This window comes from Diceros bicornis, chromosome 2, assembly GCF_020826845.1.
Source record: "Diceros bicornis minor isolate mBicDic1 chromosome 2, mDicBic1.mat.cur, whole genome shotgun sequence".
Taxonomy (NCBI): domain Eukaryota; kingdom Metazoa; phylum Chordata; class Mammalia; order Perissodactyla; family Rhinocerotidae; genus Diceros; species Diceros bicornis.
The window spans coordinates 47,894,728-47,954,334 of NC_080741.1; the positions used below are offsets into that span (position 1 = coordinate 47,894,728).

General features: G+C 46.2%; 2 protein-coding genes across 3 annotated transcripts in view; one reads left to right on the forward strand and one right to left on the reverse strand.

Moving 5' to 3' along the window:
- Window positions 1-1,306, forward strand: part of CCRL2 (C-C motif chemokine receptor like 2) — a 2,042-nt gene extending 736 nt beyond the window's left edge. For both annotated transcript variants that reach the window (XM_058556772.1, XM_058556763.1), the window contains exon 2: window positions 201-1,306. In XM_058556772.1, the coding sequence (XP_058412755.1) occupies window positions 213-1,256 (1,044 nt within the window). In that variant the 5' untranslated portion in view covers window positions 201-212 and the 3' untranslated portion in view covers window positions 1,257-1,306. The remainder of the gene's footprint in view (window positions 1-200) is intronic.
- A 22,101-nt stretch (window positions 1,307-23,407) lies between these two features.
- LTF (lactotransferrin) lies at window positions 23,408-52,141 on the reverse strand. Its single transcript, XM_058556748.1, has 17 exons — window positions 52,065-52,141; window positions 48,177-48,340; window positions 45,880-45,988; window positions 45,366-45,548; window positions 44,858-45,005; window positions 43,831-43,886; window positions 39,723-39,901; window positions 39,084-39,258; window positions 37,994-38,148; window positions 36,770-36,860; window positions 35,891-35,938; window positions 34,757-34,912; window positions 32,881-33,022; window positions 28,392-28,459; window positions 26,390-26,574; window positions 25,014-25,203; window positions 23,408-23,601 (listed from the first exon to the last, which is right to left on the reverse strand). The coding sequence occupies exons 1-17, from the start codon at window positions 52,105-52,107 to the stop codon at window positions 23,567-23,569; spliced, it is 2,127 nt and encodes a 708-aa protein (XP_058412731.1). The 5' UTR covers window positions 52,108-52,141; the 3' UTR covers window positions 23,408-23,566.
- Between the last annotated feature and the right edge of the window lie 7,466 nt (window positions 52,142-59,607).

The following is a 59,607-nucleotide window of genomic DNA, read 5'->3' on the forward strand; positions in this document are numbered from 1 at the left end:
ACCAATTCTAGTAGCTGCTCTGGGGAGGTGGGGCGGTGTTAAAGAAATGTTTATGTTCTGTCTTCTGTGATGTAGACCTACTCTGGCTGAAATTAAGCACCAGAAGAGGAATGTATGGCTTCATGGGCACTAGTCTGTGTGTGTTTCCTCCAGGACCCTACAGCTGTATGAAAGGGTAATAATCTTTCATTTATCCACAGGGCAGCCTGAAGATGGCTAATCACACGTCCACAGAGGATGACTATGATGTCCTCATAGAGGACGATCTGAAGAACAACGAGATAGAACAATGCGACCAATATGACAACAAGATTCTCTCAACCCAGCTGGTGCCACCCCTCTACACGATGGTGTTCATACTTGGTCTCCTGGACAATCTCTTGGCTGTGCTTATCCTGGTAAAACATAAAGGACTCAAAAAAGTGGGAAATATCTATTTCCTAAACTTGGCACTTTCTAATTTGTGTTTCTTGGTCACCCTGCTGTTCTGGGCTCACTCTGCTGCCCGTGGGGGGATTCTCGGCGATCCCATGTGTCAAATTCTTGTTGCGCTCTCCTCTGTAGGCCTATACAGTGAGGCGTTTTTCAATGTCCTTCTGACTGTGCAAAGGTACCTGGTGTTTTTTGATGTGGAGACCCTTTCCTTGGTGCCCTGTGGCATCATCACAAGTATCCTGGCATGGATAACAGCCGTTCTGGTCTCTTTGCCAGAATTCATGTTTTACAAACCTCAGATGGAAAGCCAGAAATACAAGTGTTTCTTTAGCAAACCTCATTTCCTGCCAGCTGATGAGACCTTCTGGAATCAGTTTCTGACCTTGAAGATGAACATTTTGGGACTTCTTTTCCCACTGTTTGTTTTTATATTTTGCTACGTGCGAATGAGAAAGACACTAAGGTTTGGGGTGAGCAACTATGACATTTACAAGCTTGTTTTTGCCGTAATGGTTGTTTTCCTTCTGATGTGGGGACCCTACAATGTTGCGCTTTTCCTGTCTGCTTTCAAAGAATACTTCTCCCTGCAAGGCTGCAGGAGCAGCTACAACCTGGACAGAAGTGTTCAGATCGTGAAAATCATCGCCACCACCCACTGCTGTGTCAACCCGCTCCTCTACGTGTTTCTTGACAAGGAATTTAGGAGACATCTCTGCCACCTTTGCTATTGGTGTAATAACACTCCACTGCAACCCACTAAGAGACCCACACAACATACACAACAGCACAGGGAAGAAGAGGACCCATCTACTGAAGTGTAAACTAGCCTCCATCAGAGGAAGGATAAATGAACATCGATTTTTGTCTCGTTGCCTTGTTTTGTGTAACTTTTTTTACACATTTGTGTATAAAATAGCATACAGGAAGAAAAGGGGAGGTGAGCAAACATTCGCCAAGCGTCGACTTTGTCCCCAGCGCCGTGCTACGCTCTTTACAAATGGTAGCCCCTTCGCTCCACACTGCCCGTCCATGGTGTGGGTGGGACTGGTCTCATTTCTCTGAGGAGGAAACTGAGGCTCAGAAATTTGTCTGAGATGACACAGCTAGAAAGTGGCAGGGCTGAGACACAAACCCGGGTGCCATTCGCTCCAGAGTCCAGGCTTAGTCTCACTTCCAAAAATTGGGAAAGAAAACACATAAAATAAATGTGTACTTGAACATAGAATAAAATAAATATGTGCTTTTAAACCAGTTGGACCACATTCCAAATTAGAAGCAACCCATTCACACAGAAGTAATTTTTCAGGCACATTTTATTGCATGTAATTGAGAGAACTGGCTAGCTGGAGGCTGTAGATGAAAAAAGGTACAGTGGTTTGCTCTGTGAAGGTCTCCAGGTTTTCCTGGCTACTCGCCGTACCCCCGAGGCCCCCAGATACCCCCAACCTGTGAGCCTCCCAAGGTATCCAGTACTTCCTCCTATTATATAACAATAGTAAATGGAAGATTTTGTTTAGAAATGTTTAACACAATGCATGCTGTGTCTTTTTCAGTGTAACATATACTTCAGGCCTCACCGGCCTGTGACTACAAAACCATGACCCCCCTCCTTTCTATAGCTGAATTCATAGTGCACAGGCTCCCACCTGCCACATCAGCAGGAGACCAACTCTTCAGCAGGGTTACCTCCCTGGACCCCCAGATCTGTAAGAGTGGCTCAGCCTTGATCCTAAAACAGCCCTCCTGACTCCGTTGTTTGGAGCTGGACCCCACACTCACTGGTCTCTTGTTACTCTCACTCCTGGTCTCTGAGGCCTTGAGGAAACCACTGCCTTGCTGCCACAGGACACTGCACTGTTCATGGCTGAGTCCTGCAGACATGGGGCCCGGGCCAGCTGCCTCCTCCTGCTGGCCCAGCAGCTTTGCACTGAAGAGAACTGGCGGCCTGGCATCAATGCCTGCTGAAGACCTAACCAAGTCACCCACTCCTGCTGCACCCAAGGGCACCAGCCCACATGGCTCCCCTCCTTGCATCAGACACATGTTCATGCCATTGAAACTTAGAGGAAAGCAGTGGGCCTCTATCCCTCCCTCACAGGAGGCTCCTTCCTTCCTGTCTAAAATTGATGAGTGCAAATAGATACACAGGGACATCTAATCCATCGAAAGCCTAGCTTTTGACAAACCAAAAAGTGTCCTTTATTTCTTCCTCAAGAACAGTAGATGGAAATTTGCCTTAGTTATTTTTCTTTTTTTAATTAAACTTTTTTTTGATAAATTTGAGGTGTTAAATTTTGTAAATTTAAGATGTACACCATGTTACATTGATACACTTGTATACTGTAATATGATTGCCAATGTAACAGTATTTATCACGTTACATAATTATAGTACAGTATTATTATCTATATTCATTATACTGTGCATTACAGCTGTATGGTTTATTTACCACTTGTTATAAGTTTGTACTGTTAAACACCATCAGTCTGATCCCTCCACACCCTATCCCCTGGTAACCACTGTTTTACTCTGTTTTTTTAACAGGTTTGACTTGTGTGCGTGTGTGTGTGTGTGTGTGTGTGTGTGTGTGTGTGAGGAAGATCAGCCCTGAGCTAACATCCATGCCAATCCTCCTCTTTTTGCTGAGGAAGACTGGCCCTGGGCTAACATCCGTGCCCATCTTCCTCTCCTTTTTTTTTTTTTTTTATATGGGACGCTGCCACAGCATGGCCTGACAAGTGGTGCATCGGTGCACACCCGGGATCCAAACCTAGGCCACCAGCAGCAGAGCCCCTCCAGGTTTGACTTTTTTAGATTCCACATATGAGTGATATTATATAGTACTTATATTTCTCTGTCTGACTTATCTCACTTAGCATAATGTGTTTAAGGTCCATCCATGTTATTGCAAATCCCAAGATATCTTCATTTTTCGTGGCTGCATAATATTCTATTCTGTATACGTACCAAATCTTTTTTATCCATTCAACTGTTGATTGGCATTTGGGTTGTTTCCGTATCTTGGCTATTGTGAATAATGCTGCGATAAACGTGGGTGTGCATATATCTCATCGAAATCCTGTTTTCATTTCCTTCGGGTATTTAGTTCGAAGTGGAATTGCTAGATCGTATGGTATTTTTAATTTTTTGAGGACTCTCCATATTGTTTTCCAGGTGATTGGACTAATTTACATTCCGCCAACAGTGTACGAGGGTTCCCTTTTCACCACATCCTCCCCAGCACTTGTCTCTTGTCTTCTTGATGATGGCCATTCTGACAGGTGCGAGGTGATATCTTGTGGTTTTTATTTGCATGTCCCTGATGATTAGTGATGTTGAGCATCTTTTCATGTGCCTGTTGGCCATTTTGATGTCCTCTTTGAATAAACGTCCATTTAGTTCTTCTGCCCGTTGTTTAATCCAGTTATTTGGTTTTTTGATCATTGTTGTTATTAAGTTGTGTTAGTTCTTTATATATTTTGGATATTAACCCCTCATCCAATACATGCTTTGCAAACATTTTCTCCCATTCTGTAGACTGCCGTTTCATTTTGTTAATTGTTTCTTTTGCTGTGCAAAAGCTTTTGAGTGTGATGTAGTCCCATTAGTTGATTTTTTTTTTTTTTTTTTGCTTGAGGAAGATTAGCCCAGAGCTTACATCTGTGCCAGTCTTCCTCTACTTTATATGTGGGTCGCCACCACAGTGTGGCTGATGAGTGGAATAGGTCCACGCCTGGGATCCAAATCCACAAACCCAGGCTGCTGAAGTGGAACTTGCCAAACCCAACCACTACGCCACAGGGCCGGCCCCAGTGCCGCCCACCCCCATTTGTTGATTTTTACTTTTGTTGTTTGTGCTTTTGGTGTCATGTCCAAAAAATCATTGCCAAGGCCAATATCAATAAGCTTCTTCCTTATGTTTTCTTCTAGGAGTTTTATGGTATCATTTCCTGTGTTTAAGTCTTTGGTCCATTTCAAGTTAATTTTTGTAAGTCATGTGAGATGGAGTCCAATTTCATTGTTCTGTGTGTATTTTTCCAGTTTTCCCACTATTACTTGTTGAAGAGACTGTCCTCCCACTGGGTGTTCTTGGCTCCCTTGTTGAATATTAGTTGACTGTATTTGTCAGGATTTAATTCTAGGCTCTCTATTCTGTTCCATTGGTCAATGTGTCTATTGTTGGTGCCAGTACCTTACTGTTTTTATTACTATGGCTTTGTAGTATAGTTTGTAATCAGGAAGTGTGATATCTTCAGCTTTGTTCTTTATTCTCAAAATTGCTTTGGCTATTCGAGGTCTTTTGTGATTCCACACAAATTTCAGGAGTGTTTCTTCTATTTCTGTGAAGAATCCCCACCATTTTGATGGGGATTGCATTGAATCTGTAAATGGCTTTGGGTAGTATGGCCATTTTAACAGTATTTATTCTTCCAATCCATGAGCATGTGCTGTCTTTCCATTTGTTTGTGTCTTCTGTGATTTCTTTCAGCAGTCTTGTAGTTTTGATTGCACAGATATTTCACTTCCTTGGTTAAATTTATTCCTAAGTATTTTACTGTTTTTGATGCTACTGTGATTGGGATAGTTTTCTTTATTTCTTTTTCCAATGCTTCATCATTAGTGTAAAGGAATGTCACTGATTTCTGTAAGTTGATTTTGTAACCTGCCACCTTACTGAAATCATTGATTCATTCCAACAGTTTTTTGATTGACTCTTTGGGATTTTCTATATATACGATCATATTGTCAGCAAATAGAGACAATTTTACTTCTTCCTTCCCTATTTGGATGACTTCTATTTCTTTGGCTTGCCTAATTGCTCTGGGTAGGACTTCCAGTACTATCTTGAATAGGAGTAGTGAGAGTGAGCAGTCCTGTCTTGTTCCTGATCTCAGAGGAAGCTCTTTCAATTTTTCTCCATTGAGTATAATGTTAGCTCTGGGTTTGTCATATGTGGCCTTTATTATGTTGAGGTATGTTTCTTCTATACCCAATCTATTAAAGGTTTTTATCATGAAGGGATGCTATATTTTGTCAAATGCTTTTTCTGCATCTATTGAGATGATCATGTGATTTTTATCTTTCATTATATTGATGTGATGAATTACAATTATTGATTTACATCTGATGAAACATCTTTGTATCCCAGGGATAAATCCTACTTGGTCATGGTGTACAATCCTTTTAATGTGATCTTGAATTTGGTTTGCTAATATTTTGCTGAGAATATTTGCATTTATATTCATCAGGGGTATTGGTCTATGATTTTCTTTACTTGTGATATCCTTATGTGGTTTTGATATCAAGGTAATGCTGGATTTGTAGAATGAGTTTGGAAGTGTTCCTTCTTCCTCAATATTTTGGAAGAGTTTGAGGAGGATTGGTGTTAATTCTTCTTCAAATGTTTGATAGAATTCACCAGTGAAGCTGTCTGGCCCTAGAGTTTTCTGTATTGGGGGTTTTTTGATGACTGACTCAATCTTTTGATTCATTATTGGCCTGTTTAGATTTTTTATTTCTTCTTGATTCAGTCTTGGTAAGCTACGTGTTTCTAGAAATGTACCCATTTCTTCTAGGTTATGTAATTTGTTGGCATATCATTGTTCACAGTAGTCTCTTATAATTGTCTATATTTCTCTAGTATCAGTTGTGACATTTCCTCTTTCGTTTCTAATTTTATTTAAGTCTTCTCTTTTTTTCTTAGTCTAGCTAAAGGTTTGTCAATTTTGTTTATCTTTTCAAAGAATCAGCTTTTAGTTTTATTGATCCTTTCTATTTTTTCTGGTCTCTATTTCATTTATTTCCACTCTGATTTTTATTATTTCTGTCCTTCTGCTAAAGTTGGGCTTAAATTTTTCCTCTTTTTCTAATTCCTTGAGGGTAAAGTTAGGTTGTTTTTTTTGAGATCTTTCTGATTTCTTAATATATATGTTTATTGCTACAAACTTTCTTTCAGAACTGTTTTTGCTGCATCCCACAAAATTTGATATGTTGTAATTTCATTTTCATTTGTTTTGAGATAATTTTTTATTTCCCTTGAGATTTCTTCTTTGACCCATTGGTTGTTTAGAAGTGTGTTGTTTAGTTTCCGTACATTTGAATATCTACTCACTTCCTCTTATTGTTGATTTCTAACTTCATGCCATTGTGGTCAGAGAAGACAGTTGGTATGATTTCAGTCTCCTTAAATTTGCTAAGATTAGTTTTGTGGCCTATCATATGATCTATCCTAGAGAATGTTCCATTTGCATTTGAGAAGAATGTTTATTCTGCTGCTGTCAAATGGAATATTCTATGTATATCTATTAAGTCCATTTGTTCTAAAGCACGGTTCAATTTCAATGTTTCCTTGTTGATTTCCTGTCTGGATGACCTATCCATTGCTGATAGTGGGGTATTGAAGTCCTCTACTATTGTTGTATTTTTGTCTATTTCTCCCTTTAAATCTATTAGTATTTGCTTAGTATATTTTGGTGCTCAGATGTTGGAGCATATATATTTATGATTGTTATATCTTCTTCATGTGTTGACCCCTGTATTCATTATATAATGACCTTTTTTTGTCTCTTGTTACTTTTTTGTGTGTGTGTGTGTGAGGAAGATCAGCCCTGAGCGAACATCCACGCTAATCCTCCTCTTTTTGCTGAGGAAGACCGGCTCTGAGCTAACATCTATTGCCAATCCTCCTCCTTTTTTTTTTTCCCCCACAAAGCCCCAGTAGATAGTTGTATGTCATAGTTGGACACCCTTCTAGTTGCTGTATGTGGGACGCAGCCTCAGCATGGCTGGAGAAGCGGTGCGTTGGTGCACGCCCAGGATCCGAACCCAGGCTGCCAGTAGCGGAGCGCCCGCACTTAACCGCTAAGCCACGGGGCCGGCCCCTCTTGTTACTTTTGTTTACCATATACTTGGAGTATCATCTTCCACCCCTTCACTTTGAGTCTATGTTTGCTTTGGAGCTGAGATGAGTCTCCTGAAGGCAGCATATAGTTGGGTCTTGTTCTTTAATCTACCCAGCAACTCTGTGCCTTTTGATTGGTGAGTTTAATCTATTTACATTTATGATAATTATTGATATATGAGGACTTACTACTGCCATTTTATCTTTGGTTTTCTGGTTGTTTTGTATCTCCATTGTTTCTTTTTCTTTGTGTTTCTGTTGCCTTTTTAGTTTGGTGGTTTTCTATGATGATTTGCTCAGTTTCCCCTTTTTCTAATGTTTCATGTGTAACTCTAGATTTTTTGTGATTACCATGAGGATTGTATAAAATGTCTCATAGATAAAATAATCCTTTTTCTGCTGATAGCAATTTATCTTCATTTGCCTAAAAGTTTCCATCATTTTTCTCTCCTTTTATATTTTTATCATCACAAATTATCCCTTGATGTGCTGTGAGTTAGTTACCAAACTGTAGTAGCTATAGTTATTCTTGATGCTTTTTTTCCTTTAACCTTTATGCTATTATTAAATGTTTAACACTCTATTATAAAACAGAGTTATAATTTGCTGATTCTGTCTGTCCATTTATCACCTTACTCAAAGTTTTGTGTACTTTTATCTTTTTGTTTCAGGTAGAAGAGTTCCTTTCAACATTTCTTGTAAGTCAGGTCTATTGGTGGTGAACTCCCTCAGCTTTTTTTTGTCTGGAAAGCCTTTATTTCTCCTTTGTATCTGAAGGATAACTTTGCTGGATAGAGTATTCTTGGCTGGCAATTTTTATTTTTCAATACTTTGAATACATTATTCCACTCTCTCCTGGCCTGTAGAGTTTCTGCTGAGAAATCTGCTTATAGTCTAATGAAGGTTCCCTTGTAGGTTACTCTCTCTTTTTCCCTGGATGCTTTAAGATTCTTTCTTTATCATTGACTTTTGACAGTATCATTATAATGTGTCTTGGAGAGGGTTTTTGCATTGAGACAGTCAGTTGATCTATTAGCTTTGTGGACTTCTATGTCTAGTTCTTTCTCTAGGTTTGGAAAGTTCTCAGCTATTATTTCTTAAATAACTTCTCTGTTCCCTTCTCCTTCTCTTCACCTTCTCGCATACCCATTATTCTCATGTTGGCTTTCCTAAAGAAGTCTGGTAACTCTTGTAGGGTTTCTTTGTTTTTAAAAAATCTTAGTTCTCTCTCCTCTTCCACCTGCATCATTTCTAGATGTCTATCTTCCAGATCAGTTATTCTCTCTTCCATCTGATCTTCTCTATTTCCAATACTTTCTAATCTATTCTTCAGCTCATTTATTGAGTTCTTCAGCTCCAGAATTTCTGTTTGGTTCTTTTTTAGAATTTCAACCTCTTTGGGAAAGTACTTCTTATGTTCATTAATTTTATTCCTGAGTTCATCAAATCACCTTTCTGAGTCTTGTTATAGTTTGTTGAATTTCTTCCTAACAGTTATTTTGGATATTCTATCTGTTAGATCCCAATCTTCTGTGACTTTGAATTTGGTTGCTGGAGAATTCTCATTTTCTTTTTGATACCATATTACCATGATTTCTCCTGGTGTTTGATGAAATGTCCCTCTACCAGTGCATTTGAAGTAACAAACACCTTTCTTGTTCAAGCTTTACTTATTTTAACAGTTCCGTAGGCTGGGAATTAGAAGCCTTTCTTTTGTTTTCCAGCAGGTGGCACTATAGAACAAATTTTTGGCTTCTCTTACCTGCACTGCCTTGTGGCTATACTTGGGAGTGCACGCTTTCCGCCCTCCAACCCCTCTGTCAGAGGGGATGCTGGTGCCATCATCATTGTCTGTGACATTGGAGTCACCAGTGCTGTTGTCACTGCCGGGGGGGAGGGGTGCAGAGTCTTGGGCACTGCCGCAGCTCCTGGAACCACTGGAGTCACAACCACTGCTACTCCCCAGTTCCACCACTGCTCTCCTAGTTCCGCTGCCTCCATGAGATCCAATCCACCCACCTTCAGACGTATAGATGTATGGATCTCTCCAGTGTCTTGTGTGCTGTGCAGAGAAAACCGTGCTGGGTTATGGATGTCCTACTGGTTTTAAATTGAAGGGGAGAGACAAATGGAATGACTCAAGTCACCATGATGCTGACGTCACTTGAAATTTGCTTTATATTGATGAAATGAGAAGGAAAAAATCTTATTTTCTGAACATCAGAAATCTCCATATGCCACCCCGTAACTGAAGATCCCCATTTATGTTAGATAAATTATTTGAAAAGCCTGAGTGGTAGATGACATCTTAAGTGACATACTTGAGTAACAATATATGGCTCTGAACTACATTCTATGATAGTGGATCTCAAATGTTAGCACACATCACAACCTCCATGTTGAAATACAGATTGCTGAGCCCCAACCCAGAGTGTCTGATTCATAGGTCTGGGGTGAAATGTGAGAGTTTGCATTTCTAACAGATTCCCAGGGGATGCTAATACTGCTGGCCCGGGGACCACACTCAGAACCACTGTTCTAGGGAGAAGGAATTCAGCTAACTAAGGGGTTTTGTTTTGTGCTGAATATAGCATGCAAGTTAGAACCAGGGAGGAATTGTTCAGGAAGTAGAGGGGTTTGGGGAGATGGGAAATGAAAGGCTGCAGTGGAGGGAGGGAGAAAGGATATAGGAGGCAGCTGTTAGTTTTGGGGAGAGGAACAAAAGGACTTACACTAATGATTTTAGTTTTGCTGAGCCCGTGATGTAACTTCTTCTCTGACATCCTGAGGCACTCGCTGGGGCCTTGTGGCTGGCTCTGCTCTTTTAGGGGTGTGACAGAGCTTCAAGTCTGACCTCAAGGTGAGCTGGAGTGAGTACAGAGGTGACAGCTATGACCAAAAGAAGCCACTCAGGGTTTTTTCCTAGAACAAAGGATTCCACTATTCCAAAGGTGAATGCTCATCACCATCATAAAAGAAATAAAGAAACTGATGGTGACATTTTAAATGGCAGTTCTTCTAGTTTCAAAAACAATGTAGAACAACTGAAACTCTAGTGCACTGCTAGTGGGAATGTAAATTGGCACAACCACAACCACTGTGGAAAAATCTGGCAGTTTCTTAAAAAGTTAAGCATATATCTATCAGCCATTCTGCTCCTAAGTATTTACCCAAGAGAAATGAAAACGTATATCCGTATGAACACTTGTACACGGGTGTTCATAGCAGCTTTATTTGTTTATAACAGCACCAAACTGGAAACAACTCAGATGTCCATCAACAGATGAATAGATAAACAAATAGTGGCATATCTCTGTAATGAAATGCTACTCATCAATTTAAAAAAACAGACTATTGATATACACAACAGCATGCATAAATCTCAAAGTGCTACGTTAAGAAAGACAGAATTTTTTAAAAAAAAGTATTCACTCTACCATTCTATTTATATAAAATTCTAGAAAATGCAAACTAATCCATAGTAACAGAAAACAAATCAGTGGTTACTGAGGATGTTGTGGGTGGGAGAGGAGGAGGATGGATTACAAAGAAGCACAAGGAAACTTTTGGGGATGTGGATATATTTGTTATCTTGATTGTGGTGATGGTTTCACTAGCATATATGTATGTCAAAACTTATCAAATTGTATACCTTAAATATGTGGTTTATTGTGTCTACTATGCCTCAATAAGGCTATAAATAAAACCTCTAATATCTGCCAGGCACTCCATTATATTAGTATGACTTGTCTTGGAAATGCACAATAAGCATTTGCCTGGGAAGATCCAGTGCCCGTGTTTCTGTTACATATCCCAAGTAGAAGTGACAGATAAAATGCAGGATGCCCATGGACCACAACCTGTCATCTCCACCACTGAGGAGGGAGGAGAAGGAAGTGGCACCTGGGAGAGACCCCATAGAAAGCAGAGTCTATAGCAAGCACTGGCCCTTCCATGTCCTCAGTGGGCTTGCTATGGATGAATTATGTCCCCCAAAATTCATATGTTGAAGAACTAACTCCCAATATGATGGTATTTGGAGATAGGGCCTTTTGGAGGGAATTCGGTCTAGATGAGAACATGAGGATGTAGCCCTCATCACGCGATTAGAGCCCTTATGAGAAGAGACACCACGGAGCTTGCAGTTTCTCTCTCCACCATGTGAGCACGCAGAGAGAAGACAGCCTGCACAAAAAACTCAACCATACTGGCACCTTGATCTTGAACTTCCAGCCTCCAGAACTGGGAGAAGTAAACTTCTGTTGTTTAAGCCACTCATCTATGGTATTTTGTTATGGCAGCCTGAGCTAACTAAGACAGAGCTCATCCAGAGTGCCTAAATAGCAAATAAAAACATTATGACAAGGCAAGAGCGAGACCTTGGAAGAAAGTACCCCGGCAGATCTGAAAAGAGAGTCAAGAAGTTCAAGAAGAGGAAAAAGAGAAGGGATAGAGAAATTCTCTTCACACATTTATACAAGTGGGTCTGGTCTGCCCATCCACTTCTCCTACCACACGTGGGACAGAAATCTCAGAGAAAACGACTTCATTTTTGGATGTTTACAGACAGGGATGAACTCAAAGAACAATCCTGTCAGAATTTCCAGAATGAAAACATGAAGTGTGTAGAGAATAAAGATCTACAAACTTACAGTGACTGAGAGTGAAATGGTTGTTGCAAATCAAAAGTTTGTGACGGATGATCCAGCTCCGAGAGCCCACACACGTAAAGCAGTATATTTAGAACATTAAGATTCCAATAAGGTCTTCCTCCCATGTCAGAACAAGAATATAGCTATCCTAAAGATAAAAATAACACATCCTTTTCCACAAACTATTGCATTAGAAAACTAACAACCAATGAAAAGCAAAAGAGAAAGTGCTCGTGCATTCAAGAAAAACTGAGAGTGCTTCTTTCCGTTTTGCCTGTAAATTATTTTCTAATGCAAAAAAACTTCCTATCAGGTCAAGGTAATTCTGATTTGGGACATTTTAGAGAAAGATTGAAATCTCATGAGCAATATCTGATTCATTTCAATTCTATGTATCTGTGGGTACAAACGGAACAAATTTGAAAACAGGAAACACGGTTGATATAGTAAATAGAAAAACAATAAAATTTGAAATTGAAAAAAAATACAGGATGCCCAGTTAAATTTGAATTTCAGTTAAGCAACAAATAATTTTGTCCTTTCATTTTTTCAAATGTGCTTTCACAGACATCTTATCTGTACTGCATAACAGTTCTTCAAAGAAAGCTGAGTATCATCAGCCTCATTTTATCAGTGAAAGCTGAGCCTTAAATCACAGCTCTCAAGCGTCAGAACCTGGGCTTGTCCTTTTCCACCTGGTACTTCCTCGCTTGTCCATAGGGCTTCATCTATAGAGTGAATTCCCTACATTACTGTACTGGATTTTTCACAACAATCCAAAGGATTGAGGGAAGACAGGTCCTATGATCGCTGGTCCCCTCAGCCACCCATTTATAGACACTGAGAGGCGAAATTCTTCCACAAAGAACCATCTCTGGCACATCTAACAGAAGAAAATCTTTGATCCAAATTTCAGACTCTAAATCTCTTGATTTTCCCCTGTGATGTGGCCTTTAGCTACAAGCAGAGGGGTGAGTCACTTCTCTGGAGGCCCCGCCATGCTGATCTGGGAGATGGTGGGAGGGAGTGTCTGTCTCTTCCTGTGGGACCTGACATGAGCCGTCTGGCCTCCTTGAGCCTCAGACAACGGGGGATGAGGCGCCTCCCCTCGCAGGGCTACTAGCCGTGAAGAGGTCTGGGTGAGCTGCACGGCGACTGGCCCGCGGAGCGCTGTCCACACAGCCCTATCCCTTGCTCCCTCCACAGATTCCGCCTGCACCTTGGTGGTGCTTGAATTGCAGTTCTCACAGCCCCCTCCTCCCCACGTCTGCCTCCTGCGTCTGCTCCAGGTAAATGACAAGTATGTTTAACAACAGGAACTGAGGAGAGACTAGTGGCTCAGGCCCTGCTTCCTCATTGGAGGGGGTAGTGGGGAGGATTAGATCACCACCAAAGACAAAACTCGCTCTCCTCTGCCCTCAACCGTGTGGTCAGCTCAGCAGCTTTGCTCTGTGAACCTGTGGATAGCCGTCCCCATCGGACCCCCTGCCCACATGCCCTTTCAGGCAGCAGTCTTTGCAGTGCACCCACCGCACACTTCCTGGGCTGCACACAGTGCTCACCAGGGCTCAGGACCTTCCCCAGCTACCCCGTGCAAACAGGACCTCTGTCCTCTGCAAAGCACAACACCTATGTCCCCAAGCTTGTGTCAATTCTATCTGATGGCAATTCATCCATATACTCATTGTGTCTCTACCCTCATCTCTGAAGGACTCCAGGGCAGAGTCTGTCTAGTTCATCCTGAATGAACTAGAGCCGATGGGGTGTGGTGATGGATGAGGAGGTGGCCTGGAGACAGATTGCAGCCAACGCAGGGGCTGGTACTCCCCAGAGAGGGATGACGCTCATGCCTGTGAGGGAAGTCAGGAGAGTGGGGCTGACAACCAGTGGGTAATACGAGCACTTCCTCAAAAAGGCTTACAGACATTCTAGGGACTGTTGGGAAAACATGAATATGAACACGGTGTTCGATGATATAGAATTATCATTATCAAGTGTGATAATGAAATTATGATTATGTAGGAGAATGTCCTTATTCTTACAGACCCATGCCAAAGAATTTAGGAGTGAAATGTCATAGTGGCTGCAACTTACATTCAAATAGTTTAATCTCTCTCTCTCACTCACACACACACACACACACACACACATTCACTCACACAACATCTACATGTAAAGGAAGCGAGGAGGAAAATATGTCAAATGTTAACAAATGTCAGATCTAGATGGATGGCATGTGAACGTTCACTGAGCCCTCTTTGACCCATACTGCATAAACGGAAATGTTCAAACAAAGTCGAAGGGGAGAACTGACTTTGATGTTGTCTGGATAAAAACAAGGAAAAAAGATCAACCACAAGTACAAATTTTAAGAGTCTCTTCCTCTCCGGTCCCTCAAGATTGGAGTCAGACTCAATCTGTAGGAAAGTCGTGGAGAGAACAAGCCCAGGCCCCTCATTTTACCCACATATAAAGCCAAGCCCAGAGAAGGTAAGGGGCTTACTCATAGTCACACAGCCTTGTAGCAGCAGAGCCGGGACTGGGCTCTAGATGTCCCGCCACACAGGCCACTTCCTTCTCCCACTCAGGCCTAGCCTGTAATTATTTCTGAAAACAATGTCCCCCTAAATGAGTCTGAATATCCTTTATGGGTAAAAGCTGACTCCCTGAGAAAAAAGTGTGCAGACTGTCAGTCAATTTCCCAGTGACCTAAGAGCACATGACATTCCTCCTGATGTGATGTGACAGGAAACTTGAGCACCACAGAGCAGTGGCTTTTCCCTCGAAAGTAACCCCACACTGCTGGGGAGGAGGCCTGCAGGTGTGCCTTCTGGTCCTTCCGCACTGGAGCGGACACAGGCAGCAGCTCAGAGTCCACGCTGCACCGATGCTCCCCAGCACCCAGGCCCTGGCACCGAGGCCCCCGCAGCAGAGATGTCCCTGCAGCAGAGCAGCTCCAGGCCCTCACCTGGTGCAGTGGTGCGATGGTCATCAACGTTGTGCTCCTAGAGCATCTCCGGGAACTGGTCCTGCACGTCAGGCAAAGGCAGAGCCCACCCTCAAAGAGTGGATGGAAGGAGACACAAGTTTTCTGACCAGAGGACAGATACATATGGACTAGAAGAGAGTCATCAAACTACAGCCCTTGGGCCAAATCCAGCCTACCACATATTTTCGTATGGCCCCTGAGCAAAGAATGACTTTTACATTTTTAAATAGTTGGGAAAAAATCAAAAGAAGAACCATATTTCATGACACATGAAAATTATGTGAAATTCAAATTTCAGTGTCCATAAATAAAGTTTTATTGGAACACAGCCACATTCATTTATATATATATTGCCTGTGGTTGCTTTTGCACTGCAATGGCTGAGTCGAGTAGTTGTGACAGAGACGGTATGTGGTCTCTCATCTCACCACTTCCCACCAGTGCTTGGTACTTACAAGTCCCAATGAGGCGGTTACAGTTCAATAGCATTTCAAGAACCACACTGTGATGTTGTGATATGATAAGAAGCTTATATATATGGTCTTCCTCCCTGAATGATAGGAATGATAGGAATGTCTTTTGGTATGCATAATAAGCCTCTTCAACTATACCTGAGTTTATGGTAATGAGGGGACTTGGTGGTTCTCTAGATAGCTTCACAATGAGAGATGGTTGCCAGGGGAACCAACCAGGTGATTAGAAGGTTGGAACTCTCAGCCCTACTTCCTGACCTCCAGGGATTTAATCCATTGTGCCTATATAATGGAACTTCCATAAAACCTTAAACTACAGGATTCGCAGAGCTTCTTGGTTAGTGAATGCATCCACGTGCTTGGAGAGTGGCCCTCCCTAACTCCATGGAGATAGAAGCTCCTGCTCTCAGAACCCTTCCAGACCTCACCCCGTGTAACTCTTCATCTGGCTGTTCATTTGTATCCTTTATAATAAATCAGTAGTTGTAAGTAGAGTGTTTCCCTGGTTCTGTGAGCCATTATAGCAAATTACCAAACTTGAGGAGGGGGTCATGAGAATCCCCAATTTGTAGCCAAGTTAGAAAGAAGTGAGGGTAACCTGGGAACCTGCTACTTGCAATTGGCATCTGAAGGAGGAGGGCAGTCTTGTGGGACTGAGCCCTTAGCCCATGGGGTCTGTGTTAACTCCAGGTGGTTAGTGTCGAATTGAATTGACTTATAGGACACTCAGTTGGTCCCCACAGAGAATTAGAGAATTGCTTGATGTAGAAAACCCACATATTTGGTGTCATAAGTATTGTGAGTAGAGAAGGAGTTTCCCTTTACACATGTAGAGCCATAGCACAACCTTTTATTTTATTTTTATTACTCGTACGTATCCATCAGGTCAAAACAAGAAAAGAATAGAACATTGAACTTTGAATGTCACACTGTTAAGACACTATGGAGTATGGATTATTTTGTTATCAAGTTGGATGGCAAAGCATTGTATTTATTATGCAATGAAACGATCGTTGTGCTAAAAGAATACAATATGGGTTGACATTTCCAGATTAAGCATTCATCGCAGTATTTCCAACTCACAGCCAAAAAACGGTCAGGAAAATTAGAAGTTTTAAAGTGAACTATCTCATCACGACAGAATTTCTTCAAAACAAAAATTGAAAATAAGGCTGCAAGCAAAATAAGTTTCTGAATGGCTCATTTGTTAGCCAAGCAAGGACAGCCACTTAACTATGTTGAGTACATTAAATCATGTTTGATTGCAGCAATAAAAAAATATCTGGAGAAAATAAACTCATTTAAGCCTGTTAGCGTTCTACTGACAACAGTTGCTCAAAGACTTGAGGACATTGGGAAAAACATCAATAGTCAATTAAAAACAAGATAAATGATTTTGAATGGTTTTCCTTGGATTTTGATGAGTCAACAGATGTTACAGTTGCTGTCAATTGTTTATTTGAAGAGTAGGGTGAGTTTGAAGTGAGTGAAGAATTAGCCTCCGTGAGTAGTCTGGGTGGAATAATACAGGCTTCTTTATTTATGGAATAATAAAGAAATTGAGAAAACAATAATAACGTGCAATCTGAAGTGGAACCTGCTATAATGTATTACAACTGATTGTGGTCAAAATATGTGTTGAGCAGAAACAGGCTTAGTTAGGCAAATTTACAAAATTTGTAAAAATGGGAGGTGTTTCAAGTCTGTGACTATTCATTAAAAATACCTAGTACTTTGTGGAAAATATTTGAATGTATGATGTGGATCAAACCGTAGTGTCAACAATGAACTTGATTTGCTTTCATGGACTTAACCATCATCAGTTCTGTGAATCTGTTTCAGAAACAGAAATTCAATACCCTGATTTACCCTACCACACAGCAGTTTGATGGCTTAGCAGTGGTAAAGTTTTACGGTGATATTTTGAGGTCAGGGCCGAGATTGAAATTTTTCTGAACAAGAAGGACTGTCCTTGTCTACTTTATAGAACACTGAATGGCTTTGAAAATTAGATTTTTCTGCAAAATTGATTATGTTTCTTAATAAACTCAACCTAGAAGCACAAGGCAAAATAGCACTTACATATGAAACATATACTGCAGTGAAGTCACTTGACAACTAATGTTTGAATCACAAGAAATATCAAGGCACTTTATTTATTTATTTATTTTTTGCTGAGGAAGATTGGCCCTGGGCTAACACCTGTGCCCATCCTCCCCTACTTTTACATGTGGGACGCCTGCCACAGCATGACTTAATAAGGAGTGCATAGGTCTGCACCTGGGATCTGAACCTGTGAACCCTGGGCTGCCTAAGTGGAGCACACGAACTTAACCACTACGCCTCCGGGCCGGCCCCATCAAGCCACTTTATACACTTCCCATGCTATCAAAGTTAAGATAAAACACGAGGTCTCCATTCTCATACAAATTTGTATCAGATATATTTTCTGAGCTCAAACTACAGCTCCAGTGGTGTTTTTCAGAACTTAGTGCAGGACTAAAGAGATGTCCATATTTCAAAATCAATTTAACTGTACAATTGAAGAGCTTCCGTCTAATCTTCAGTTGGAAGTGGTCTGCAATCTAATGACATGCCATGCTAGAAGAACATCAGGAGAAGAATCTAATAGAATTCTATAAATGTTTCCAAGTGATAAATATGCACAATTAAAATTATATGCTTGCAGATTAATATCAGTATTTGGCAGTACCTATGTAAAAATGTAAAAGGACATTTTCAAACATGAAATATGTAAAATTTCACTTACAGATCAGCATTAAAAGATGAACATTTGCAATCAATTTTAATAATAGGGAATACTAACCTTGACCCCCAATTAAGCAAAATGTTATCCCTCCCAAAAGAATTCCATTCTTCTCATTAGTAGACCCGTATTACCAAAAAAATTGCACTCCAGTTATGAGTCGGTACGGATACCTCCCACTCCACTCCAACCCACTGGCTCTGCCTTGCCTGCCCCATTCCATATTTCTATCTTCCTTCCTTCTTTCACAGTAACTCTAGGTCCCCAACACATTTACTCATTTCCTCACTTCCTCAATCCTACACACACATAAAAAGGTTTCAGAATTACTACACCCATAACACTTAGAGTCCCCAGTAGACAGAGATAAAAATGATCAGGAGAGGTGCCCAAACCAGGCCTAAAGATGTGGCCTGGAGTAGGGGAGATGAAGTTGTTACTGAGCCAGGGAGAGTGACTGATGTTACAACAAGATGGGGCAGTGGCCTGACTGGAGGGTAAATGAGATCAAATGTGAATGATTCGCCCACAGGGAGCCCAATCTCTGAAGCTATTTTGTGGTTCTCTGTATGAGGAAGTATCAGCAATGCAAGATAAATTGTGAAATACCACAGAAGGCACTGGAGGAGGGGCGGGGGTGACAGGGGTGATGCTGTACCTGGTCAGTCTTCTGTTTCTGTGGTGGCCTGTGCAGCTGCGCGGGTAGAGCCCTGCCTGAGGCACCCCAACGAGGGAGCACACGGGGGCTGAGATCCAGCCTATGCTGCTCGCCAGGCCATGCCCCTCGGAAGGGGACTGTACCTACCCTGGGAAAGTGGCACCTCCCTCAGACTTTGCATGGAAGCTGGCAGGGCCGCCCTCTGACTCTCTCTGACCAGGCACCGTGAAATGCTGTGCAGCAGCTCCTTCTAATGTGGTATGCTTCCTGCGCCATCCCGCTGCCCCCATGTCCTGTGTGTGGGCACATGTGCACGGGTGTCTTCCTGTGAAGCTGTCCTTGGGATTCCCAGTGATTCGGTTTGTTTGAGGACTCTGCACATATGTAGAAGGTTAATTCCACTTCAGGGGAGATGCGGAAGGCGTGACCTCCTCTCACAAGTTCAGGCTCAGAACAGAGGAGATGCCTGCTATGCCATTTTTGGCTTTCTTCTCACGGTTCTATAAAGCAGTGCTAAACCACCCTTCCTGGAGGCCAAAGGTGGGCAGAAGGGCAGGGTCGGAAAGGCTCAGCCTGCCCTGTGTCTCTCTGGCACTGGTCTGGGGAGTGTGTTTGCTTCTTCTTGTTCACGTCCCTTGGAGCAAGGTCTGGGACAAGAGTGTTCTCACGGCCACAGGTTGTATTCTCTTTGCCTTGTCTTCCTTTGCCCCCTTTCCCTGATGGCAGAGAGTGGAGGAGCAAATATATCCTAAGTTTAATAATTTGAAATAGTGGGGTATGACCCTCAGGCTGTCTCCCAACTCAACGAGGAGAAAACAGAAATTCAAGGGTTTTTTTTTCTATTTTTGTTTTTGTACTCTGCAGTTAAAATAGCACAACCGAACTCTAGAAAATTCAACATTTTAGACAAGGGGCCTAGAGCAGAACCATAGGCCGGGAAAGCAGTGTTTCATTTTGGGTTTCTGAGGGCAAAGGTTTGATACCAAGAAAGTCATGTTCACTTCTCGAATCTGTTGGAGGTCATTCTCCCACCAGGACCAGCGGGACAAGGGAGAATCTTCCCCAGGGACCATGATCCGGGGCAGAAGAAACTTCAGGCAGGAAGGCAGAGACCACTGCAACTTAATGCAGGACTAGAAAGGCCCTCAGGGCCCGCCACAGGATAGAGAAGTAGAGAAAAAGACACAGGATGGGAACTGAGCAGACCGCAAGGCCATGAGCTTCCCTTGAAAACTGTAAGGAACTTGGGGCTCGAGGAAGTGAAAGCAGGGAGACCAAACGGAGCCCACATTCAATTCAGTGTGAGGGCGAAAGAATCCAGGGACCAAAGGTCGTGTGGCAGTTCAGAGGATTGAACTCCAGGGCGTGGACATTGAGTGGGAGGAGAAAGAAGCATCTGGGTAGTTATGGGACTCTGTGTGCACATTTCTAACTTTTGTAAGAATTCATCAATATGACTCTCTGAGATAGTTTACTGTCAATAGCTTTTGGGTTTGTTTTTCCCCCAAGGATACGAGACACAGAATCTCAGCAGCCCTTTCAGAAGGATGTTTCTCTTGGCTAAGACAAAGTCCACATGCCGGCTCCTTCTGATGACTGCAAAGCTCTGACTGTTGTGCTGGCAAAGCTGAAGCCAAGGAAACATTGTGCTTCTTCTTTTCCTCCATCTGTCCCTGCCTCACCCAAGGGTCTCCACGTCCTCTAACTTTCTGGGGTGAAACTCTCCTTTAACATTCAAATAATACACCCCCACCGCCTATCTCCTGCACTGCAGAAAGCTCAGGATCTTCCTCAGAATTCCCATGGATTCCCGGGGCCTTGCTTCCTTCTGGACGCCTCTCGCCACCGCATCCCAGCTGCTCCCTCAGCCACTGAGCTCTCCCACCCTTTCCCTTCTGGGAGCGGCTGTGCTCTCTGCATAGGCTTTCCCCTCGTGCAAACACTGTCCTGGGTATTTATGCCCCAAAGAAAGTGGCATGAGAGCCAACATACGTCAGTCATCAATAAATTTTAGGCATCGGTGATAAATCTCCCCGGCCATCAGGGGCAGGAGTTGTCTCCATGACTACATTCTTCTCTAGAACTGAGTTGCTGCGTTTCTGGGGCTCATCCATCCTCTCCAAGCAGGTTTTTCTCCCCACCTGCAGTCAACTATAAGTTTCCCCTACTCATTTAGTAGAGCAGGTCAGCTCTACTTATTTAGCTCCATCTTCTGACCTTTAGGGTAGAGGGCTCACGTTTTTAATCCAAGTGGCCTCACAAGACGCCTTCCTAACAGACTTCTACTCTAAGATGATCTGTCCAGCTCTACCCTAAAATTCAGACATAGCTTCAGCCATTTTTTTCATTCTTGCTCAAATGCTAGTAACGACCTGCTTTGGGCCGTGGTGCTCACAGCCTAGCAGGATTGTCACTTTGGTTGAAAAGAACAGCCTGGTGCTCATACCCACAGCCGCCACAGTGGCTGAAGATTGGCTGACATTCTCTACATTTCACAAGTGTGGGCCTGATGTACAGATATGTCTATGAATTCTGTTGACAACACTAAATTTTAGAAAAGAGAGATATACAAGAGACTTAGGGTTGAAATTAATGAGGGTACTGCCTCAGATCCAGAAGGGAAAGAGAAATAGAGTGTCCTATTGCCAAAATAGTCACTGCCTCTTCCTATTGGGCCTCTCCCTGTGGGGCATCATATGCCTACCTCATTGAGTTCACGGCCACCTGACTTTCCTTGGGCATTGAAATGATGGAAACAATATGGCCTCTCCGAAGCAGAAGCTTTAAGAGTTATTTTGTGGTGCTTCCATCTCTCTTTTATTTCTCCCTCTGTCTTAAGGCTGACATGCCCCGGATGGGGCTGCTGGTTCAGCCTGGGTCTTAGAATGAAGAGATGAGCAGCAGAGATGACCCACAACAGACATGGATACGAGACAAACAAATCTTTGTTGTGTAAGCCACTAAGATTTTGATATAACTTAACATGAGCTGATGGACACAATGATGTTATATTTTGAAATTTAATTTCAGCCAGAAAAGGAGACTTCATTGGTGGGCCTTTAATTTCATCTGGGTGTCTTATTTACACAAAAAGACAAATCTTGTGTTTTATGGTACTAGTATAACTAATATGGCTACACCATTAATTGTTGCTCACTAAATAACCTTCTCAAGCTAGTGAGGATGGACTACATATCTGGGCCATAATTCAAAACAGCAAAAAAGAGAGTTTTCATCCTAGGATTAGGGGACTCTAATTAATGCCCTTTCCTGACAGATTTCAGAGGCTTCTGCGGGCAGCAGCAGAACTGCCTATCTCATTGACAGTGGTCAATGCTGGCCACCCTTGTCTCATCTCTGCCTTTGAAGGGGCAGTCTCGCCTGGTTGACACAAGTTTACCTGTTGGGTCTAGGGAGACAATGGAAAAAACTAAAAGCAGGAAAATGATCTCTTCAGGGAAGGGTTACTAATCTGAGGGACCAGGCACCTGGACACCATTGGGCCCTATTTCCTGGTGAAGGAAGGCTGTGCATTATAGCTAAAACCCAATCATTTGGTTCTCTCTTAATTCCTTTCTCTTGCATTGAGACAGTGGGTCAGAAACAAAACTCTTGAGAAGGAAACCATGAGAGACACACTTAAAGGACAAAGCATGGACCCTCAAAAAGGCAGAGAAAGGAAGGCTGGAAAGGAGGCGGAGTGGCACGGAAGCTGAGGGAAGAGAGTTTCAAGAAGGAGTGCACGATCCCCAGGATCAGAAATAGCAAGGGCTCAGGCGGAAGATATCTAAAAACCCTACTAAGCTTGGCAACTTGGGAGGGCATGTCCTTTTCCAGAACCTTTTCCAGAACTCAGGAGAGTGAGTAAGTTAGAATCAAATTACAGTGGGGTGGAGAGAGAATGAAACAGTGACCCAACCACTCCGCCTCACTTGCTGAAGAAAGTGAAGGCAGCCCACTTAGACCATGCTTGGAAGAGACTGGCTGAGAAAAATGGGAAAAACACTAGTGACTAGAGGTTAACTCGAGGATGAGGACCAATAAGGCCAAGGGATAGAAGTATTTCACATTTTCCTGTGACGCCTATATTTGTACGTTTACTATACCTGATGCTGTTTACTTAAAACACCAAATATTCATAAACCTTCTTGATAATCCAGTTCCTTTCACTCATCCCTTGATTCCTACTCTCTATTCCTTGCCCTAGAAACACACACACACACTCACATACATGCACACTCACACACGCACTGACGCACACACACACGTACAGTCACACCTGCGTGCACGCGCACACACGTGCACGCACACTGAGACAACTGTGTGCATGACCAACCAGCTGCCCTTAGGGAGAACGGTTGCTTGGCCTATCCTTAGATTCCAGGCCATCAGGATCATACCCAAAGCTGCAGGAAAGAGGAGGAGTTGGACCTGGAAAACTTGGAAAGAAAAGTCCAACTGTGCAGGTATTTGGTCAGGCACGTGATTTCAGTGTAAAATTCTAGAAAAGATGAATGGCACTTTACAAGGAATGGAAATCAATGGCACTTCTCAGTTTATTTCTTGCTACGATGACAGCTGGAACTGCGAAAACAGAGGAGACTGGCAAACTTCACTCTCAGGAAGGGGTGAGGGGTAGGAGCAGGGAGGGGCTGAGGCTCCCCGGGGGCACTGGGCCATCTTCTCGGGTTTTACCCCCTCAGGAAGGCGCAGGCTTCCAGAAGTGCTGTGGGACACAACCAAGCAGGAGATTCAGAAACTGATTTCCTTTTTCTTGAGTCAATAAATCAAGGAGGATACTAAAACAAAGACTTTCTGCTTGCCCTACTCACACTTCCCCACTGCCCCTCCTCCCAGCAGCTGCAGGGTCCCAGGAGGCACAGCAGCTCTGGCCTCACCACCCAGGGTGTTTCTCTGCTCTGGCAGGAGTGACACACCCTCCACCCCACTTGTCTCTAACTGAGTCAACCAGCCCCACTCTCAAGTTCACAAGACATTGATGGCCCTCTAACTTCTGCAATGTGAGCAATTAACCACATAGTCTTCATGCAAATCTGTTTGCAACAGTGTTCACCTTCTCATTCATTCATTCATTCACAAATACTTGCTGAGCCCCTGCTTTGTGTGAGTCACTGTGCTAAGTGCTGGGGATTCAGCCCAGACAGACAGGCCCTGCTGTCAAGGGGCACACAGTCTATGCAGCCGCGAGCTGGCTGCTTACGGGCTAGCTCCATAGCGGCACTTCTCCAAGGACAGTCCTGGAGCCACCGGCCTCACGTTGCCCTGAGGTGTCGGTGATATAGAGCAGGGCTTCTCAACCATGGCACTATTGACATTTGGGGTTGGGGAATACTATGTTGTCAGGGCTGTTCTGTGCTTTCGGAGCACCCCTGGCTTCTACCCACAGATACCAGCAGCGCCGCCTAAGTTGTGAGAATCAAAAATATCGCCAGGCTTTGCCAAACACCCCCTGGGGCGGCAAAATCAGTTGAGAACCACTGATACAGAGATTCTCGCCCCGACCCCCATCCCTGGACCACCAGCCCCTCAATGCCTCCGACTCCCTGGGTGAGGGGCCAGGAAGAGGAATCTGGATGAAGCCGGTGCATGCTGAAGTCTGAGAACCATCACCTGGAGCCTTACAACAATTTGCGATGTCTTGTAAATGTTTTAAAGGGTTAAATTATTGTCGTTACCTTTTCCCGGCTAAAATGTTTTTGAGAATTTGCATTCTCAATAGTTGGTATTTATGGTAACTGTCTAGAAACCAGAATTTGTCATTTCTCAATACATATGTATATATACTTATGTACATGCATGTATATGTACACATACACACTTGATTTTACTGAATAAAATGAATAAATAAAATAAAATGAATGAAATGAATGATCAGTTTCTAAAACATCCATGACAGTCACTATCAGCATTATAAAAATTTAGCATATTATCTACTACTTTATTTTATTCTCTAATTCTTTCACCTCATCAATGAGATTTTAATTTCCTGAGGCACAGAGATATTATATTGCCTTAACATCTTTATACTCATCTTTATTCCTAGAATGCTGTCTGGCCCTCCAACCTTGACCTTCACCCATGGTGGTTTCTCAGCAACACTATCTATGGTCCACTTACAGGAGGTTGAGCATTGTCTCAGGTTAGTGACGGCCGTGACATAGTTTGATCCCAAATATTGTTCATACGTTGTTTTGCCTTGGAGCTCAGCCAGACATTCAGTGTTGTCATTGAACAGAAGGTTTTTGGTTTCAGACTGGAACAAGCAAAACTTGCCTGGGCAATCATGTCCATTTCTTCCAAACAGTTTCTGTGTCAAAGGGGCAGACAGTAAGTGAGTAGCCAAAGAAAAGAGGAGAGTTTACGGATTAGGGGAGGCCAAGGACATTTCTTCCATCCAGAATCAGCCCTGGGAAAACTGTGGGCAAAAGGAGCTGAGTCCTCGAGTTGTTCAGCCGCCTCGGCTGGGTGTTCCCCTGCCCCCTGTCCTCCTGCTGCCCAGGCCCCAGGTGGCAGACCTACCCAGTGCAGCACCCAGGCCCCTCACCACTTCTGATCTCACCTCCTGCCATCTTTCCTTTCTTCTTAGTTTGTGGCCTCTTCCCTTAGAACTTCTTATGAGTGACTAAGTGACAGCTGAGGATTTTTGAGATCTGCCCCAAAAGTTGATCACCTATAGCATTCTAACAGGCCAGCTCTCCCAAAGAGGCAGTCTGCATTGAAAATCATGTCTGCCACTGACCACGTCATTGCCTTGGGCAGGTCACTTAGCCTCCTTGGCCACAGTTCCTCCTCCCTGCTCAGGGCTCCCGCAGGGGTGAGCTGTAAGAACCAGGCACCTCAACGACGGGAGCCCCAGTGAGCGTGTCACACTGAGGGCTCATAAATGCCAGTTTGGGGCCTATTATTACCATTCCAGGGCCACCATCTTTAAAGCACACCTAGAGAAATGATGTTTTAATAGAAAACTAGAAGCTCTAATAGAGAATCACAGACTTTAAGGAAATTGTAGGATTTCCTTCAAACCACTTCACATAGAGAGCCTTAAATCTATAAAAGTTCTGGGTTTGCTGCTTTTAGAGATTACAAATGCAGGGCTTTGTCTAGAACATTGCTCAGTTGGCCCAAGCTCGGGAAACACCATCAGAGTAACCACTCCCTGTGCAGGCGCTGTGGGAGGAAGGCTCAGTAGCCTCTCTCATTTGCTTGAAGAACAGAGGGAGAGACGTGGAGAGGAAGCGTCTCCGAGCCAAGCAGTGGGCACAAGTCCAGGGGCATGAGACTCCGGGCAGAAGTTAGGTCAGTCCCAGAAAGCCCAGCATCAGAAGCCTCTGTTGTCCTCATTGAGGCTCTGGGCAGCCCCCTGGCACGAAGCAAATACTGTCACCAGCAGCTTCAAGCATAAGGACTAGAAAGAATCACCTCGCTCTGTGATTATCCCAGGTAACGGGAGCCCATGCAGTTAAGAAAGGGCAGGAGGCCCTGGTGGTCCACACCTGTTGGCGGAGCAGCACCTCTTCCACGTGTTTTGCCTTATCATTCCGAGATACCACAGCATGATTTGGGGCCCTGGCCAGGTGGCAGTCCTCAGCCTGAGTCACAGCCTTCCGGGTGCCATCAAGGCACAGCAGCTCAAAGTCCTCCAACTTCAAATCCCTAGCCCACGGTTCAGGGCTGTTTCCTGGGGAGAGAAAGAAGGTGGCATCAGCCACGGCTGCTCAGCTTAGTCCAAAGGTCTTTTCTGGTTGGGTGTGACGATCCAATGGCCTCTTGAGACGCACACACTGGGGTTGCATGTAAAGGATGGGATGTAAAGTGATATAAAGGAGAGAGACGGAAGCTTTGCACAAGCTATCCAAACTGCAAATACAGCCAACGTCAGTGCTGTATTCACACAATGGAATAGAATTCAGCCATAAAAACGAGTGAAGTACTGAATCATACTACAACCTAGATGAATCTTGAAAACATGATGCTAAGTGAAAGAAGCCAGTCACAAAAGGCCAGATATTGTAGGATTCCATTTACGTGAAATGTCTAGAATAGGCAAATCTACAGAGACAGAAAGTGGATTGATGGTTGCAGCTCTTGGGGGAGTGGGGAAGTGACTGCTAATAGGTGCAGGGTTTCTTTATGAGGTTATGTGAGTGTTCTAGAATGGGATTTTGCTGGTGGTTGCACAACTCTGTGAATGTGTTGGAGACCACTGAATTGTATACTCTGAGTGGGTAAATTTTATAGTATGTGAATTGTATCTCAATAAAGCTGTTAAATTTTCTTTTAAGTTTTAAAAAGGAATCCCTCTACCTGTGCCATATTTTCCAGTGGGTTCCAGAAAAAGAATAGCTGGTTTATGTTTAAGAAGAAATTGTTTTCTCCTTCCTTTCATATTCAAATACTCTTAGTATAACTAGAGAAAGGCTAGGAACTTCTATGGGTTTATCAAACGTGTTTAGTCAATTCCAATAACATACAGTTGTAAAATCCTAGAGAAGCTTAAAATTAAATTTGACATCAATCTGGTCCCTGGAGGTCACTTAAATTAACGGTTCATAAATTCAAGATGTAATCGTATGCGTGTCTGTGTGTGGGCAAATACAGGTTCATTGTTCAAGCCCCTGCTTCTCCCCTTCTGCCCTCTCCCATCAAGAAAACACTTCTTCCATTCTCACGGCTTTGTCTATTTGATATTGAGATCATTCCACATTTATATGTCTGGCCTCAATGCCTCTCCCAAGAGACGTGAGGAGAGAGGAGCGGCTGTGACTATTGATATCTTTGAAGGAGGGAGGAGGAAAGTTGAGGCAGTTCTTTCTTAGGTGATGAAGTGGGAAGTCATGTGGTGAGAAGGAGGGTTGGGGAGGCTGAGTGGGGACTAAGGAGAGAGGTGCAATTTGGAAGGTGGCAAATGGCTAGGAGTCTTGAATTTGGTCATTCTTATTTTCATCTAGAGATCAGAAGAGAGAGTGATTACTCAACATTAGCTTGTAGGTTATCTTTCGTCATCTGCATCTGCCTGTGTTTTGTCCCGCTTAACTCCCAAGGAGTTTCCAGACAAGGGCTCACATGAGGCTGAATGAAGGCCCCTACCTCCTTTTTTAAAAAGGGAAATTTTATTTGCACATGTTCAAATGTTTTTTTAGTATCATCCACAGTTTCCCTTAGTCAGGGACAGGCAGATGGGGCACTTCTGGGTTGACAAGACAAAGCCAGGGAGACATTTGCTACTGAGTATGGCTGGTGTGTGTGTGCGTGTGTGTGTGTGTGTGTGTGTGTGTGTGTGGCAGGAGCACGGGCAGGGAGAATTCATTTTCAAAATCAATGTGACACCTATAGATGTTACCACTTTGCATACTAAGGTAAAAAAAATTTAGAATTAACTTGATCAAAAGTCTGGAAAAGGGTATGATAGCTTCCCAATTGCAGATCTGAATACTAGGATGTGTTGTGATGCCAAAGACTCTGCTCTGAAGGGGAAAGGGAAACATCTTCACTCACCGTTAGTGTTCTGCAGGACAGTGACATCTTTCACAAACGCAACGTCTCCAGCCTTCTCAGCCAGGCACCTAAAATGTTCCAGAAAATAAACATGTTGCCAGAGAAGGGAAACTATTAGAGTTTTCATAAATATCTATAATATACATTCCAAAATCTGAAACATGAAGGTAAACATGGAAAAGATAAAGATAAATATTTTTAGGAACTTATGGTTTAAAATGGAAGATTGAACATACATGTATACCTTCCCTCCTAAAATCCCAATAAAATGACATTAAAGAGATTTTTTAAAAGTCAAAAGCCCGGGCCGGCCCCGTGGCTTAGCGGTTAAGTGCGCGCGCTCAGCAGCTGGTGGCACGGGTTTGGATCCTGGGCGCACACCGAAGCACCGCTTGTCCGGCCATGCTGAGGCCACGTCCCACATACAGCAACTAGAAGGATGTGCAGCTATGACATACAACTATCTACTGGGGCTTTGGGGGAAAAAATAAATAAATAAAATTAAAAAAAAATAAAATAAAAAAATAAATAAAAGTCAAAAGCCCATGAGGGGTTGGGGCAGGGGGGTTAGGTAATAATGATAACGTTTGGAAGTTAGAGAACAACTGGATGAGCAGTAATTGAGCGAGCAGAGCAAAGAAAGCTGTCTCTGGAGAATCTGATCCACTCAAGAAAAATACCTACAGATTCTGATATGTGAATGTCCCACAGTAAAATGACACAAACCAACTGCCCTACAGTGAAACTCATACTCATCAAGATGTGGCAACAGATGCAGAGCTAATAGTCAGCCCTGGTGCTTCACTCTTAAATATGGACAAGCAGTCAGAGACCATCGGATATTTGAAGAAATACCAGAAAAGATGGAAACCAAAGCAATTATACTCAGAAGATAGAGGCAATAGAGGAGGGAGAATAAAACTTTTTAAAAAGACTAAAATTGATATCATTAAAGAGATGAAAGAAAGACAGCATTCATAAAACAAGAATAGGAAGCTCTAAAACAGGAGCAGTCAGAATACAAAACGAATTCTTAGAAAGTAAAAAATAACAATCAAAAAGAATTCTTAAAAAGTAAAAATAAAAAAATTCTTTAAAATGATATAATGGTTAGAAGACTAAACTGAGCAAATATCCCAGAAACTAGAATATAAAGAGGAGATAATAAAAAAGAAATAATAAGAAAATGAAATGATAATCCAGGAGGGTCTACAATTTAAGAATTAAAGTTTAAACAGAAATCAGAGAAAACAGGATGGAAATTATCAAATAAATAATGAAGTAACATTTCCCAGAATTGAACAACTTGAGTTTCCAGATGAAAAGGGCCTGCCAAGTGCCCAATCTATTGAATTTTAAAAAGACCCACATAAACAAATATCATTGTAAAGATTCAGAACACTAGAGATATTATTTTTAAACCCAAAAACTTCTCAATAAACTAGTTTTCAAAGCATTTTACATTTGATGAAACCCAAAAGTCATTTTTCCTAAAGAGTATTCATTGTAAAATCTCTGTAAATTTAGAGAGAAATATCAATCATATGTGTCTGATTTATTTACTCTTCACGTATATTCTTTGTGTGACTTGTTTGTCTAAGACACTTCATAAGCTTTAAAAGTTTATTCTCTGAGAATTAGGAAGCCAAAAATAAATTGTTGAAAACTCAAAAAAATTTTTTTCAAGAAGAAAGAAAGTCATATACAAAGAATCAGAAATCAAAAATGGTATCAGATTTCTCAACACTCTAAATTTAGAAGACAATGGATTAATGCTTTTAAAATTTTGTTTGCTATATTTTCTGTCTTTCTGTGTTATATTCTGGATTAATTTTTTTTACATATCTTCCACTTCACTAATTCTCTTTTTAGCTATGTCTAATCTGTTAAACTGGTCAATTGCATAGCTAATTTCAATTGCTGTATTCTTTTTTCTTTTCTAAAAGTGTTATTTATTCCTTTTGAAAAATACTAACTTGCTTTTTTCTGCTGGATTTTGCTTTCGATGACTTTTTTCCCTGTGTGTTTGGTTAATATTATTATAACGATTATAATAATTATTATTATTATTATTTAAGTATAATTTTTACTGTGTACTGCAAGAGTACTTCTTGAAAGAGTATTTCTGAGTGGTATTTGAGGCCTAACCTGAAGATGCTGTCTTCCAGATAGGTTCCTAGAGGGACCACTAGTCTGGGACCACTTTAAAAAAAATTATGAGTTGAATATTTCTGGACTATTCTAAGGTACACAAATTTGAGCTGCAAATCCATGCAAGAGCTGGCTCATGGTTTCAATTTCTCAGAGTTGGTGTGTATTTTCCTCAGCATCCAGGCAACTTGAAGCCCCCTGGGAGAAGGCATGGAAGTTACTTCTAGTTCACTCTTACCTTAAAGATGTATGTAACCTCTGGGTTCAAGTTTGTCAGAATAGGTAAATGCCCTCAGCACAGCTCCACTTAGCTCTCTGAATTCCTATCCTCCCTTAGATTTTAGTCTAATAATCCCTTATTACTTTGTCAGTTATTCGATGTTCTTAAGAACGTGTGTGCATGTGTATGTGTGTGTGTGTGTACTTAATCCAGCATTTTTGCTTGTTTTTAGTGTGACAGTTGGTCAAAAGAGCCTAATGCTGCCATTTCCCAGATATGGAAATCCTGTCAAAATTCCTAGGGAAAATGCTCTCCAATCTACACTCAGTTATCCAACCAAACTATAAGTCATTTCAAGAGTAGAAAAAAGATGTCTGCAGACATGTAAATACTATAAGAACAGCAACTCCTATTCACCCTTTCTCAAGAAGATGTGTTCTGTTCCAACAAAACCAAGAAAGCTAAAGATATGGGATCCAAGAAACAGGCAATTAAACATGAAGTAAAACAAAGGGAAATCCCAGAATGATGGTCAAGGGGAATCCCAGGACCACAGATGTGCAGGAGGCCTAGAGGGCACCAGTCCAGAGCGGGCCAGGAGGATGGAGGTCTTCAGGAGCAACATTCCCAAGTAAATGATGAAACTAACTGTACCCACTCTGTTTGCATATGCATTGTCAAGAGATTTACATTACTGGTAGAGGGTTTTGAGATGAATTAGTGATTTTTTTAAAAAGCACAGAAAATTAAACAAATAAAAAATAAGACATCTATTAACTCTAGAGTAAACAAAAACTTTGTACTATAAGGAAAATACAATCTTATTATGCCACATATTTAATACGAGAATAATATTTACATATTCATAATAATGTAAGCCCTGAATATGACATCATCTTGTTGGGTAGTAAAAGGAGGTGAAGTTTGTGGCTGAGGGGTGGAAAAGGCACAGGAGCGGTATGAGAGGCTACATCTTCTTCTTCCACAACAGAAAGTCTGCAGAAAATCGCTGACAGTTAAAAATTTAAAACCAGCAATATAAGGATGTCAGTTAGAAATAGAGAGATAAATAGGACTTCTGGTTCCAGCTTTCAATTTGAAGAAAAGACAAAGCATTTTCTTCTAGTATAAATAGGAATACTTAAGTTAGGTGTTTCTAGTGAAATAATACCTTGCCATAGGTTTGGAAAAAAAAAAAAAACAACATTATTCCTTTGGGTTTTTATTAGACATGTGTCTATTCGATATTTCTGAGTGGAATCATATCATAACTTTTCCATTTGAAAATCCTTAGTCTATTAAAGATATTTTTGTACATTCACAATTTTTTTATGAGTCACTTGGAGTACAATAAAAGCTATCACATTAACGGAAAGAAGGCTACTGAATTTGTATTAAAAAGTTCAAAGACCACAGTTCGGCCACCGTCATTCTCAGATACATGACATCATCTGGTGGTGAAATATATTCATGGAGAATGGAGGAAAAGGGATTGGGAGGACTCTTAGTGCCCTCAAACCACTAACAGTACCGCTGAGGAGCAACGCCTGGATGAATGGGATTGTAAAATGTAGGTTGTACATAGTTACTGTGAATCACTAAGTGGTTACAATTGGTGAATTCTGAAAGCTTATTTTTTGGTTATTTTTCACTTCACCACTGAAGAATAACATGGCAACACTGCTTTCCCTTTGCCATTTCTAAGGCTAAAATCAAAGAAAGAAGTGAAAAATAAGACATAATAATGATCCAGATGCGGGGAGAGAGTAGTGGCTATGGAAGAGAATTCTTCCCCATAAAACTGAACTGTAGAAAAGACTTAAGATACCACACACTCTACCCATTTGGCTTTGAGGGGAGGACATGAGGTCCACTGAGGTTGACTTTCGCTCTGGGCCACAGGGAAGAGCCCAGCAGAGCTGAGGTCAGACGGCCCTGGTGCCAGCTTCCACTCTCGAGTGGTGGATTTGGTGGGAGGAGCCCTCAGTGGTGCTGCCCATTAGCTGACCCTGACTCTGCTGTGACAGGCCACATCTGGCCCCTTGGAAATGCAGCACCAAGATGCTGGAGGATGAGGGACAAGGCCCTATCCTGGTGAAGCTTGGCCGCAGCACTCACCTGAAAGCCCCAGTGTAGCCATAGTATCTCTCATTGCTGTTGGGCACGCACTTGTCCTCGCCCCTATCATTGCCAATACACAGTGCACAGAGACTGGATGCCGGGTCAGATCCAGGGGCACAGCTTTGACTAAAGTACTCATCTGCAGAGAAGGAACGTGGGAAGTCAGTTCTTCCTACCTGAGTCAACGTAAGAACCTCTACCTAACAGGTGACACAGCTGGCTTTTGATTCATTACATTGCCCAAGACAGATAGGATACAGTCTCTGTCAAAAGGAGTGACATGTTACCACCAACCCAGGACCCACCAGAAATCAGAAAAGACTGTAGGCACTGACTTGGAGTCTGACTGGGGCTGGGGAAGAGAGTCTGTGACTACCCAGAGGGTCCCGTCATCACAGCCTTGAGCTGGGGACTCAGGTGATGAACTTGAAGGCCATCTGCAACAGAACCTGCTGGTTGCCTACTCCAGGATCTGATTTTCCCTTTTCCTCGGTAATGGAAAACCTGCTTTTTACCTGGGCACCTGGTCCCTTAAAGATTAGCCTTATCAGATGCCCTGTGGCTAGTACAGCCAGGTGGCTAGGGACTGGCCAGTGAAATATGAGCAGGAGTGTTGGGTGCCAGCATCTTGGAAACATCCTTAAAGCACAGTTGGCACACACCTTTTGCCTATTCTCCTTCCCTTCCTTCATCCTGCACATGGAATGAAGACGGGGACCGGACCTCCAGTTGTGACATGGGCCATGCGATGACCATGGGCATGGAAGCCACATATGTCAGAGTAGCCAGATGTTTGAAGCCCAGGTCCCTGACACTCTGTTGTCATCATACTAGCTCTGGACAATCCACCTCTTCACTTACATGAGAGAGAAATAAACTTACATCTTGTGTAAGCCTCTGCTATTTGGGGTTGTCTGTCCTTGCAGCTGAACCTAATCTGAACTAATCCATTGTATGGTTTAACTCACACGAGGGAGTTAACATGGATTAATACAGGTTAAGGAGAGGAAACAGAGAGCCCTGCCTCGATAAGCAAGTAGCACCCACTGTCAGACTCGTGCAGCCCCTACACTGGAAGAGCCACACCACGTGCCAATCTTGGGAAAGGGCTGTGGTCCTGGCAACTGCCCCACAGCTTGGAGGCAGCTGAGGGGGGTTGGAGAGAGTGACAACCGTGTGCATTGCTGGTAAGGAGCAGAGTCAGAAGCAAGCCTGCCTGAGCCAGGACCGCAAACCCATTCAAAGTGCAGCAGGACCCCACTCAAGGAGATGCCTGCACAAGAGGTGAGCCATGGTGAGAACGTGCCACACACCACGTCACCAGGCCCACAGCAGGTAAGGCATGGCTTATGCATGAGACGTGAGAGTGGGGTGTGGCAGGGAGAGAAGGCCCCAGAAGGAGGTTCAGCCAGAACCCTTGAGGTCTTATTCGGTTTCCCTTGCAGTGTGGAGTAAGAAGTCAGTCCTATCTAGTAAAAGAAGTCATCCATCAGGAGGCAGGCTGGTGCCTTTTCCCAAATTAGGAAGCCAGCGCCTGTGAGGAATTTCCATCTGGAGCTCAAAGAGGTAAAAAATAGTATTTATACTTCTCAGAACCTGCATCCATTCTTAGGGTGCAGAGGAACAGACTGCTATTCCAGCGTTTTACCTAGGCGTGGGGTGGATGGGGCATGGGAAGTGTTGTGTGGAGAACCAGTCAGTGCATCCATGACTGGAGGAGGCAGCCACAGGGGGAATTTCTTATACCCAGAGAGGCTGCGGGCCACAGTCAGCCTGCAAATCCCCGCCCCCTCCCTCCCTTCCCTGAAGTTCCACAGCTCCATGTGTCTACCCCCCAGGATGGCCCACCCATGACAACCTCAGGAATCCTTACCAAATCTGCAGGAGCGTCTCTGGTTGAAGAGCAGGCCCATGGGGATGTTCCAGCCTGCAGTCCTGTCCACAGCGGTGTGGCAGGACTTCTTGCCTCTCACAGAATTCCAGGTGATGTCAGCATCAGATTTCCTGACAACTGCCACAGCCAGATACCCTTGGATGACAGAAGAGCAAGTCTTAACCTCCAGGGGGCCTGGGATACAGACTCCGGTGCAGCTGTCTATAACCCGGGCCAAAATAGGCCAAGAAACATCGCCAGCAATGATGCCCCCAGATAAGAGGCCACTGTCAGGTCTACCAAAAAAGCTTAAGCTGCTGCTCTACGGTAAGGTGAGACTGATCTGGGCTATGAAATGAAATAGGAAGAAAACCTGACACTTTAAGTGATTGCTGGGGACTGTTGTTGACCAGCCACACACTGTCCCTGAGTTATAAACCAGGAGTTCACCTTTAGATGAAGGCCACTAAAGCAACAAACAGTGAATAAGAAGCATGACCCCAACAGTGCATAAATCACCAGCTGCAATATGCATCAGGCCAGAGCAATGACAGCCACCAGACTGAGTGCTGTGTGGATGCAGGGGGTGCGTCTCCCTGTGCTGAGTCTGAACCAGCCCTGCACTGTGAGAGGGTCAGGGTGGTGGCAATCCTCCCCCTGATAGAGTAAACCCAACAGACCCCTGCTGTGGGCAAGTGCCGAGCTCTGGTGAAGCTGAGCAAGCACCAGCTCCGGCGGGCAGGTGGGAGTGGTGCACAGAGCCTGGGATTTAGCATAGGAGGCCCTGGTTCAAGGCTGGAATCTACCACAGTATCATCTACGGCTGTGAGTGAGATCCTGGGCACTTCGGGAGACTCTCTGGGCCACTGTTCCCTCATCTATATGAGATGGGATTAACACCCCTCCTTCCACGTGGCCAGGACACAATGAGAAACTCTGACAGTTCTCTGTCAAGCGTGAAGATCGACATAAACATTAACTATAATTACTCATCTACGAATTATTTGCATCTTCAAAAGAACTTATGGCTTCTATGGCTGCATCTCTTTCCATGATGTTTTAAAGTTCCCACCATCTCCTTCTCCAGCAACAAGAACCTACCCTTCACCCTGAAAATGACCAATTCCAACTCACCTTCCGCTGGTCTATGCACGCAATCTGGGACATTGCTGTTTTCAGATTCTAAAAGAATAAAGAAAGCAAAAGGTCATTAAACACTCAGATTTATTGAGAAGTCACAAACTTTTAAATCTCAACAATACAGAATCAAACCCGAAGAGACTGTCCCAGCAGTTCCGTGCAGCAGAAATGCATATATATTTCCACCAAAAGACATGGACACAGATGTTCACAGCAGCACTATTCGCAACAGCCACTAACTAGAAATTACCCAAACGCCCATCCATAGTACAATGGATAAATAATTGTGGTAGAGTCACATAATAGAATCCCATACAATGAAACTGAATTTTCTACAACTACACACTTATACAGATGAATAGCACAAATATAATGCTGAGCAAGAGACATAAAAAAAGTACACTCTGTGCCACTCCTTTGACATAAAGTTCAAGAATAGGCAGAACTGATCTGCACCATTTGAAGTCAGGAGTCATTACTCCTGCTGGAGTAAGGGGCCTGGGGACAGGAGGACACAAGGGGACTTGTGAAACTTGCCATGTCTTGATCTGGGCACTAGTGCCTAGGGATGTACCAATTTGTGAAATTTCATTGAGTTGTACAGTTCTGTGCACTTTTCCACATGTATATTATACTTTACTAAAATCTTTTTAAAAATTAAGAATAGGAAACCAACCTGTGCTTTGTCAGTTCTCAACACAATAGGCTCTGTAGGTAAGACAGCCCCTTTCATTTATTTTTTCCTGATTCTCCTGTTTGAATGTATCCTTCCATCTTAACATCTCCCCTGGACCCAGGAGTGGGGTCACTCCTCCCTACTCCCACCCCCATGACCAGAGGAAATAAACCTGAGAGGACAGTCCCCCCACTTACTTTGGTTCTCTGCCAAGACAGGCACCAACCCACACTTGCCGGCAATGTAGATATATCCTCCATCCAAGCTCAGGGCATCGGCTTCTCCTTTCTGCAAAAGCAAAGCAACTCACCAGCATCACAGTGAGGCTGTTTCCTGCCCCGCCTGTCTTTACAGTTCTTGGAGAGAATGGCTTTATGTCACATGTCCCAATGAAGCAGCAAAAAGAGGCAGGCGGTGTTTGAACTGAGCACCCAAAGGAAACACCATGTGCACTATTAATTGTCTACCAGCCCCACGTGCCTTTCATGCAGTCACTTCCATTGGAAAGACCAGGCACAGTTTGCACCAACCCTCTGTCCTCTGAACAAAACCCTTTCTGGACTCCCAGCACCCCTGGGACACCCTCCTGGACCAGCCTCGCTCACTGGGAGGCAGATGGCAACAGCTGGCCTCCTTTAGTCTCCGCTTGTCAACACTACACTCAGTGCTGCACCGAGTTGTTCAACAAATGAGCAGAAATCATCAAATCGGCTCACCATCAGAATGCATGAGCCTGCACACCATCACTGGAACAGGGATTCATCAAGATTGCAAAACCCCCTCTTTGGCCCAGTAATAATTTTTTACAACTATAGTAAAAATAATTGGAGATGTGGAGGAAGATGCCTATTAAGGATGGGCATCACTGGGTTACCGATAATAAAATAAGGGGACATGAAACATATCCTGAAATCATTTCTTAAAAAGTGTTTTCAAAGAATATGTATTAACTTGGGAAAATGGCCATGATATACTGTTAAGTGAAAAGGACTCAAAAACCACCTAACTGCTGCGATCCAGTACTGTTGCGAGCCTATGCACAGATGTACTGAGAAATCACGATATTTGAGTGGGAAATTATCAGAACCTGAACCGTGGTGTCTCTCTGTGTGAGGCCACAAGTGGTTCTTATCTATTTATTTTTTTTCCTCATACCTGTCTATATTTTTCAAATTACCTGCAATACTCATGAGTCGTTCTTATAAAGAGGAGTGGAAAGCCCCCCATAAACAGATTTTTAACAGAAAGCTGTGCCTGTTTGCACACTGTGCGCTGGCTGTGCGCAGCCCCTCCCCGGCAGTCCCCGCCTAACCCTCGGGCAGTGCCTCCCAGCTCCTGAGCCCGGGATCTGCGTCTTCCACGGAGCGCACCTCCCCACGCGCACGTGCCGCAGGCTCTCACCGCGCGGGGTCGCCACTTACCATGACCAGGGCGATGCAGTCCTCGCTGGTGGAGGCCGTGACGCAGGCCACGCTCTGGCCGCTCAGGTCGCTCCACCGCTTGCACTTGCTCTCCTCGTCGGGGCCCACGGCGCACCACACGACCCGAGCGCGCCGCGCCTCCACCTCCGCTGCCGCTGCGCAGAGGGACACAGCCGGTCGACAGGGGCCCGGAGCCTTTGGAGGGACACCCAGGCGCCCCCGACATCCCTGGAGCCCAGGCTCCACTCGGAGCACCCTTCCTACTAGGACCCTGGACGGGAGCTACTTCTTCCACTGGAAGAGTTGGCCACCTGCCCCTCTCCCCCTCCACTCTCAGCTCCCCCACCCTTTCTTCAGGCAGGCATAGCCCCCCCTTGTTTCTCATTTCGGTTCCTTTGGAGACTTTCCCTGGTTTCTAATCCACCCTTCAATCCTTAGTGTAATAATTTGCCTAATATCTCAGTCCTGTGGGATATAAGCTCCAGGACACAGTGGCAGCCCCAAGAAATGGCCTAGTGGACCTTGAGCTGGTCCCTGACCTCCCCTAAGGCCAGCAGTCACCACCATTAACTACAGTGCAGCCTCCTGGTTCACCCAGACTCTACCCCAAGCACCCCAGGATTGGAAGAGCCAAGGCTGAGCTGGCCCACTGCGGTATCCCCAGCCCAGTGCAGGCGGCCCAGGCACAGAAGCATGTTCTACCAGGCCTCTGGGGGTTCATCCCAGGAGGGGCCCTGGCTCTCTTGGTTCACGTTCATATTTCTCACTTCATAGGAGGCAAACTGATCTTCCTGTCAGGGCTGGAGAGCCTGAGGTACACAGGGACATATGGCAGCATTAATCCAGTGGCCGACACATTGGAGACACTCCCTCATGTTAAAATGCCCTGACTTGGTCGACAGAAGACACCCACACCTACATCACACCTACCACGGGGAAGACCTCCAGTGGCTGGGAGGTGGAGAAGTGACCACTGCTAAGCAGGGCCACAATGCCCACAAGCGGGGTGGGAAGTGCTTCCTGGAGGGCCTCACCCGTGGCCCACCACCCACACCAACCCACCCTCAGGGCCTGCCTGGGCCTCACTCACTTTGCCTCAGGCTCTGAATGGCAGTGAGGTAGCCGGAGCCAAGGTACAGGCCAGAATCTATCTTCGAGGGGATCCTCAAAAACCCAACAGCAGCGTCCTTGAACAGCAGGTCCTTAGTCTCAGGAGGGGAGCCAAAGAGCTGGAACGCTGATGACTTGTTTTTTCCAAACCTGTCCTAATTAAGGAAAAATAGAATTATGATGTCAGTGGTAAATAGGGAGGAAACAAAAAAAAAACGATGTTGACAAAGAGTATCTGGAACTTAGGGATGATTCTGAGAGCTGGAACCCTGGTCGACTTCCTCCTGGAGAGGGACCCGTGCCATCCCTGTGACATGAGCTCAGCTATGGTTTCTTTAGAAAGTTGCTGGAGTCTAAGAACGTTAGAGTCCTGAAAATATTGCATCATACTCCCCCTGCTTCTGCTCCAGCCCACAAGACGCTGTCAGTCTGCAATGCTAGAAGGGGCTTCATTGTTTCTGCTGTCCAGGGTACAGCCTAGGCAAGCAGTCCACTGACTTTGTAACCATCTGTGCAGTGAGGCTACAGAAGGACTTCCAGAGTGGCAGGAAGTTAGGGAAAGAAGGAACCTCCCCTCTACCTAATCCAAGTAGGTCAAGAGGACTGTGGCTGGGGATACCTGTGCCTTGAAGAGAAGCTCCCAGATCAAGTCTTCCTTGCCATCCACACTTCGGGCCACAACAGCATGAGAAGGGACCCGGGCCAGGTGGCACCTCTCGAAGTCCTCCACTGGCTTCCGAGTATTGTCTGGACAGAGCAGCTCATACTCGTCCCTGTCAGCCTTGTCTGGCAGGTTTTCTGGGAGAAAGGTGGGGAGGTGGAGGGGAGCCCGGGTGAGCCAACTCCAGGCAGTAACCATGACCTATAGTTTCCCTTGCCCCATAGAATTTGAGCTGGAGGAGACATCTTACACAGTTGATAGAGCTGGGGATCAGAAAGGCAGTGGATTTCTCCAGAACACTCAGAAAGATAAATACAGTGTCCAGAGAGCCTTGGGGGCCAGCCCAGTGTTCCTCTGACTGGATCACACTGGCTGCACTGGGATTGTTGTGACTGCTACCTGGCAAGCCAAGGAGACTGAACCAACCCCATCTGTTTCCACGGCAATCCTGCCTAGAACAGGGCCACATGGTGGAGACAAGCCAGGGGCCAGCCAGGGAGTGCTGCCTTACCGCGTGTATAGAAAGAATAAAAATCACAACAATTTCAAGGCAAGAAATACAGTTGAGTCACTTCCCAACACTGGGTGTATCACAAGAAGGGAAAAGACTAATTTTATGAGTGAGTTCAGCCCAATTTGAAACTGTGCATCTATATCATATGTAAGTTGCTTCAGAATATATAAAGTGACAGGAACCTGCCCAAGTCATTTTATGAGATTAGTGCAATCTTGGTCTCAAAATCAGAGAAAGAAGTACAGGAGGGAAGAATTACAGGCTTATTTTACTTATGAACATAAAGATAAAAATCCCAAATAATGTATTAGGTAACTCAATCTAACAGAGTATTTAAAATATTAATAGATCAGGATTAAGGTTTATCAGTTTATTCCATTAACAAAAGAATGGTCAAATGTCAAAAAACCTAGAGTAAGCCACAATATTAAGGGAGAAAAACTATGAGATCATCTTAATTTTAATAAGAAAAAGAAAAGTAGGAAAAGCATTTACATATTGAACATCTGTGATTTTCTTTTAGTTTCAGAAAACTAGTAATATAGAGAACTTGGTAAAGTTATTGAACTTGATAAATGACATTTATCAAAATATCTACAGCAAAATCATACTAAAAGAAGAAAATTTAAACATTCCCTTCAAAATCAGGAACAAGGCAAGGATGCCAGCTATCACATTACCAACAAATAGCAGGCAGCCTGAATTACACAATTTACAAAAGAAATAAGAGAAATAAACACTGGAAGGAAAAAGACAAACTCTATTTAAACATGATGTGATCATCTACATAGAAAAGCCAACAAAGCCGAGAAAGAACTAATAAAACTAAGAGAGTTCAGCAGGGTAACACTACAAAAATCAAGTGTTATCCTCATTAGCAATAACCAAGCGGAAACTAATACAGAATATAAGATAATATAATAGCAACTAAAATGAGTAAATAGCTGGTAATTAGCCTCACAAAAAAATGCATGAGCTCAACAAAGAGAAAATTTTTAACTTCTCTTTAAGTTATAAAGGATATAAAAAAAGATGTGATCAAATGAAGGAGATTTATTATGACAATTTAACATTATAAATATGTCAGTTTTTCAGGGATCAATTTAAATTCAAAACAATTCTAACTAAAATTAAAGTATGATGTTTTTAGAAATTCAACAAAACATTTCTAAAATTTTAGTTAAAAATTTTTGAAAATGAGCAAAACGTAGGATGAGAAGGCTCGGTCTCTCTCTTGCTGTCTCTCTCTCTCCACCAGATATTAAGACTCACTACAAGCTAGGGTAGTAAAAGCAGAAAAATACAAATACACCAACAAAACAAAATAGCTCAGAAACTGATCCATGGATATATACAAACTTAGTATAGGAGTGCCTCCACATATTAGTAGGAAAAAGGTTGAATTTTTTATCGTTGCTATTGTAAAGAAAATGGTCTCCCTATAAAGGGAAAATGCTGAGGCCAAAGCCACACCTAATTTCCGAGGTGGAGTACATACAAACAAATGTGTGCTGGGGAGGGTGGCCTTTAAATCTTACTGTAGGATCTCTTTATGATTTGGGAGTGAAGAGGACATCTTTAAAAAAAAACCCAAAAGCACAGACCAACAGGGCAAAACTGATGGATTTGACCCTGTCAACATCAAGGACTTTTGTTCAACAAAGTGTGCTACTGACAGATATTTTTGACTTAGAAAAGATCTTCCTAAATTCCAGAACCAACAATAACTTAATATTTGGATCCATGTGGTGAGACTGTCTCCAGTGACCCTAAGTGAATGTGGTGGGCCTGTCTCTGGTGGTCCTGGGAGAATGTGGTGGGCCTGTCTCCAGTGGTCCTGGGTCAATGTGGTGAGACTGTCTCCAGTGACCCTAAGTGAATGTGGTGGGCCTGTCTCTGGTGGTCCTGGGTGAATGTGGTGGGCCTGTCTCTGGTGGTCCTGGGTGAATGTGGTGGGCCTGTCTCTGGTGGCCCTGGGTGAATGTGATGGACCTGTCTCTGGTGGCCCTGGGTGAATGTGGTGGGCCTGTCTCTGGTGGTCCTGGGTGAATGTGATGGACCTGTCTCTGGTGGTCCTGGGTGAATGTGGTGGGCCTGTCTCTGGTGGCCCTGGGTGAATGTGGTGGGCCTGTCTCTGGTGGTCCTGAGTGAATGTGATGGACCTGTCTCTGGTGGTCCTGGGTGAATGTGATGGACCTGTCTCTGGTGGTCCTGGGTGAATGTGGTGGGCCTGTCTCTGGTGGCCCTGGGTGAATGTGGTGGGCCTGTCTCTGGTGGCCCTGGGTGAATGTGGTGGGCCTGTCTCTGGTGGTCCTGAGTGAATGTGATGGACCTGCCTCTGGTGGTCCTGAGTGAATGTGATGGACCTGTCTCTGGTGGCCCTGGGTGAATGTGGTGGGCCTGTCTCTGGTGGTCCTGAGTGAATGTGGTGGACCTGTCTCTGGTGGTCCTGGGTGAATGTGGTGGGCCTGTCTCTGGTGGCCCTGGGTGAATGTGGTGGGCCTGTCTCTGGTGGTCCTGGGTGAATGTGATGGACCTGTCTCCGGTGGCCCTGGGTGAATGTGGTGGGCCTGTCTCCGGTGGCCCTGGGTGAATGTGGTGGGCCTGTCTCCGGTGGCCCTGGGTGAATGTGATGGACCTGTCTCCGGTGGTCCTGGGTGAATGTGATGGACCTGTCTCTGGTGGCCCTGGGTGAATGTGATGGACCTGTCTCTGGTGGCCCTGGGTGAATGTGATGGACCTGTCTCTGGTGGCCCTGGGTGAATGTGGTGGGCCTGTCTCTGGTGGTCCTGAGTGAATGTGATGGACCTGTCTCTGGTGGTCCTGAGTGAATGTGATGGACCTGTCTCTGGTGGTCCTGAGTGAATGTGATGGACCTGTCTCTGGTGGCCCTGGGTGAATGTGGTGGGCCTGTCTCTGGTGGTCCTGGGTAGAATGTGTTCAGCCTGTGCATTCTGAGCAACTGTGCTTCAGTGAGTGGTCTCTCAGGGACATTCTCCTGAAGGACAGTAAGAGGACACACATAAGGGCATGAGTCATGGAGCTGTTTGTGGTAGAGAGAAGGACAGGATGACCTAGTCCATCACCAGGGTGATAGATAAGTAAAATCTGGTCGATGTGTTCCATGGAACATTCCTCAACTGTTAGAACCACTGAACTAGACATATACAACAACATGGATAAATCTATAAAACAAAATGCTGAGTGGAAAACCTTGGCAGCAGCATGGTTTCTAATGCTCAGTAAAACTTCTGTGAGCTTAGTAAAACAAACCAGTACTATACCTTTTGCAAGACCACCTATATCTCAGAGGACACATGTCAAGTACCTTGGCATGGTGTCTATGAGGGGAAGAAAAAGGCAGCGGGTCTGGGAGATTAAAGAAAACTGATCATTTAAAATATGAAATAACATAAAATAAGAGCTGTGCCCTGTAGGGAACCTTGATAATAGTGTGCCAAGAAGTGAGAAATCTAATTAGCTCAATACTCAGAGTTACGATAAAATAAAATAATAGGAGGCAGTACCCGTGGCTCTTCCCCCTCCTCTTACCAAACACTGTACTATCCTTGACAAAAGCCACATCTCCATCCCCTTCTTGCAGACACCTGTGAAACGAGAAAGCACCAGAAGTGTCAGCAGGGAGCGGCGCTCCAGACTTCATCCTCATGCCTCCCTGTGGAACAGGCCCTGGGGCTTGTCTCCCGTGGGCGTCTGATCACAGAAGGGCAGGGCTCTGAGACTTTGGGGCACCTCGACTGGGCAGACGGCAGGGGCCATGTCCAGGTAGGTTCTGAGGAAGAAGGACTCAAGTGCTGGCCAGAGACCCCTGCCTTCCACTTGAAGGACCGAGAGGGCGAAACTTGTCTTTCTATGTAAAAGAGAGTTTCAAAACCTCTACATGGGAGGATACAGGCTTAGTATTCTTGGCCATGTGGTTCTTTCTCCCAGGACTGAGTCAGCAAATGTGCCCTGGCCGGCGGAGAAGCAGGGAGGCTTCCCTCTGCAGAATTGCTTGAGCCCAGGGGGCAGATGGGGGAAGAGGAGCAGCGTCAGCCTCAGCATGAGGGCAGAGAGGGTGCAGGGGCGAATCAGGCAGAGCTCACTGTCTCCTGCCTGGGGGAGAGGCCCAGGTGTGGCAGACCGACATCAGCCTGGACACTCCGGCTGTCCTGCCTGGCCGGAAGCCCGGGACTAGTGGTCTCATGATAAGACTCCTTCAGTCCCTCTGTGGTTAGGGAGGGGGCAGAAGTCAACCTAGGACAACACAGGGACAAAGCCAGATTCAGGGTTCTCTGGGGAGACGGAAGGGGCCACTGGCGAGGTGACTGCTCATCAGGCTGATGCAGAGGTGAGGGGGAACATGTGAGGCCTGGGAGGCTGGAGAGGAACATGCACTGGGTAAAGTCAGCACTCTCTTTGGACTCAGTTTCTCTATCTCCACAGCAGTAGGAGGACTGAACCTCCTCTGTGGTCCCCGCTAGCAGGCTGAGCTCTATTTGGGGCCAGAGAAAAGGCCTCCTGACCCAAGGACATGTGGTGCTAGGGCCGCAGGGGAGAAGAGGACAGTCTCACTCACTTGAAGGCACCGGAGTAGCCAAAGTATGGTTCCTGGGAGGAGCAGGCACATTTATTTGTCCCTGTCCCCGCACACAAGCGACACAGGTTAGGGTACTGTGTTCCATCTGCACAGGGAACACAGCTGGCGGAGAAGAAGTTGGCCACAGCTGTTGAATACAGAGAAATGGACCACAGAGTGTGAGCGAGCCCCTGCCACAGACAGTCACACCTCCCAGTGTACCCTCCCTTGGGCAGAGAACCGCTTCCTCCACCCCTGCCTGACAGCCTCCTTGTGAGGCTGGGAGCTCAGAGAGACGCACCTTGGCTGAGAGCAGACTCAGCTGCCACCTCCCGAGGGCTGCCGGTGCAGCAGAGCCTGCCAGGGCATGATTCAAGCTGGCTAACCTCACCCCTACCTTGGATTCACCACATATGTTCACCTGTGTGATCCCAAAGTGCTGGCTTGTGTATGCAACTGGAGTAGAGACCCCTGCCTGAGATCACCCACAATCTCCCAGCCCTCTCACCTTTCTCAAGGGGCTCTGGGGGCCCTGTCCAGTTCAAGTACGGACGAAGTATCCCCACAGGGATGTTCCACCCAGCGGACCTGCCAAGGCCGGTGTGGCAGGACTTCACACCTCGTGTTTGGCTCAGCTGAAAGCCGCTGCCCTTCTTCACTATGGCCACAGCATAATAGTGGGTTTGTGGCTCTGCAAAAGGCCAGCAAGAATTGAAAGCTCTTAGCGTGGACCAGAGGGAAAAAAATAGCCCACCCTGACCAAGCCCCTCGTGGGAAGGAGAACTGTATGCTGCAGTTTCATCTGGTGCCGGGCAGCCCAGAGCCTGCTCTGTTTCCCCAGCAAGCACACACGTGTCCTCCCCCATTGGGTCAGCGTCTGGCCTAAAGGCCCAGGGACTCCTTTCCCAGCAAGTGTGATACTGCCCGAGACCCCACCTCTGCACCTCATCCACTCTGACTCCACAGAGCCCAGGGCCAAAGCCAAGGCCACCCCAGCTTCTGGGTCCCCAGGGAGAACTCACTCCCTCCGGTCTCATAGACCTCCGCTGCTATAGGTCGCAGTTTGTAGGGTTCCAGGCCTGCATCATACACCAAACCACCATCAAGTGTCACAGCATCTGCCTTGTTTGCCTGAAAGCAAAGAGGCCAGACAGACTTCAGGAGAAAACCCACCCTAACCCAGGCAAGTGGATTTCAGGATGTCAGAAGCCTCCATGGCTGGAAGAATCTTCAAAAAAGTCAGCTCTCGATCATGTCCACTCACGTCCTGTGAGATATGGCACGAGCCAAGGGACCCTCATTTTGGGCAATGAGCACCAGCTCAACTGCTTTAACTCCTGAGGTTTGCACATGGCCTCTGATGTGCCCACCCGTCTATATGGCTCTGCACTGTACCCTTCACAGTCGTTTATATTTAATCTTGTTTGTTCTAGAAGCTTTCTCTCCTGTTTTTGCTTTATATTTATTTCAAGTTCCTTTTTATTGAATAGAAAATATAACTATTATGATATCTTAAAATTATCATAATAAACCACGTTCATCCTCTTTGGCATATTCTCATATGCTTATGTATTTCTTATATTTGCAATCTGGTATAGATAATATTTTGTGGACTGCTATGTTTATCTAAAACTACATACATTTTCTTACTTCTATAGAGCCTTTATTGATTTTATTGACTTCATAATATTTTATTATAATTTGGTTGTTCCATGATTTATTAAGTAATTCCCCAAATGTTTAGCACTTGGGTTATTTCTAACTTTTTGCTGTCAAAACTATGCTTTCGTAGATAACTTTGTCCTCATAGCTTCTTTCCTTCTGATGACCTGTTGCCTTGGGATAGGCATCTGAGGGTGGAATCACCCAGACAATGAGCATGTTTAGCTTCAGAGCCCTGGCTGCTGTTGCCATTCTGCTTTCCAGAAGATTCATAATGCCAATTTGGAATGCCAGTGCCTGTGAAGATCAGTTTTAGCATGGAATCACCAGCTGGACATGCTTTCATTTTATTAAGTGTTACTACTTTAGAAAATGCAAGTGCTGACAAATTGCTTAGGTTTGTATTTCTCTGATTATTAAGGGGGACATTTCTAAGTATTTTTATTAATTATGAATTCCCTCTTACGAATTCATATTATTTTTCTTATTCAGTCCTACCTTTCTTACCGATTTGAGTTAGTTCTTTATAGACTGTAAACAGTAATCACTCTCAGAACTGGTACATGTTCACTCTGGCACTTTCTAAATTTTTTGTTCAAATGTTCTTAATGGCTATGAATTAAATTTTTTATATCTTGAAATCTGTCAGTTTACTTCATGATTTGGTTCATCGCTTAAAAGCTAAGAGATTTCTCTCCCCTCTACAGTTCTGCTAATTAACCTGTCCTCTAGTTTTTCAATAATACACATTTTATTTTTAACCATTTAATCTATCTCAACTTTATTTTGATGCATGATATGTAGTACTGATTTCAAATGGGGCTCTTACTAAAAAGGTGGATTTTGTGAGCTCATTCACAGGTATTTGGGTTGACTGGGTTAGAATAGGGCCTGGGAATCTGCATTGTAAACCAGCAGGAAATGCTGCCACTGCTCATCCACAGGCCACAGTTGTAGAACAATAGCCTAGAACATTGCTCAAACTAGATTTTTTCCCTAAGTGCTTTCCAATAACCCTAGATATCGTTGGAAACTTTTACGCAAATTCCCCAGCCTGTGCTAGAGTGGGGTACACACAACCAGGGCCCGCGGCAGGCACACAGAATGTATCCGTTGACTGAAGGAGTAAAAATTACTTCCGTAGATCTTATATCTCAAAAAACAAAAAGAATCTGAAATCATCCACAAGTCACGATTCCCTTTTCTCTTTCTCTGCAAACGTCTTGGACAAATGTCTTTCCAACGCCCGATGCCCAGCAGGCCCCGCCTCAGCAGTGTGTCGTGGTGATGGTGACCAGCTGAGCCTATTTCTCTCGGGGTTTAGAGGTGATGATCTTCTGGAGGTTTTACCTTTCAGAGTAACCTTGACTTCTGCCAGTGGCACATGTTCTTCCAATAAGGCTACTTCTGTGTCATTTCTGCACAGTTGTATTAACAGTTCATGCTGAGATCCCAGTTTCCCCACACACCGTCTCTCCACTTCAGAATGTTAGTTTCTGCTTTCAAAATAGCACTGTGTCCTACGAGAGAGGACTGCTCCCTACTTACAAGCACCCAGGAAGAAAGGCAGAGGGAGAAGGGGAGAGCACATTTTCTATTGTACTCCACTCCTCCTTCCGTGCACTTTGGTCCCACCCAAAATATGGCGCTGACTTACCGCAATGGCCTGGATACATTCAAAGCGGGAGGTTTTCTTTATGCAGTAGACAGAGGGGCCACGCACTTTTTTGATATTCCTTTGGAATTTGATGCATTTTGCTACCTCTGCTGGTGATATGGTGCACCATCGAACTCTTCTCTTAGGGGCAGCCAGACACAGTCCTGGGAGAAAGAGGCCAAGGAGCAAGGGCTGAACCACTGCCCACGGAAGAGAGTGCCTCACCCTCTGACGGACCTCCCCAGACCCCTCCATGTCTCCCTGCTCCTCTCCTTCCCTCTCCAATCTGTGGCTAAGTCAGGCACTCTCCTCAAGTGGAGTTGTCTTGCTGGCCTAATGAGAGCTCAGCGCTGCCCAGAGGGCTGTGACTCTCAATAAATTAGAGGAGACACTCAGAGCCTCTGGATTCTTTTCCTTCCTTTGACTGACACAGTTCCTACCCCTAAAAATATGATGATGATCCCTTGCATCAGTTTACGGAGTTCTACCTGCTTTGTCCCACTTGAACCTGGGAGGTAGGCAGGAAAAGGATTATTGCTCCTGTTTTTCTGGTGTGAAAACCGGCTCTTGAGGAGGCTGAGTGATGGCTGCTCAGCAGTGGCAAAGTCCAGCCTGGAATCCAGATCCCTCTAGATTGTTGTGTCTACAAGCATCGCCCCAGAGGATGCCAGGAACTAAGGAAATACACCTGAGTCTTTGTCAGTAGCTGCAGTAAGCAGTGTACCAAATGGGGCAGTGTGCCTGCACTACCAGCATTCACCTCTGTGTCGGAAGAGGAATCTTAGTGGGGGCATGGAAATGTTCTAAAACTGATTTATGGTGATGGATGCACCACTTGGTAAAGTTACTAAAAATCATTGAATTGTACACTTGAAATAGGTAAATTTTATTATATGTAAAATATACCTCAGCGAAGCTGTTACAAACAAAAACCAAACATTTGGCTGCAAAAGCCCACTTCCCCTTTGGATGTGCTTTGGGGTGGAACACTCGCCCTCTGCCACCTCCTATTCATGAGCCATCCCCTGCACAGTCAGACCCACTAGAGTGTGGGAGGGTGTGGGGAGGAGACCTGTGGCTCCCAGGCTGGGTCAGCAGGGGCTCAGGGGACTGGCTGCCACAGTCCTCCTCCACCAGCCATCATCCTGGGAAATCCCAGGGGATGTAATCTATCCTCGGAAGCCCTCACGGAACTGTCCCAAAATGAGAATTAACCCTGGAAGATTCAGCCATTTGTGACCCAATAGCATTTACTGGATGCACTCTGTATACACAGCACTGTGTGATATGCAGAGGAACATGTAAGGAGACAGGACCAGATCGCCCCTCTGGAAAGGCAAAGGGCAAAAAAAGAGGAAGTTAAGTATGATGAATGCTCTAGAAGAAAACAAATACCAAACCAAGAGTGAGGTCCCCATGACCTGAGCTGGTAACTAGAGCAGGGCACTCCAGGAGGAGGCAACAATGGGCCCATGTGCACAGCACTGTCGCAGGCACATTCCATGCCAGGTGCTTTACTCACACCTCACACGTTCTCTCTCCATCGATCCCCCCAGCCCCTCTTGATTGTGAGTTCGGCCAGCATCCCCATTTTCCAGGGGAGGAAATTGTGGCTTTAATTAGTTATGTGGCTTGCCCAAGTCCCAGTAGTAAGTATTGGATCGAGTAATTGAACCTAGGCAGTCAGACACCAAACCGCTCTGCTCTTAACACTAGGCAGCCTGCCTATATAGGTTAGCTAGGTTAGAGACACGCTGCTGTGGAGTTTGAGGTCAGATCATGGAAAGCCTCCTGGTCCAAGGAAAGTGCTGGTCCAAGGAGGTCTTATTCCAGAGGTCGTGGAGCTGTGACTCATGGGAGAAAGTAGAGATCAGAGCTGCTCTGCCTAGGGCAGGGAGGAGAGTGGACTGAAACCTGGGAACCAGGCAGAGAAGCACTGGGAATGTAGAAGAGGGCGGGAACAGGGAGTAGGTGTCAGAAATTAGCTTGGTAATGGATGGGACCTGGGGGTGAAGGGAGAGAGCAAAACGAAGACCTGGCCTCAGGCTGGGGGGAGGGCATGAGCAGGGGCAGGAATAGGGAACCCGGGGCAGAGCTCCCTTCTTCCCCTGGGAGGGGCTGACCAGGAGACTAAAGGACCACTGAGGGGATTTCAGAGACCCACAGGCCCCAGCCCCCCAAACACCAGGGGCTGGGTGCAGAACATGTCACTCCGTTCATCCCCTCTCACAGCTCCCACCATTCAGCTCCAAAGCTATGCGTCCCCCTCAAGACTGAGTGCTCCCTGAAGCAGGTCTGGGTGTGGCCCCTCCTGTATGCCCGACCCAGCACCTGAACTGTGTCAGCCACCCAGATGCTGCCCACCTGAGCCTGGATGGAGACTTCCTGAAAGTACACATCCTCAGATTCCTTCTGTGCAGACATGCAGTGCCCTGGCCTCAAAGGCAGGAACTGGATGGAGTTAATCTTCTCACCCTACCCAACCTCTGCTGGCCAGGGCACCCATTGGGAGCAGGGCAGGACCCCCCTTGGGCAGCTGCCACTCCTTCCTCAGGTAAGACAAGGGTTTCGGGACACTTTGGGGTGCTGGCCACCACCCCACTGACTGCAGGATTTAAACTGCAGACCTGTGTGGGGGCCAAGACAACCAAAGATGCAAGTGAAAATGGAACCTACTGGTGCAACTCTGAGCCAGGATCCTGGACCACGGCCCATGACCACCTCCGGAAAAGCAAGGCTTCCTACCTCTCGGGCCTCTCCCAGGTGGCCCTAACTCTGTGCTGTGGGCCCAGGAGGCCACACATCAGGGAGCAGAAGGGTCCTGGCCAGGCCCAATCCTGCCTTAGAGAAGAGAAAGGTGACCAATAGCCTTGGGAAAGAATTTGGAGAAGAGGACCAGAAGGCAGGGACAGGGATGGCATCATGCTCCCCAGGTGTGGGGGCACAAGCTCACTGCTGCTCACTAACCACCCCCTTCCACCCAGGAAGCCTCCAACGTAGAGTAGATGCCCTAAGACAGGAGGAGGCTGCACTGGGCTGATGGGGGGAGGGGGGTCCCCTGGGCTTTCACTCGGAGCCCGCCACACTGCCGAGGGGCTGATGCCCATCACAGCCCTTTCTGCTGCTGCCTCAGCCCCTCCCCCTCCACCACAGGAGGCCCTGCTCTCACACATTTACATCACCAACGTCCATCACTGGCGAGTGCCCTCTGAGCACCCCAGAAATTATTTCAGGTTCTTGCGTACGGAGCTAACCATTGTTTAGTCCCTTCTAGTCTGGGCACATTTAAAACCAGAAATCAATCATTTCTCTCTCACACCTTCTGACAGAGGGGTCCCATCAGGAGGGTCTGTGCCCCGGGGAGGGGGGGGGTTGTTGAAGGCTTGTGTCCACTTTGCCCACCACGAAGCAGACGGCACCCCACCTTCTCCTCACAGCTCTGTGCGATGATGGTTGGACAGTTTTTAAATGAAGAAACTAAGGCTCAGAAAGGCTCCATCTTGCCCAAGTTACAGTCCTTGCAGGAGCTGAGATCTGAACTCCCGTCTCCTGTGTGTCTTGGGCAAGTCACTCAGCCTTTCTTAGACTCACTTTCCTACCACATAAAATGCATGCAGTACTATGGGTACCAAAGGTCCTAGTAAGACAAAATGGGACAGGGTCCTGGAAGCCCCTGTGGGAAGCTCTAGGCACTACCCGGACCGGCTTAGAGGATCCCTGCTCTGGCTCCGCCCTAGGCATGGGCGGGACCCGGCCGCCTCTTCGGCTGCAGGCGCAGGGACCAGGGCGCCCACCCGACAGGGCGCAGGGGCCAGGACGCTCACCGGTGGTGGGCACAGGGAGCAGGACGCCCAGCGGCCAGTCGCACCCCCAGGTACCTGCACTCACCCAGGGCCCCGAGGGACAACAGGGCGGGGAAGAGGAGCTTCATGTCTGGGGTCCTGAGGCGACTCCAGTGAACGAAGGCTCTGCCACCTGCGCTGGCTCTGCACCCTTTTATCCAGGGCTTGGTGACCTCACGGGGTTTGCCCCACCCTTTGGCCAGTAGCTGTCCCTGCCCCCCCCCCCCATTTCCTTGAGGCTGAAGAACCGTGGAGGGAGGGGTCAGAAGGGGGAGGGGAGAAGGAATGGTGCCTGGGCAGGGCTTGACACCACAAGAGAGGAAACCCAGCCCCCACCCCACCTCCCAAGTCCACCCTGGTGCTGCCTGGTTACTGGGATGTTCTTTCTCTCCCACTAGTCTGCAAGCCTCTGGTGGGTTGCAGCCCCCAAGTTTTGTCCTCCCTCTGGTCTCAGTGCCTCCTAGAGGGTTGGGCACAGAGCAGGGGTCCTAAGGTGAGTATTTGTGGGTCATGTTGACTGTGAGACTGACCTTTCCTTTAGCAGATGGTGTCTAAAGTACCTGAGAGCCAGTCAGGGCAAGTGGGTTCGCCTCCATCTTGAGGCAGCAACCAGCCTGGAATCCTAAAGAGGACCCAACTGCCTCCGCCTGAGGTCAGCAGCAGCCTGGGACAGCTGGCAGAGATAACAGAGGCCGCCCAGAGTCTGACCAAGCTGCCCATGGGGTCCCTCCCAGCCCTGCTGAGAACACAGTACAGCTCCCAAAAAACAGAGCCAGAGGTCTCAGAGAGAATGCCCACCACCCAGTGCCCAATGGCCATCTCCCTTTCTCCTTTACCAATGAGAACGATGTCCTACCACTTGTTTTGTTTTTATTTTGTGGCAGTATAAGGTGGGAGATGGGCACCTCATTTTGATAAATGTCATATTTTCTCCTCCGTACACAAGCTGACTCTATTTCGGGAAGCTGTTTTTAAATTCTAAAGCTAGAATTTTTCTTCTAAGAATAAATCTTGTAAATCACTCCCAAGATGCACAATGGCTCATGTGCCAGGATTCCAGGGCAGCACTGTGTGTCATGAACCAACTGGAAGCAAACTAAGCATCCATCTCGAGGGGTGTCACACAGAGTGTAGTGCAGTGCACACAGTGGGACACGCTGGGGACCTCAGAAAGGACAGGCTGCCCTGTATGCTCTGATGTGAACTTAGCTCCAAGGGATACTGAGTGAAGAAGTAAGGTACTAACAGAGGAAAATCACAGGTCACCTGAACACCCCCTCTTGACGGGTCAGTCTGGCCATTGTGTTATTCTGAAATCTGCTTGTCCTGAAAAGCTGGTCTTGACTCTTTGCTTAGACTGCTTGGTACAGAAAGCATTTCCCGGAGAAGATGGGCAAGAGCTAGGGAGGCAGCCCTGCTGAGGGTGGGCATGCAGCAGCCCCTCAGCCATGGAGAAGCAGACCCAGCCCAGGTCTTTGAGACCAGCAAGGAGGCTGTGGGGCCCCTCCGCCCTGGGCTTGGATCCTGCCAAGGCACGAGAGTGGGGTCTGATCAGGAATCCTGCTTGCTGTGCATGAGAGTAAGGTCCCCGGTTCAGCACTAGAATTACCAGCTGGGTGTTGGGATGACAGATCCAGGGTGTCTCATTGTTTGGAAACACAGTATCGCAACATTAAAAGTTGCTTTCATCAATAATTGCAATAAGCTATTTCAAAAATAGTGAAGAAATACAAAATTGACTAATTCTCAAGAGCACTGAAGATCTTTGTTCCTAAAGTAACAACTCGGCTTTGCCTTTGCGTGATTATAAAAGAATTAAGAAATGTCACAACCCATGTCTCGATCTCTGAGTGCAAATTAGAAAAAGGATGAGTGGGGAGGTCAGAGACCTCCAGAGCCTCTATGTCTATTACAGCATTGGCGGGAACACAGAGAACCTGGGTACACAACCAAGATGCTGAGCTTAAGAGGTGCCCTGGAAGCATGACGGGGGAGACGACAGAGCAGACTGTTTTTATGCTGTGTCTGTAGGGAATGGCCCAGCCCCAGGCCAGGGATGTGCTCAGCTGGACACATGCAGAGCAGCCCTCCAAGGCCATCTGCAGAGGAAGCTGATGTAAGGGTGAGTCTGCCCAGAAGACAGATGAAGTTCAATTGAGTTCAACTGATTTCTTATCAACATTCGTTCATTCATTCATTCATGCCAGAACTGGTGGGTACCATGACAGACACAGAAAAGATGGGTCCATCCGTGCCCTAAGGAGCTCACAGCACAATGCGGAGGAGAGGGCAGAAGGATTTGGAAGAAGGATTGACAAAGTCACCCCCTCTATCCTGAGCTCCACACCAGGTGTCTATCTGCCTCTGGACAGCTCCTCTTGCAGGTCCTGTAGGCACCTAAATTCAGTGCATCTAAAATGGAACTCATCTGCTCCCTCAGGCCCTGCACCTTCTCCCATATTCCCTACCACTTTCCGCCAAAGCCACCAAATGAAGAGCCTCAGAGTCATCCTCAAATCTTCTGACCGGCCAGCCCTGTATGTGTGATGGGCACTTGATGATCAATATTGGCTGAATGAATGACTGGATGAGGAGAAAGGACAGAAGGAGGGCAAAGTGTCAAGTCTGAAAGACAGTGAGGGCCAGGGCTGGCTATGCTGGGCTGCCCACAGCCTGTGTGCATGGAGTCACTAATTTACCCATTCATTCAATATCCATCCATGGGGCATCTCCAATGTGCCAGGAGCTAAGCTAGATCTTGAAGAGCCTGCAGGGAAGCAGGATGCAGTTTTCCAAATGCTGCAAGGGTGGCATGGCATGAATATAAGGAGAACAAACAAGGTGGCTATGGTGCAAACCACCATGTAATGGCAGGACCTGGTGTTTCACAGGCAGGTGAGGGAGGCTAACTCTCTTCTCCCACAACCCCCCTCCCTCTCCATCCCAGAAACTCACACAGAGACCCTTTGCCAGCTCACGGACTGGCCCAAGCTAAGACCTCCCCACAGATGGGCAGTAAACCCCACACCCTGTCCTCCATGGAGCCCTCTAGCTTCAAACCCCAAGAGGAATGCTGGGAAGGAAGTGTGAGATTTGGGCAGAACCAGCTCCGGATGGAATAAAAGAAAAAAGGAGTTCCCCAGACAGCCCCTCACACGGGGCCTCCAGCCTGGCGACCCGGGCCTTGCTTCCTGCCCCTGCCAGTGGCTTAAGGTTACTGGCTTGGAAGAGAGCCACTTGTTAAATATTTAGGCATTTTGTGGTGGGTCGTTAAACCATTGGTAGCTTGAAACCAGTCATAGTGGCAGTATTTACACCATGGAAATTAGCAAATGCTACAAATCAGGGCATTTTCCCCTCCTGGAGAGCCAGTTTACAGCCCACCGCTGCCTTCTTTGTCATTGTTTGGAGGCGTGCATCGCCCATGTTGGTGTGTGTGTGTGCGGGGGTGCCATCCTAGGAGAGAGACAAGATGATAATCCTCAGCATTTGGATGACACGTTTAACTCCAAACAGAGCTGTCAGTGACTTTGTCTCATGTGACTCTAACAACAGCTCTGTGAGTGAAGAAAATCACTGTTCCCTCTAAAAACAGGTAAACCGAGGGTTGCCTGTGGTCACCCAGTAAGTAAGATACAGACAAGAGATGCTAGCCCTGAGTGTCCCGTTAGGCCCACAGCCAGGGGCTCTCTCTTCCCAGGGCCTAGAACTCTCTGAGAGCTCAGGATGCAGAGACTGAGGCCCAGGGCTATCCTCCACTCTTGATCTCAGCAGGAGGGAAACCCAGCAAGCACTGAACTCCTTCTTGGACCAGGCACTGTCCACCCCTTCCACACGTCGGGCGTGGCTTCTGGTCCTCATGGAAGCACCATGGAGTGCCTCAGTAGACCTGTTTCCAGATGAGGGACTCAGACCGAGCAACTGACCCATGGCCACACAGCTGACCTCTATCCAGTGACCCTTTGCTGACCACCCTGAAGAGAGAGCAGGAAGTGAGCCAGAATGAGGAGGAGATGGACTGACAGCTCCCTGCTTCTCAACCAGCCCTAGTCCTCACAGATCCCGTCACAGAGACCATGGTTTCCAGAGCAAGGCCTTCACACTGGCCCCGCATGGGCCCCCTAGCACAGAGCCGAAGGTCCTGGAGAGTCTTCGGGCTTGCCTGGGGGGGGGGGGCTGCCATCAGGAGGGAGCTCAGCTGAAGGGCAGTAGGCAGGAAAGCAGTGGCTTTATTAACTAATATGTCTTGTTGCCAAATGTTGCCCAATTTACAAAGAACCCACAGAGACAAAAAGCTTCTGTCTCCCTGGACAGCCCTCTTCCTCCTCCTCCTCACCTACTCCTCCTCATAATCAGGACCCTCTGCCCCACTGGACCCTCTCCTCACAGGCCCAGACCCTCTGGAACTGGCACCCCACAGACCTGCTGAGCGACACTGCACCCCTCTCCCCGGTGATCCAAGGGGCAGTGGAAACATCCTAGGTTTCCCCAGTTGCAAGATTTCAATTCTCCTGGGCAGGGTAGCACCCCATGTCCCTGGCAGAAATCCAGACTCCATGAGCACCTAATCACCACATCCTCTGAGGTGAGAATGTGCAGCAGGCCAGGCCCAGGGAGAGTTTTCCAAGAAGGTGCCAGCCAAGGGCAGCCTGGAGGGTAGCAGTGCCTGGCCCGGGGCCAGCCATGCAAATTTCTTCCCAGAAGGAATGAGGCCCCTGCCCAGGAAAACCCCCAGGCGGGAAGCACCCAAGCCTGGGGTGCCTTTTGCTGTCCCTCCCCTGGGGCTGCATTCTGGCAGGGAAGGGGCCTGCTCCACAGCCTTCAGCATCTGCAGCTCAGCTGGCTGGGGCCTCCGTGTCTGCTGCCTGCGCCATATAGGGGAAGGCCAGGCGGGCCTTTACTGAGAAGGAGCTCAAGATGAGTGCTCAGAGGAGCGAGGAGCCAGTTTTCCTCCATTTTCCTGGATGAGGCCGGAGCTCTCCCTCCCCAGCTTCTCCAGGCGGGAGTGCCCGGGCCCCTGACCACTGCTCCAGGGGGACTTCCCTTCCTCAGCGTTCCACTCACTTCTTCACTGGACAGCCTGGCCGGCTGGAGGGCATGGGGGAGAAATGGTTAGAAGCACAGGAGATTGAGTTTGGATACCTGGGTTTGAACCTGCTCCACCTGAAACAGCCACCTGGACCTGGGCCAGTCTCTCACCTGTCTAAGCCTCAGTTTCCCCATGTATGAAATATGGATACAAATAATAACTGCCTCATGAAGAGGGTGGAGTTAAAACCCGATGTTCTAGGTGCTTCCACAGCGCTCAGTACAGGCAAGCTCTTGTCCATATTTGCAGGCCCTCATGAGCCAACCCTGTGGGGGGCTCTGCTGGGCACAGGAGTCCAAGGAGCAGCAGGAAGTGGCCTCTGGGGGCGCCTGGCCCAGCGGGAGTGGCCATGTGTGCTGAGAGTCGACATCCAGGGTGCAGGTCTCCTGACAGAGGTGTTGCAGAGAGCTTTGACAGCGGGGGCGGTGGGGGGGTGCGGGACAGCTCACCCTGGGGCCGAGACAATGGCAAAGTTATTTTTCCTACGTGCCCCTCCTTCTAACGGAGCAGTGGCTGCCCCCAACTGGCCATGTTTTCTAGAGTGTTCAGTCTTACCCTGTCCTGCTCACTGGCTCCGTCTCCATATCTCTGTCTCTGATCCCTGCTCTCCTCTCTCCATCTCTCTTTCTGTCTCTCTCTCCTGTGCTTCCTTCTCCATCTCCAGCTCTGCCTCTCCCTCTCTACCTCTTAAACACATGCGTCTACATTTGTGATGGATGCACCTCCACTGGGAGCCTGCTCTGACCCCAGCTGAGCTTCCTTCCGGCACAGCAACTGTAATTGGTGACCCATCTCCCCACACCCACACCCTGATGCTGAGCTCCAGGAGGGAAGGGCTGTGGCTGACCCATCTCTGGATCCTCAAGGCCCAGCTCAAGGCCTGTTCCAGGGGAGAGTGTCACTGAGGGCTTGTTGACTGGGCAAGTGTGGAGAGAGGTGGGGTGAGAGGCCAAGACTCCCCACAAATCCTTTGGTTACAACTCTAACTGACAGCACCCTTCTCATCCTCCTGGAGGGAGGAAGAAGCTGGCTCGTGAGCATGACTGGAGCACTGAGCTCCAGTGCAGTGTGTGCGGGAGGGGTGTCTGCACACATCTTTCCTTTTCCCCAGTCTGTGCCATGCAGAGACCTCCCAGCAGGTGAGACATTCTGGTCCTGCCTCTGACCTTGAGGAGGAGCAGGAACATCAGAGCTGAGCAGAACCGAAGTCCTCATCTAATGGAACAGAGAAGGACGAGCCCTGCATAAAAGCACAGGGAGACTTGAGTAGTGCCCCTGCCCTGCCCTGTGCAGCATCTGCCTGTCTGGTGTCCTGAGGAGGGTTGGTATGAGGACAGCAGCTAGGGAGTTGATGGGAAAGGCTGGAGAAGAGATTCCTCCATCACTCCCCAGCACCTAGCACTCTCCTACAGGGAAGCTAGGACCTACTTCTACTGAAAGGTTCTTTCCTGCCCTACAGCTCCCTTCAGCTTCCAAAGACAAGGAGAGGGGGCAGCAGGAAAGCACCGGGGAAATACCAGTGATGAGCTGGGAGAATTGTGGAGGCAGGAAGCCAGGCCCCCCAAACCCTAATGCACTCCACTTTCAAGGCCAGAGATGCTCTCATCTTAGTCGATTAGTTTGCAGTCAAAGGCTAGTTGGAATCTCCAGAGGGGTCCATGGTAGCCTAGGACCTCTCTCTCTAGCACCTTCCACATACAGGCCTTCTCCAGGGACACTCCTCCTCCCTTCCTAGGCCTTCCCTTCCCTCTCCCTCCCAGCGCTAGAATCTATCCTCCTCTTTCCTCCCTCTACTCTTGTTCAGCTGAATCAAGCACTCACGTGCTTGCACGTGAGCTGTGGCATTTAATCCTACAAGTGTGTGATTATTATTGCAATTACACTCTGCCAAGGTCACATAGCAGGTGAGTTCCAGAGAGCAGTAGCCCAGGGTTTGCTCCAGGGCATCCTGTCCACTCATCCTTAACCTTCTTGTGTTCACGTTCAGAGTAAGAGGAACGGCAAAGAGGAAGAGCAAGACGCCCCCTTTTCTTGATCCACCAAGCAGATCTTGATCCTGAGCAAAATCTTCCTCCAGAGAGCATCAATTTCCAGAAAAATCCATTTGCGAAAAGACTGTTAAAGTTCAACCACCTGGTTGGCCCTCTTGAAAAGAGAGCTGAACTGCCTGGAGTGGATGGTGTTTGTGGGGGATTAGGAGGATGCTGAGGGGGTAGGGGCTGGGGGTTCAGGAGAGCAATCGCTGTGAACCAATAATGTTGTTGCCCAATGTTGCCCCATTTGTAAAGGAAACCCAGCAATCAAAGAGCTTCTCTCTGCTTCTCCTTCTTGCCCTTTCTCTGTGTCTTCCTCCCTCTCTGCAACCCCCACCCCTCCTCATGGTCTTCTCTTCACTCCAGTCTGGCAGGGCTGGGCCCAGGCTCTTAGTCTCTCTAGGTCAACACTTGTGCATCCTTTCCGACTCCCTCTTCTCCTTCACTCACTATGTGTGATCTGGTGC

Coding starts and splice junctions, on each gene's coding strand:
- LTF (XM_058556748.1), bottom strand. CDS start 52,107: ATGAAGCTCCTCTTCCCCGCCCTGTTGTCCCTCGGGGCCCTGG. Junction 45,989..48,176: donor AATGTATCCAGGCCATTGCG/GTAAGTCAGCGC, acceptor CTTTGCTTTCAG/GCAAACAAGGCAGATGCTGT. Junction 43,887..44,857: donor GGCTACTCCGGTGCCTTCAA/GTGAGTGAGACT, acceptor CTCGTTTCACAG/GTGTCTGCAAGAAGGGGATG.